This window comes from Euphorbia lathyris, chromosome 9, assembly GCF_963576675.1.
Source record: "Euphorbia lathyris chromosome 9, ddEupLath1.1, whole genome shotgun sequence".
Classification (NCBI taxonomy): Eukaryota; Viridiplantae; Streptophyta; class Magnoliopsida; order Malpighiales; family Euphorbiaceae; genus Euphorbia; species Euphorbia lathyris.
The window spans coordinates 76,361,565-76,433,653 of NC_088918.1; the positions used below are offsets into that span (position 1 = coordinate 76,361,565).

Consider the following 72,089-nt stretch of genomic DNA (forward strand, 5'->3'; position numbering starts at 1 on the left):
GCCAGCAACAACTTTCACAGGTACAAACGGGCCTTGGACTATAGATAGCCAGGCACTCATGTTTGTAGCTTGAATGAAGTTTTTCATCCTATTCTTCCAAAAGGTATAGTTTGATCCGAAGAATAGGGGAGGCCTGGTAATGGACAGCCCCTCAGGTAATATCTGAGTTGTCTGGTTTCCAGGGAGAAACCGAGTGCTATTTTCGCCCATGGTATGGATCAACTCAAGGTTGTTAGACCTTTAGTAGTGAGCTTTTAGGCTCTGATACCACTTGTTGGTCCCTTGTAAGGTTGCAAATATAGTTCCAAAGGGGGGGGGGGGTTAGGAACTATTTTACCTTTTTAAACTAATTTAGGCAGATTTCTTTTCTTTAAGAAAAGTTTATCTAACAGCGGCACTTAGCACACAACAAGACACTGACTTAGTCAACTAGTGACTAGGACAGCTTCGTTGCTTAGGTCAGGAAATAACACTTTGAGTCTATTCCTGAACCTTCTCATTGGTAGCGCACAACTCAGCTTGACCTCTTTTACTTGGTCAGTTTTAGTTTGTTTTAAGCAAGCAATATGAGTAAGGAGTTAAGGTTTAGAAATACTTCACTCAGCAGATTTATCCAGGTTCGGCTTCTTCTAAGCCTACGTCCTGTCCCCGGAACACCTCCGAGATTTCAAATCCTCTACTGAGCTCTTTAAAGGTAGAGCCTCAAACCTTTTACAATATCAGCAATTGAGTATGACAAGAGTACCTTCCTCTATACTTCTACTCAATCCTAATCTCTCCGCTGAGTACTTAAAACCGAGTATTCAGCCTCTCCTTTCTACTTCTAGAAATGATAAAGATTTTGTCCTAAACAACAATTGCTAGAACACCTTAGATGATTGAAAAACAATCACTCTAGACTTTTACACAAATGAATAGACTTTGTAGTGTAAGAATTTTGCTTTGCTTCTTGCTTGCAGAACTTGTAGAGATTTGGACAGCGTAATGGCTTGATCAAGTTCTATGTTTGGTGAAGCTTGTGATGACACTATTTATAGAGACGTCTGGCCATTGGGTCATTTCGAATTTCGAAATAACCGTTGGAGGGAAACGGCTATGTGTCGTTGTCATCCTGACTTGCACAGAGCTCTTGGCCAATCACAATCGTGTATCTTCTGTCCTCGGTCAGCACAACAGATGGTCTCTCCTTTTATGGTAAAGTCAACTGGACAACATACTGTGTCGTCTGAACTTTGCTAAAAGAGGAAACACTTTGTCTGGAAGTTTTCCTCTGCCGGTCTGCTGTCTTGTACGCTTTGTCGAGACTACTCAGCAGCTTCATTGTGAAGTTGTTCCTGAAGGTCTTCTAGATCCTTCCGTTTGCTGAGTTGCGTTTTTGTCCAAAACGACAACGTCTTGACATACGCGGGCCGAGTGTACTGAGTTGTTTGACTTGGGCCTTGGCTTCCGTATTGGGCTTGGGCCTTCCAATCCTTATGACTTATAACATTTATACTCAACATTGAACAAACACATTAGTAGAATAAATCAACGCATTTAAACTTAGTGTGTTTAGAATATGTATTCTAATTTATACTTAAACAATTTTGTCAAATCAAAATTATGTAGAAAGGTGTTTCAACAAGAGAATGCTTTGCCAGAGAATTCGGTAAGTGTAAAGAAAATAAAAAATGGGGATTTACCCATTATTTATAGCGGTGAAGAGTGGATCTTATCGAATCCATGTGTCAGTTTTGCCTTGGGATTGTCAACCGACAAAGATCCTGGCTTTTATGACACATTCGGCGCATACGTCATCCTAGGTGGCTATTCACGTGCTTTTGCATTTAATGCAACGGATCTAACACTCAGCGTTTAGAATACTAAGCGTTTTATATTCTGAGTGGTCAGTAGTATATAAAAGGATGATTTCTCAGTTTGAGATTACTACTCGGTGTGCATATTTACTCAGTATTGATATGTATTTTGCGTTAAGTACTCAGCATAACAATCACTCAGCATGCATTTTCATTAATCATTCAGCGTAGTAATTCACTCAGCATAAATTTATATTTAGAACAGGAATTTACTGAAGAGGATTAAACATACCAATGGCTTCTCTCAGTATGCTGAACTGTTCACGAGCCAGTGGCTTTGTGAAGATATCCGCAAGCTGCTCATCCGTTGGGACATAGGTCAGCTTTATCTCACCCTTGAGTACATGGTCTTTAATGAAGTGATGTCTTATGCTGACATGCTTCATTTTGCTTTGTTGAATTGGGTTCTTTGATAGATCAATGGCACTTTTGTTGTTGCATTTGACCTCATTTGTCTTTGTTTGAACACCATAGTCTTCAAGCTGTTGCTTAATCCATAGGACTTGAGCAACACAGTGACCAGCAGCAAATGTACTCAGCTTCAGTGGTAGACAAGGCTACTGACGCCTGCTTCTTGCTGAACCAGGATACAAGACAGCTTCCTAAGAAATGACATCCTCCAGAGGTGCTTTTTCGTTCTAGCTTGTCTCGACCATAGTCAGCGTCAGTGTATCCAACGAGTGTAAAGCCATGAGTGTTGGGATACCATAAACCTGCGTTCACTGAGCTTTGCAAATATCTAACGATTCTTTTTACAGCTATGTAATGAGATTCCTTAGGGTTAGATTGATATCTAGCACAGTAGCATACTGAGAACTGAATGTCCGGTCTACTTACTGTTAAGTAAAGTAGAGAGCCTATCATACCTCGATACAATTTGCTGTCTACCGACTTACCATTCTCGTCAGCGCAGAGGACAGTGTCAGTGCCCATAGGAGTGGATATTGGCTTGCAATTTTCAAGATCATATTTCTTCAATATCTCCTTGGCATATTTAGCTTGACTGATGAAGATGCCATTTTTGCCTTGTTTGATTTGAAGTCCAAGGAAGAAGTTGAGTTCTCCCATCATTGACATTTCAAACTCAGTCTGCATTTGCTTGCTAAATTCCTTGCACATTGACTCATTAGTAGCACCGAAAATAATATCATCAACATATATTTGAGCCAGTAGGGTATCTTTACCCTTTCTCTTAATGAATAAGGTTGTATCAGCTTTGCCTCTGACATAATTTCTAGTCAGCAGGAAACAGCTCAGCCTCTCATACCAAGCACGTGGTGCTTTCTTGAGGCCGTACAGAGCCTTTTTGAGTTTATAAACGTGGTTTGGGAATTTAGGATCCTCAAACCCTGGAGGTTGATTAACATAAACTTCCTCGTTTATAACTCCATTAAGAAATGCACTCTTAACATCCATTTGGAATAATTTAAAGTTCATGTAAGATGCATATGCACATAAAATTCTAATTGCATCTAGCCTTGCCACTAGGGCAAAGGTCTCACCGTAGTCAATACCTTCTTGCTGACTGTAGCCTTGAGCTACAAGTCTTGCTTTGTTTCTGACCACGTTTCCTTGCTCATCCAGCTTGTTGCGGAAGACCCATCTTGTTCCAATGGTCTTCTGACTCCTTGGATGTGGAACTAGCTCCCATACATCGTTTCTTCTGAATTGGTCAAGTTCCTCTTGCATTGCGCTCATCGAGAATTCATCTTCCTCAGCATCAGCGAAGTTTTTAGGTTCCTGAACTGAGACGAAGGCTACATTGCTGAGGTACCTCCTGAGTTGGTTTCTTGTCATCAGGGTATTCTCAGCGGCATCAAGGATTGCACTCTCTGAGTGCCCTCTTGGAATCCTTATCTCCTTGGGTAGATTGATGTCTTGTGCTGTCTGTGTTTCAACAATCTCTGCAAGTGAAGACTGGTCAGTGAAAACAATATTTGGTTCACTTTTACCTTTGGTCAGCCCTTGAGGGAATGACTCAGCGGCTGTATCTTGATCAGCGGGTGCTGAGTGTGGATCATCCTCGGTCAGTGGCAGATATCTTCCTGCAGGGTTAGTTTCGTCGAACTCAACATGTACTGACTCTTCTAAAACTTGAGTTCGTTTATTGAAAACTCTGTATGCTTTGCTGTTTGTTGAGTAGCCTAAAAAGATAGCTTCATCAGCTTTTGAGTCAAACTTAGCTAGGCTATCTTTGGTGTTTAAAATAAAACATTTACAGCCAAAGGCACGAAAGTATCCAATGTTGGGCTTTCGTCCTTTCCAAAGCTCGTAGGGGGTTTTCTTTAGTATAGGTCTAACAAGAGCCCTATTAAGAATATAGCACGCTGTGTTAACAGCTTCTCCCCAAAAGTACTTTGGAAGCCTATGCTCACTCAGCATCGTCCTGACTATTTCAACCAAGGTTCAGTTCTTCCTTTCAACAACCCCATTTTGTTGAGGCGTCCTAGGAGCAGAAAAATTATGGTCAATGCCGGTGGCTTCACAGAATTCAACAAACTGTTGGTTTTTGAATTCTCCACCATTATCACTTCGGATGTGAGCCAATTTTAGGTCTTTGTCATTTTCAAGTTTTCTAACCAAATTTGAAAATGTCTCAAAGGTCTCATCCTTGCTACTCAGCAAGATGACCCAAGTGTACCGAGAGAAGTCATCTACAATGACCAAAGAAAATCTTCTTCCACCCAGACTCAGCGGCTGGACTGGACCGAAGAGATCCAAGTGTAGTAACTCTAACGGACGCTTAGTTGAGACAAAATTTTTACTATGAAAAGATTGTTTGGTTTGTTTTCCAGCTTGGCAAGCGTGGCATAATTGATCTTTTTCAAATCTAAGTTCAGCCAGTCCCTCAACCAATTGCTTTCTTGCTAATTTGGCCAGGAGGTCCATGCTTACATGACCAAGTCTCCTGTGCCATAGCCAAGAATTTTCTTCCTTTGAAACTAAGCATACAGTTTTTGAAAACTTTTTCTCTAAGTCTAGCATAAAGACATTATCAATCCGAGGGGCAGTTAAAATTAACTCATTTGTTTTCCCTCGTATATTTTACATCCAGTAACATCAAATATAACTTTTCTCCCATTGTCACATAGCTGAGCTACGCTGAGTAAGTTATATTTGAGTCCGCTGACTTGGGAGACTGACTCAATAGTAGGATTACCTCCGATGGTTCCTGACCCTACTATCTTACCCTTTTTGTTGTCTTCAAAACTTACGCTTCCTCCTCGTTTACGCTCAAACGTGATGAACTGAGTTTCATCACCAGTCATGTGCCTTGAGCATGCGCTGTCAATATAACACATCTTTGACTTCTCAGCACACCTCAGGCTTACATGCATTGTAACTAGTTACTTTTAGGTACCCAATTCTTTTTGGGTCCTTGCTTGTTAGGTTCAACAGGTAAAGCATCATATTTTATTTTATGGCGACATACTTGGACAGTATGGCCATTCTTTCCACAGAAGTCACAGCTGACTTTCCGTTTACGATTTCTCACTGACTGGTCAGTACCCCAGTGCTGAGCGTGCCAGCACACCTTTGTGGTGTGTCCTTTCTTCCCACAGAAGTCACACTGGACATTCCTCTGGGGATTCCATCTCTGCTGACCAGTACTTCGGTACTGAGCATTCAGAGGAATATTCCTTTTGTTTTGAACCTTTAGTTGGTTCTGGATATTTGTGACGTCCTTTCTCAGTTTCTTTGAATCTGATTGGACTTCAGAGACAGACTTATGTATGATCTCCATGTTATCATGCAAAGTTGAGTTGTCCTGAAGAAGGAATCTGAGGTCACTTAGCTTGACCTCTTCAACCTCGTCACAGCGCATGCTGAGTGCTCTAATTTTCTTATTACACTTTTTGACAAGTGTATAGAGGTCACTCAGGGCATTACCCATTTCGTTTCTGAGCTGGGAAAGTGATATCATCTCATTTGATTGCTCCTCATCGTCAGATGCAATGGAGGGGTTAGCATGCTCAGAGACGCACGGCTCAGCAAGTTCATCAGCCATGAAGCATATCTTTGCTGACTCGGTGGCCTCAGCTTCTGTTGATGAAGACTCATCACTGTCGCTCCATGTTGCCACCATTGCTTTTTTGCCGTTCTTCTTATCTTTCCTCAGCGTGGGGCAGCTTAACTTGATATGTCCAGTTTGATGACATTCAAAGCATGTAATGGGCTTTGAGTTGTCTTTCTTGTATTTGCTGTTGCTAGACTCAACATTATACTTATCAAACTTTTTGTAGGGCTTCTTAGAATATTTGTCATTCTTTCTGAACAGCCTTTTCATCTTCCTTGTGAACATAGCCATCTCTTCATCATCTATTGAGCTCCCATCAGTGGAGTCAGCTTTCATGACAAGAGACTTCTGCTTCTTGTCTTCAGACTTTTCCTTCACCTCGAAGTTTTTCATTGATATCTCATGGGTCAGCAGCGAGCCGATGAGTTCGCCATATTTGTAGGTGGTTAAGTCCTGAGCTTCCTCAACAGCAGTCTTCTTTGCTTGCCAGTCTTTAGGAAGACTCCTGAGTATCTTTTTGACTTGTTCTTCCTCAGTGAAGATCTTCCCAAGTCTCTTGAGCTCATTGATGATGTTGGTAAACCTTGCATTCATGTCAGATATTCCCTCATTATTGTTCATTTCGAACAGCTCGTACAGTCTCATCTGCTGGTTCACCTTGGACTCCTTTACTTTATTGGTTCCTTCGTAGGTGACCTCCAGCTGCTTCCAGATCTCTTGCGCCGACTCACAACTTGAGATTTTATTATATTCTGCAGCATCGAGCGCACAATGAAGCATGTTTATAGCCGAAGCATGATTTTGTAGCTTCTTGAGATCATCCTTTGTCCATTTGGCCTCAGCTTTAACAATTGTTTGGCCAGCCACAACTTCGACAGGTACAAATGGGCCTTGGACTATGGATAGCCAGGCACTCATATTTGTAGCCGGAATGAAATTTTTCATCATATTCTTCCAGAAGGTATAGTTAGACCCAAAGAATAGGGGAGGCCGAGTAATGGACAGCCCCTCAGGTAAGATCTGAGTTGTTTGGTTTCCTGGGAGAAACCGAGTGCTGTTTTCGCCCATAGTGGGGATCAGCTCAAGGTGGTTAAACCTTTTACAGTGAGATTTTAAGCTCTGATACCACTTGTTGGTCCCTTATAACGTTACAAGTATAGTTCCAAGGGGGGGTTAGGAACTATTTAAAAATTTTAAGTTAGGGCAGACTTCTTTTTCATGAGAAAAAGGTTTTAACAGCGGCGCTGAGTGAATAGCAAGATACTAGCTTAGTCAACTGGTGACTAGGTCAGTTTCTTTACTTGAGTCAGGAGATAGCACTTAGAGTCTATTCCTGAGCTCAGATATTCAATGCGCACAACTCAGCTTGACCTCTTTACTTGGTCAGTTTTTTGTTTAAGCAAGCAATAAATATATAAAGGAGTTTAAGGTTAGAAATATGTTACTCAGCAGATTTATCCAGGTTCGGCCTCCAAGCCTACGTCCTGTCCCCGGAACACGTTCCGAGATTTCGAATTCTCTACTGAGCTCTTTAACGGTAGAGCATCAAACCTTTTACAATCTTATCAACTGAGTATAACAAGAGTACATTCCTCTATACCTCTACTCAATCCTAATCTCTCGCTGAGTACTATAACCGAGTACTCAGCCTCTCCTTTCTAATTCTAGAAATGATAAGTGTTTGTCCTAAACAACGATTGCTAAGACACCTTAGATGATTGAATAATCACTCTAGACTTTTACACAAAAGATATGAAATTTAGTGTAAGATTGCTTTGCTTTTTCTTGCAGAACTTTGCGTAGAGATTTGGTCAGCGTAATGGCTTGATCAAGTTCTGTGTTGAATGAAGCAACTGAAGGGCACTATTTATAGAGACGTTTGAGGCATCGGTCATTTCGAATTTCGAAATAGCCATTGGAGGGAAACGGCTTCCTGTCGTTGTCATCATGTCTTGCTCAGAGCTCTCGGCCAATCAGATTTGAGTATCTTCTGTCCTCGGTCAGCTTTTGGTCAGCTCGGCAGAATGTCTCTCCATTTATGGTAAGGTCAACTAGACAGCATTCTGTGTCTTCTGAACTTTACCCAAAGTGGAAACACTTTGTCTGGAAGTTGTTCTTAGCCAGCTGCTGTCTTGTACTCTTTGTCGAATCAACTCAGCAGCTTCGTCCCGAAGTTGTTCCACGAAGGTCTTCTAGATCCTTCTTCCGCTGAGCTGCGTTTTGTACATAACGACAGCGTTTTGACATACGCGGGCCGAGTAGCCTTAAACTGTTTGACTTGGGCTTTGACTTCCGTATTGGGCTTTGGGCCTTTTAATCTTTGTGTCTTATAAACAATTTAACTCAACATTGAACAAACACATTAGTAGAATAAATCAAAGCATTTAAACTTAGTGTGTTTAGAATATTTTTAATTACACTTAAACAATTTTGTCAAATCAAAATTATGTGGAAAGGTGTTTCAACATTATACTCTTTGTGAAAGAGTAATATGCTGGCTGTTAACAGATTCATAACAAATTTGTAACTGATACAAATCTATCAATTAAACGCTCCATGCTTGTTTAACTGCTAGTTTCTGGTTTTTTTTCTATATAAATGAACATGAATTTCATTTTTCCTTGTATTGGTTGATAAATGCAATTCTTCAATTATGTTTCTCTTCTCTCTAAAATTCTCACTCTTCATACGAAAGGTTTACTATTCAGTGATAATCAAACTTAAGATCTATTCTTACAAACTCATTTTACATTGCTAGCTGAATTACGACTTATAAATCATTTTAGTCTATTATTTAGTATTTTGGTTTTCGTCGATTAAATACATGAAAAATATCAATATTTTTCTTTGTTAACAATATCTTTCTTTATAACCCTTTCTAACTCTTTTTTTTAGGAAAATAAACATCATTAATCAATTGAATTAAAACCCTTAAAGAAAGCATCCTGTAACCAACTAGGAATGGAATAAATGAGAAAGTTACCGTTGGAAATAGATTGCCTAAATATAACATGGACAACCCTATTCGCTAACAAGAAATAAAAGTCATAGAAAATTTCACGTGATTCATTACCAGTGTTATAAAAACTAGACTGGATCAATTGGTTCGACCGGTCGAATTAAGAAACGATCAAAAGTCTGATTTGAGATGGCCTGATTTGTTGAATTTTCAATAAGCCGGACTGGCTCGGGATTGAACCGAGAATTGGTGCAACCTTGATTCTTTTCAACAAAATGGAAATTTTTATTGGACAATTTAACAAATGAAATTTGGAATGGGACAAATATTTAAAGTAAAACAAAGGAAAATAATAATTAGGCCCATAAAATATACAGGGTCATGTACTATCCAAACTCAACTTTCTTGCATGCCTCTGTAAACTCAACTTTCCGGTCCTTGATGTCTACCTAATGTGCAACTCATATGGCGAAGATGTGTTTCATATACTGGTTAACTATCATTTGGCACATCAGCTCTGGATATTCTCGGCTTTGAGTAATTGTAGCACTTCAACTTCATCTTTCACTCAACTTTGGGCAAGGTATTTTGCTAAGGCATATTTAGAACTTGCTGCCATGATATGCTGGGCCATTTGGGGAGCGAGGGATGATAAGGTATGATAAGGCATATTTCACTTCAACAACACTACTCTCTAAGTAGAAGCAAGCTCGACTGGTCTTGGTGTCTGGCATATAAATGAACCCGCACTCGATTTCTATCTAGACATCACCTCTTGCGAATATGCTAAAACTTAACTTTGATGGAGCTGTATTTGACACTTCGCGAAGAACTGGGTATGGTTTTCTACTGCATGACAGTAATGGTTCATTTGTTTTTATGAAAAATGGGCTCTCGTTGGGTCTCTTAGATCATCTCCTTGCGAAAGCCTTGAGCTACAAGGAAGTATTGAGTTGGTTGAAAGCTTCAGGCTACAATAATGTCCTCCTTGAGTCTGATAGTGAATCACGTAGCCCATATGTTAGCTAGAGCGATGGATTCTGTATCTGTGGAGTATGGGTTTCTCAACCCTCCTTTATGTGTAATGTGTTGTTATTTCTTCTTAATCAAACTTGTTGTTTCTCAATTTTTCTTTTTATATATTATGCCAAATAAATATATATTTATAAAAAGAAAAGGATCATAAGGAAACTCGTTCAAACGAAACTAAAGAAAATTACAGGAAAAATTACATGTCATGAAAAATTTATGGTTATTTCAAATCTTATTTTCTATTTTATCATTATAAAAGTTATGAATAATTAACTATTTTGAAAAAAGTTAAAAGATGATGATTATCTTTTATTTTAGGTCTAATGCTCATCCAGCTTCCTTAACTTGTCTAAATTGGTTATTTTACCCTTCAACTCATTGAATGTCCTATTTAACCCCCTTAACTCTATAAAAATGGTAATTCTCACTCTGTTAACTTGTTCAAATTGGACATTTTACCCATCTCCAACTTATCGAATGTCCCATTTACCCTCTTAACTTCATAAAAGTGGTATTTCTCACCTGTTATGACCCTATTTACCCCATTAACTCCATAAAAGTGGTATTTTTTTACCCCTTTATAGTACAAAATTAATAGGCCTTATTCAAATGACTTTTAAAATATATTTTTTTAATATCAACTTTTTATTTTGTTTTAATTTGATAATTATATTGGTCCTTCATGTCTTTATTACAATAATATTGTATTACAATAATTAGATAATCAAAATTTAACTAGCAAGAAAAAAAATGAAAAGAGAGAATGAATAAAATATACAAATAACAAGAACATTAATATAAACAAGTTAAAGACATTATATGTAGGGATAAGGTATCAAAATAGGCCAATGGTTTTTGGAGAAGTATCAATTTAGGTTACACGTACAAAATAGCACCAATATAGGTTTACGTTTAATAAATTGTATCAATTCAGACCTCGATAACGGATTGTAAGGAGTGAGAAATACCATTTTTATGGAGTTAAGGGGATAAATAGGACATTCTATGAGTTGGGGAGTAAATAGACAAATTGAGGGGGCGAGAAATACCACTTTTATGAAGTTAAGAGGGTAAATAGGACATTCGATGAGTTAGGGAGGTAAAATGACCAATTTGGACAAGTTAAGGAGGCTATGAGAGTATTAAGCCTCTATTTTATAATTCTAAAATAAAAATAATCTATCTGTAAATTATCAATTTGATTAAAATCAAAATATTATTATTATTAGGGCTTTTTACACGAATATCATAATTGACTCAAAATTACAACTAAATCATATCATCAAACTTGATATGGTAAATAATATCAGATGGGCATCCGGAAAGCCCATAACTTACTCTTTGGGCCGACTCATTTAGGGTCCCCAAAATGGTCCAGTTGGAAAATAAGGTTTCGGACCACATAAACACGCTAAGCTCAATTAAGGAGGGAATTTAGGTTCCAGACTAATATGATGCTGGCACGTGTACATGAGTTAAGCTCGAATTACTATAAATAGAGGCTTAGCACAAGGAGAAAGGTACACATTATTCTATACTCTAGAACTAGTAATTTCCATCTTAAGTCATTTATTCACATATTGATTTAAGCTTCTGAGACGGTTCGCTGGTCACCAGCTCCCTATCTGACATGGTTCTGTTTTACAGGTCTTAAGGCGTGGTGATTCGATATTACAACATCAAAACTTAATTTTCAATATGTCATTTTTTTTTCTATATATACCAAATATAATATGCTTTGACACCTAATTTAAAAAATTTAAATCTCAATTCATAAATCTCAAACTCTTGATAATATATTATAGACCCCTTGATTCAAAAAAGAAATATTATAGACCCCTAATTTATAAATTTTAATATTTAAAAATAATAATTTTATTAGTTTTATACAATTCAAAATTATGACTTGATATAGTTGAAAATAGTTTTTCAAAAATGAATTTCTATGTAAATTTCTCTTATTATTATAAGATATTTATTAAAGGATCAAATACATGAATATCATAATTAAGTACAAAATTACAACTAAGTCATATCACCAAACTTAATTCTTAATATGTAATTATTCTCTATATATTATGATTTTACACCATAATTTAAAAATCTAGACTCCAATTCATAAATCATAAACCGTAGAAAATATATTTTAGATTTCTAATTTATAAATTTTAATCCTTAAATTATATTAAAAGTAATAATTTTACTAATTTGATATAATAAAAAATTATGATTTGATATAGTTGTAAATAGTTTTTTTTTTTTTTTTTGTTGAGAAGTTGTGAATAGTTTTTGAAAGATGAATTTCTGTGTAATTTTCCCTTTAATAAAGAGGAAATTACACCATTAATCACATATTAAATATATTTTACAATTAATTTGGATCTTTATTGGTTTTTATCAATTCTTTATTTTCTATTAATCAAAATATCAAAAACCCAATTCTTTTTTATTGTTTTGTCATATTTAACAGTTATCCACTTATAAAAACAGTTACTTACCTTGATAAACGGCCATGGAAGTTTTTAATAAATTTTAGAATTAAATTTTTACATTCATGGAAATTAATGACAAGTTTTCTACTTTCAATATTCAAAATCTCACTGCAGAAAAGTTCAGTAACATTAGTGGTATTTATTTTCATGATATTATTAAATATTATAGTTTAATAACATATTAGAGATGATTTACATAAGATTATCTCATATTTTACTTTTCTATTGCCGATTTCTTTTAATGGGGGGTTTTTATTTATTTTTTTAACAAAATAAACCGAATAAGTATCCTACTTTGTAGGAAAATGTTATTTAAAATAATAGTTTAATAATATTTGACATAATTGGAATTAGCTTTTTTATTGTGAGTTTTATGTATTATTTAATATGATTAATGAGTTTAATGTAAGGAGCCCTTATTAAAATACCCAAGAAACTATAATAGAAGCCCATTATACAAATATAAGAGCCCATGAAAAGGTATCAATAAGAAAAGAAAAAATAATAAAAAAACTCTCCGGAATATCGCCCGCAACCGTCGTCCTCAAGAATCTGAAGATCGGAGTCCGACCACCGCTGTGTACAGGTACGTTTTTAGCCACCTCACTACTCACTACTTGTTCTTGTTCTTCTTATCGCCCGTTGCACAATAATTGAAATGGTCCGCAATTGCCGTGCTTTTGCAGCTAGTAAACATGAGAGTCTTGATTTTTAACTAACAATGGAACTTCACTTTGCGGAATGATAATTTATTCATGGCGGAAATAATTTTCGATCTTTTTTTCCTCGCTACAGTTGGAGTTTGAGAGTTAGATGAGATGAGTGGTAATAGGCAGAGAACCCTCGGCGGCGGGGGTCAAAATGTGTTGGACTATTTGAAAAGAATGCAAGTAGAGAATTCTGCTTTCTTTTATGCAATTCAGAGTGAAACAGATCAAAATGGAGGTGGAAACATATTTTGGGCTGATGCATCCTCCAAAATTAACTATACTTATTTTGGGGATACTGTTGTGTTTGATACTACTTATCGAACAAACCTGTTTAGGGTTCCATTTGCTGCTTTCACTGGTGTAAATCATCATGGGCAACCAGTATTGTTTGGCTGTGCACTGATTCTTAATGAGTCTGAAGCCTCATTTGTTTGGCTATTTCAGACTTGGCTTCAGGCAATGTCTGGTAAACACCCGGTTTCTATCACTACTGATCCTGATAGGCTTATACAAGTGGCTGTCTCGCAAGTTCTCCCGGCGACTCGCCATCGATTTGGTATGCAGGGAATTCTTAGGGAAACACAAGAGAAAATGGCTCATGTATATCAATCTCAGCCTACATTTGAGATAGAGTTCAAGAAGTGCGTGGACGAGACAGAGACAATTGATGAGTTTGAATCATCTTGGCAAGCACTTCTACAGAGATTCTATATCATGGATAATGAGTGGCTTCAATCTATGCATAATGCGAGACAGCAGTGGGTTCCAGTTTATATGCGAAACACCTTTTTCGGAGAGTTGCTTGGAGGGAGTGATTCATTTTTTGATGGATTTATGAATGAATCAACCACATTACAGATGTTAATCAAGCAATATGAGAAAGCTGTAGCAAACTGGCATGAGAAGGAGTTAAAAGCGGATTACGACACCATTCATACTATGCCAGTATTAAGAACACCTTCTCCTATGGAGAAACAAGCTGCTGACCTTTATACCAGGAAGATTTTTATGAAGTTCCAAGAGGAATTGGTTGAGACTCTTGCTAATCCGGCAACAAAGATTAACGACTCTGGAACTATTACAACTTATCGTGTGGCAAAATTCGGGGAAGAACGGAAAGCACATACTGTGAATTTCAACTCTTTTGAGATAAAAGCTAGTTGCAGCTGCCAAATGTTTGAATACACTGGAATCATTTGTCGGCATGTATTAGCAGTCTTTAGAGCAAAAAATGTTCTTAGACTTCCATCTCAATACGTATTGAAACGGTGGACCAGGAATGCAAAGAGTGGAGCTGTAATGGATGAAGGTGCTTCTGAATTGCCTAATAATTCTCGAGAGTCTTTAACAGTTCGGTATAACAACTTGCGGCAGGAGGCAATCAAATATGTTGAAGAAGGTGCAAAATCTATTCACATTTATAATGTGGCAATGGAGGCTTTGCAAGAGGCTTCTAAGAAGGTTGCTGCTGCAAAGAACAAAAGTTCTGGTGCCTCACAGGGTGTGGCATTGACAAATGGAAATGGTCAAGAATTGCACGTTGCTGATGAAAATAGTTCGGTTGCACTTCAGTCAACGGTTAGTTTCTCAATCCTCTTAACCATACATTGTTTGAGCTTTTATATGTATTGCTTAAGCTTTTTAATTCCATGTCACTTAGTTTTATATATTTGCCATGTAGAAGTCATTGGATAAATATCTTCCAAGATAAAATACAGTTTTGTAAATGTGCAAGGGTTGCTAGGTCGTCGCCCCGAAGCGGCGCGCCACCCCAGGACCCGAGGGTGGTGTCAAATATGCAAGGGTTGCGGGTAAATAAGCTAGTCCACGGTAATGGTAGGGGTAGGGGTAAGGGTAGTAGGTTACGCTTTGGGACATGGAACATAGGTTCTTTGACAGGAAGATTAGCTGAAATTGTAGATGTTATGAAGAGGAGGAGAATAAATATAATGTGCCTACAAGAAACCAAGTGGGTTGGAGCCAAGGCTAGAGAGATAGCTCATTGGGGTTATAAGCTTTGGTACTCAGGAAAGGATAAGGGTAGAAATGGAGTAGGTATTCTTATTGATAGAGAGTATATTGATGATGTAGTAGCGGTGTCTAGGAAGAGCGATAGAATTATGAGTGTTAAGCTAGTGATAGGGGATGAGGTTGTGAATGTCATTAGTGCCTATACGCCACAAATAGGATTAGATGTGTCTATAAGACAAGCTTTTTGGGAGGACTTAGAGGAAGTGGTGCAACAGGTTCCTAGGGATGAAAAAATGGTACTGGGGTGATCTCAATGGACACGTGGGTTCTAGACGTGATGGGTTTGAGAGTGTTCATGGAGGGTATGGTTTTGGAGATAAGAATGAAGCAGGAAATTATATTTTAGAATTCGCATCAGCCTATGACTTGAGTATCATGAACACATGGTTTATGAAGAGAACATCCCACTTAGTGACTTATCGGAGTGGCGGTAATGCGAGCCAAATTGACTTCTTCTTAGTAAGGAGTGCTTGGAGAAAGAGTTATATTGATTGTAAGGTGATCCCTGGTGAGAGTACGACAACCCAACATAGAGTAGTGGTGCTTGATTTTCGAAGTAGGAAATGTATAAGAAAACAAACACCACAAGTAGAGACTAAGATTAAGTGGTGGAAATTGCAAGGGGAGAATCAACAAAAAATTGTGGATTAAATGACCAAAAAAGATATTTGGACTTGCAATATGGATTTAGATATAGATTCGATATGGACTAAGATGGAGCATAGTATAAGGGAAGTAGTGAAGGAAGTTCTAGGGGAATCTAAAGGTAGCATGCCACCGGGTAAGGACACATCTTGGTGGACAGAAGAAGTACGACAAGCAGTAAAGAGTAAGAGAGAATCCTATAAAATATTGGGGAAATGTAGGAGTGACGAGAACTACGAAAAATACAAAGAGGCTAAAAGGGAAGTAAAGAAGGTCATACGAGATGCTAGAGCAAAGGTGAATCGGGATCTGTATACAAGATTGGATACGAAAGAAGGGGAAAGAGACATATATAGAATTGCTCGGATGAGAGATAGGAAGACGCGAGATCTCGGAAAAGTTAAATGTGTGAAGGATGTGGACCAGAAAGTCCTAGTTGGAGATAAGGATATCAAGGAACGATGGAGGTCCTATTTTGATGACTTATTTAATGGAGATCGCCAACAAGATGTTGGAGATATAAGTATCCATCACGATATGATAAATCATGAATGCCTGCGGAGAATTCAAAAGGGTGAAGTCAAAATGGCATTAAGTAAGATGAAGTCGAAGAAAGCAGTAGGACCTGATGGCATCCCTATTGAGATTTGGAGATGTTTGCGAGAAAGAGGAATCGAATGGTTGACGACGTTCTTCAACAAAATTTGGAGAAACAATAAGATGCCATCAGAATGGAGGAAAAGTATCTTAATCCCTTTGTATAAGAACAAAGGCGATGTCCAAGATTGTGCCAACTATCGTGGAATCAAATTAATGAGTCACACTATGAAACTTTGGGAGCGAGTGATCGAACAAAGGCTAAGGAGGACGGTGAAGATCTCAGAAAACCAGTTTGACTTTATGCCGGGAAGATCAACTATGGAAGCCATCCATCTAATGAGACAATTAATGGAGCACTATCGAAATAAGAAGAAAGACTTGCATATGGTTTTCATTGATTTGGAGAAAGCATATGATAAGGTACCAAGGGAAGTACTTTGGTGGGCCTTGACAAGGAAAGACATTTCGCGGAAATATATTGACATCATAAAGGACATGTATGAAGGAGTATGCACGAGTGTACGTACTAGTGTTGGGAAGACTGAAGAGTTTCCTATTACAATTGGAGTGCATCAAGGTTCCGCACTAAGCCCATTTCTTTTTGCCATCGTTATGGATGAACTAACAAGTTCACTTCAAGATGGTATACCATGGTGCATGTTGTTTGCAGATGATATTGTGTTGGTCGATGAGACGAAAGAAGGAGTGGAGAGGAAGTTGGAACTATGGAGACAAAATCTAGAATCTAGAGGCTTTAAGTTGAGCCGAAGTAAGACAGAATATTTGGAGTGTAAGTTTGGCGGCCATAGGAGTAGGGAGGCAGGGACAATCACCCTAGATAAGAGAGTTGTTCAGGCCTCGGATTGCTTCCGGTATTTAGGATCTATTATCCAAACGGATGGAGAAGTAGATGGAGATGTTGCTCATAGGATTAAAGCTGGTTGGTCGAAGTGGAAGAGTGCTACGGGTTTCCTTTGTGACCCCGGCATGCCTAATAGATTGAAGGGAAAATTCTACCGGACGGCAATTAGACCAGTATTGTTATATGGTACGGAGTGTTGGGCAGTGAAACACTGCCACATCCATAAGATGTCGGTGGCGGAGATGCGTATGTTGAGATGGATATGTGGTCATACGAGAAAGGATCGGGTGCGTAATGAAATAATTAGGACAAAAGTAGGGGTCACATCTATTGAGAATAAAATGAGAGAAAATCGACTAAGGTGGTTTGGCCATGTGAGACGTAGAGCGCTTGATGCGCCGGTTAGGAGAACCGAAGAGTGGCAAAGGGATGTAGTGGTGAGGGGTAGGGGAAGACCTAAGCAAACTTGGAGGAGGGTGATCGAGAGTGATATGGGTTTACTGGGAATTGAGGAAAATATGGTAGTGGATAGGACGGAGTGGAGGGAGCGAATTTGTGTCGCTGACACGACTTGATTTCACGGTTTTTATATGATGGTTCATGTTAGCCGACCCCGAATCATTTCGGGACTAAGGCTCTGTTGTTGTTGTATAAAATACAGTTTTGTAAAAACTATGATCAACTAGTTTTCCATTGCAAGACTTGGAAGCTTCTGCTCACCAAATGCTATGATGAATATTCTTTATTCTTATAGTTCTGTACTTGTTTCGTATAGCTATTGCTTGTAAATCATTTTTCTGTTAAAGAAGTACAGAACTATGAAGCACTGATACTGTTACGCGTACTGGTATGGCAAACAATATTTCTAAAAAATATGAGATACGGGTACGGCGGGGATACGGCAAATTTTATATATAATTAATAATATACCTATATCATTTCTATTGAAAAATATAAAAGATATATAAATATATAAACCACAAATCACATTCATAAAGTCATTATAAAACCATAAAATAACATCTACAATATTAACTAATAAGTCATATAATCTTTATATTTTTTAAGTTTTTTAATTTGTTATCAAAATCTTAATTTAATTTGTTGATATTATTTTATTTAATTTGTTATATAATCCTTATATTTTAAAATAAAAAAAACCCCTACAATTTAACTAATTAATTATGAGAAGTATCTCTGAAGTATCCCCGCGTATCCCCTAATTAAAAAAGAAAAAGGAAAAAAGGGGATACTTCCAAGCCGTATCCCGTATGTATCTCGACGCGTACGTTGACCTCTTAGAAGTTTCGGTGCTTCATAGGTACAATTTAGTTGTATAAAAGTATAGGCGACATTTCTTGCATGTTGTATGTCTGTATGTGTTTATACTGATAAAAATGAGACTAACTGCATATGGAGGCTTCTTGTACTTATGCTGAATGTGAAATTCGGAACCTCTATTTTATTTTGTTCGCTTGGGTGCAGCAACCTTTTATTTAAAATTTGTACTCATTTGAGCCTTGTGAAGTTGTGACTTTTACTAAATTATTAAAAAATTTAAGTTTATTTAGAGTAGATGCCATAGAAGATACTCCTTCTGCTCCTGTCATTTCTCTCTTTTCTATCCACTTCCTCACAAATTCTGGGTGACCAAAAATGGTGGAACAGAGATTGAACACAGACTCAATCCCCCCCTTGAATTTAGGTTTGTAATTGAGCTGAGCCAAGCCGAGCCATGGCCTGCTCATACTCGGCTCATTAGAAAATTGACGAGCTTGAACTCGAGCTTAACATCGTGTTCGTGAGGTCCTCATGAGTTTTACTCGCGAGCAGCTCGTTAATTTGTTCATGAACTTCGCTCCCGAACAACTCATTCATTATGTTCATTTGAAATTTTTTTAACACAAAACTACATAGTTTTGAAACATACGAAACTAAACTTTACATAAAACTACGTTGTTTTGCATTTCTCCCTTGATAGAAATACTACTATTAAAAAAATAATCGAACCAAACTTGGGCAACAGGGTGTTCATGAATATTATAATCGAGCTTGTTCATGAACCTAAAGCTGAGCCTGCCCGCGGAATTTCGAGTCGAGTTTTGCCATGCTCAAGCTCGGCTTCTTTACAAATCGAGTCGAACATGGTCGAGCTGAGCGGCTTGGCTTATTTACAGCCTACTTAAATTGTTATATCATGTAAGTGCTTCATCCGTCAAAAGCCCAAATCAAACTTAGAGGATCCTATTTGCAGTGTTAGCACAAGGATCACAATATGCATCAAATGATGGTTAATTGCTAACGTTTCCTGAGTTTAGTGTCATATATGCTTTTATCCCTTTCCATTTTGCAATTACTTAATTTAGACATTCAAATTTATGAACAAAATGCAAAATTTAGTGTCATATATGCTTTTATCCCTTCCATAGCGGTTTCAGAAAGACTTTCTAGTCATTACGGAGGAAAAAACTTTGGAAATTCATTGAAAGCAAAATTTCACATACCTTAATTCAACGCAACCTTTCATGACTCGCAAGCATTTGGTGTCGAGTCAAATATTTGTCCGAGTTTCTAGTCTTCTACAACCCAATTCAGATTGTTTTGTATCATTGGATGCATTTTAATTCTTCGGCTCATGCCCTTAACTCATATTTATCATGTTGTGCATGTACTTGTTTAATCAAGGGGAAGAAGTTCAAATTTGACCCTGTACTTGGCACAGTTTTTCATTTTAATCCCTGTTCTTCAAATTTGACACGTTTGTCCCTTGTACTTTAATTTTTCACAAAAATTTTCCCTTGAATAACAGTTTTGTTAGCAGTGTATTACACGCACTGTTGCATAATTGCAGTTCGTAATTTGACCATGTGCTAAGTGCTAGTAACTCGTAAGTCATGCTAATGCAGTTGTCAAATTTTGAGAAAATTTAAAATTGGGATCAAATGTGTCAAATTTGAAGTATAGGAACCAAAATAATAGATTATACCGAGTACATGCGTCAAATTGGTTGGCATGTTTTCGCCTTAAGTCATGCTACTTCTGTGCAAGATCTGCATTTCCTTCATAATGTAGCCTTAACATTTTACCATGTTTATCATTACAAATATGCATCAAAACACCTTTCACGTTTACACGCATTCCTATCATGATCGGAGTTCAATACAGATTTTCCTTTGTGTTCTTCTTTTGAGTTAGTGTACTTCTTCTGTCAGGATGAGAAGGAAAAGAAAATCCACGAACTGACTTCCGAGTTAGAAAGTACAAATCAACGATGCGAAGTGTATCGAGCAAACTTACTAGCTGTTTTGAAGGACATGGAAGAACAGAAACTGAAACTTTCAGTTAAAGTTCAAAATGCAAGGCTTAGTCTGAAGGACTGAAATCTGTAAATGCATGTTAAATTCAATACGTTACAGTAATGTATCATATCTTAGATCGTTTTCGATTTGTTGTTGGATTGTGTAGTTTAACAGTGATAGAACAGGGAGATAGATTTCAGGCAACTGTACATTCACTGCTCCGGCCGGCTATGCTAAAAAAAATTGAATGACATCTAATGAAAGCATGGTGAATTGGCTATCTTTAATGTCCTCATTTAGATGTATAGTATCTGTGCAGGTTTTAACAAAGAGAAACTTTGCTACGACTTCTCCTTCCTCTAAACGATAAGATTCAACGGATTTTTTGTGATGTCACCGGCCTTCACCGAACCATTTAATCTGTAGGAATAATGGATGGTATGGATGTCAACACGAGCTAATGACTCGAGCTTATTAAGGATTTCTCGTTGAAAACCAACCATTGCATTAATCAACCCCCTTCATTATATAATGATGTACTTGTTATAGGGTATAAATTGCTTTTCTCCAAAAAAAAAAAAAAAAAAAAAAACAGTGACAAATTTATAGCTCGCAGGGTCATGTAATATGAGTGGAATAAATACGAGTCATGTTTTTGTTAGTGGTATGGTATATAAATATTGAAAACAATATGCCTTTGTCAAAATGAGCTTTCGACCACGCTTATTAAATTCATAAATAAAAATATTTCATTACATCTCATTTGTTTCATGATAAAACAATAGTAGATAGTGTTTAAAACTGTTTTTACACAACAACGAGAAATATATTTTCTCTATTTTCCGATGAAGAAAAACATGATAATACCCATATAGGAAAACAGACAACAAGCACTTACATAGAGGGATAGGCTACAATCATTCATAAAAGAAGAAAGAACCAAAAAAAAAAAAACTACAAATAAAGAAAAAACTATCAAATCTATTATAATAGGTAAATAAAAAAATTATTCAATAAAAAAAACAAATCAAAACAAATAATTGGCATAAAAATCGAAAGAAAACTCAAAACTTAAATGAAAAAGACGTGAGTTTCTTAAATTCATATTTGACAAATTAGTTAGTTGTAACATTTAAGTTTGAAATCGTCATTTTTTTACAATTGGGAATGATTTCTTTTTGTAGTTTCTCTAATAGAAAAAAGAAACTACTTTTGAACCATGGGGTGTTTGGTTGCTTCTTTTTGCCTTTTCACTTCAAAACGAAGAGTTTTAGGTGTTTGGTTAGTGACTTTCTATTCGCCTTTTACATCTGAAAAACAGCATTAGGTGTTTGGTTAGTAATCTCCTGTTTGCCTTTTACATCCAAAAAGCAGCATTTTACAAAAGCAGAAAATCTCTGCTTTTTGGAAAAACAGTTTTTTCCAACAACAAATCAAAAAGCAAACAACAAACAACTAGGTAAACAAACGACCCAATATGTAAATTTTGAACGTATATAAAATTGACTAGCGTTTTGTTTGCTGAATTTTATGTTTTGAACATATGACTTTCTTGATCACCTAAGGTTTTTATAATTTCTCATAAATTTTTTTACAATTTCTTTATGATTACATGCAAAAAAAAAAAAAAAAAAGATAAATAAAATAAAATAAGATTCTAATAACTTTCAAACGGTGAAAATGCAAAGCTCAATTGCAAATAAAATAAATAAGATTCTAATAACTAAGTTTAATGTTCTAAGCTGATTTTTATAGTTTTATGACTTTCCCGATCACCGGTCCGATTTTATGACTTCCCTGGAATGCCTTTTTACTATAAATATTAGTAAGAAATGACATTTTTGGAAGTAGGTTCTCCAGTTGAGCAAAAATTGGGCTAAGGAATTTATCACTTGAAGTGCTCATTTAAAGATGGTAGATAAACTATACAAGAATAAGAAGAAGAAAACAGAACATGAAAAATTCTAAACAAGCTCTACTCAATTAAAATTACCTATAAAAATGCATTTGCATCTTTCAGATACCGTCTTTCGTAACTAATCTTTTTATGTTCTGTACTTTCACTTTCACATACTGTCTTTCATACTGATCTTTATGTTCTGTACTTTAATTGATAACTGCAGTTTATGATCCTCGATGTCTTTCAATACCGAAAGCAAGTTAGCTCGATAAACTTCGCATTTTCGATTCGCATACTCCAGGTCGTTCCTGAGTTCTTCGATCTTCTTGTCCATATCATCCTGCAAAACAACATTCGAAAAGACAACAGATCAGTCAACGCCTTGGACGTTCGAATATCTTGTCAGATTGTAAACAAGGAAGCGAGAAATTCAATGGTGCACAATGCATCTGTTTCGAAACCAAATGTGGAAGAATTCAAAGTAATATATGTTGTCGTTACGCAAAGGTGCAAGGCTCAGGCGCACAACACGAGACTCAAACATCATATATAACAACAATTAACATTTCTAAAATGCAACAAATAGTTAACTACTAGATCATATCCAATTATCCACGATCTTGATCATAAAATGCATGAAATAAATTTCAAATTTACTACTAGCCTCGGTTGCATGGACACTTCTATTTAGTAGCGTTTCACGTCCATCTCCGTGTCCGTGTCCGTGCCCGTCTCACATCCGTGTCTGTTTTTGTTCGAAGGCTATTTTGTTATGTTTTAGAAATAATGTTTCTGTGTCTGTAACCGTGCAACATAGCTACTAACTCTTTCATAATCATAATTCATATAAAAATTTAAATCAAAAGACTAAAGTTCAACCGAATCATAAGTTAATTAACGAATAGTCTAACAACTACTCCCTCTGTTCAAAGAGATGACTTTCTTTATGAGGATGCACAAGAATTAAGAAACGCAATTAATTGTATACTTTAAAAAACACTTTGTTATCCTTATATTAATTGCATTACTCATTAATGAATACTCATATAAAGGTAACTTAAGTAAGATATATTTGGTAAAAATGGACTAATGAGCATGGATTAAATAAAAAAGTCATGTATTATGAAACGAAAACTTTAGTCTAGAAAGTTAACAGAGGGAGTATTTTTTATCAAACTAAAGTCTCCATTTGCTATATTTCTAAATTCTTCAAAATGGAGTAGCGTTTTTTTGTGTGTGTTGTTGTTTGCTACATTTCTGCCATCCAAATCTTTTTTCTTTTTATTCTAATTTAATTTCAGGCTTAGATTAAATTGTAAGACATCCTACTTTTAGCATGAAATTCTAAAAAATACTGTGTAGCTTCTAAATTCGAGTGTAGACACATCTTGGTAACGTGCCAGGCGCACTCAGGTGCACTCGTAACTAGAGTCCACCTTTTGGCTTCTCAGGCGACATGCCTGGAGCCTAGTGCCTATTGAGACTGAGGCGCGCATTTGATAACTATTCAATTTTTTCTGATGAAACTTACAAAATCGGCAGTCACTAGAATAAATTCAGGGTAAGTTGCATAATATTGAAAACTTAATTGAATGAAAAAAAAATAAAAAAAATTGCAGGTTTAGGATGTCCAAAAACTTTAAGGATATTAACTTATAAAGTAATCATGGCCAAGATATTAATAAACAGATAACAATCTCACCTCAGACAATTGCTGGGTTGAACTCTCTCCATTGTTCCCACTTGTGCCCGTAAGAATAATCCTACTTCCATTGCTCACCAAGTCGCCCCTATTACGACCATTCGCCATAGAACTTCTCCCGTCGTTTTTTGATGCAAGGTTTACTCTTTTTGCAGCCTCTTGCAGAGCGCTTGCTGCGACATCACAAATCTCTAAGGATTCAGCACTTTCGTCTACAAATTTGAATGCTTCATGACGAAGGGTATTGTATCGAACAGTGTGAGACTCGAGATAGTTAGTGTATCGATCCGGAGCACGTTCTTCTAAAATAACACTGCTTTTAGCATTTCTTGTCCATCTCTTTAAAATGTAATGAGATGGGAGAGTAAGCACATTGGTAACTCTGAAGACTGCTAGCACATGCCTGCAAAGAAGACCTGAGAACTCGAACATCTGACAACTACAAGATGCTTTCATCTCCAAAATATTGAATTTAACATAGTAAGCTTTGTGATCTTCCCCAAATTTTGATACTTGATAAGTAATGCTTTCGCTGTCGTCTTCTGCTTTAGATGCCATGAAAGTTAGTGTACCGACTAGTTCCTCTTGAAATCTCGAAAATAGTTTTCGTGTATAAAGTTCGGATGCTTGTTTCTCTGTTGGAGATGGGGTCTTCAAAGCTGCCATAGTATTCATAGTATCATAATCTGCTTTGACTTCTTTTTCATTCCGGCTCTCTAGGGCTTTCTCGTATAGCTTAAAGAACTGGTTCAAATTGGTTGAAGCATTAATGTAACCATCGAAATAAGAATTCATGCTATCACTTCGCTGAGTTATGGACATCTCTGCAAAAAAAGTGTCCCTCAGATACACTGGAACCCACTGGCTGCGAGCGGAATATACTGTTTGAAGCCACTCGTGGTCCTGGAGTTCATATCTATCAACGAGTGACAACCAGCAAGATTCGAATTCCTCAATTGACTCGGTCAGATTAACACATTTATGAAAGTCAGCCTCGAAACATGGGTGTTTAAGGAAAACATGGGACAACTTCTCTTGGCATTTCTTGAAGATGTGCCATTTACAAAATCGATGGCGTGTATTGGGGAACACCTGCATAATGGCTGATCTTATCACCGCATCATGATCTGTGGTGATTGACGTGGGATGACGACCGGACATCGCTGTAAGCCACGTATTGAAAAGCCAGACAAATGAAGCCTCTGTTTCATTTATTAGAAAAGCACAACCAAATAAAACAGGTTGTCCGTGATGATTTACACCTGTGAACGGTGCAAAGGGCAAGCGATACCTGTTAGACCTGTAGGTTGTATCGAATGTAACAGTGTCACAAAAGTAAGTGTAGTTTGCCCTGGCTCTCGGATCGGCCCAGAAAACATTGCCGGTGTACTGCTCCTCATCCCCCTGGACAGCATAAAAGAAATTGGGATTCTCACTATGCATTTGCCTCAAATAATCCAAAAGAAGCTGAATGTCTCCTTCCATACTCCTCTGACGGTTATTTCTCATGTAATTTCGACAATCAACCTCTGTGAAACCAACTTTGCTTATCCCACCATACTCTTTTATCAACGCAGACATAATCCTTCGAGGACCCATACCAGCAGCCTGCAATGTGTCGATTAAGGTCTTAGCAGGACCAGATATTTGCCTATGCGAACGGAGGCAATGCACCTGATCAGGTGGTACAAGCTCATGATTGTGCTCTCTAACAAACCCGGACACAACCCATTTCCCAGAATCCTGCATTTTCACAGATAAGGATGCCTTGCATCCAACTCTAGTAATCGTACGTGGACGCTTGATCTCTCTATCTTTAGTCCGTTTCTCATTCAAATTCCTAAACCCCTCTTTAGCACAAACAAATTGCCTCTGTATAATCGCTCCATCCCGCCTAGACCGCCTCGATGAGCTGACCCGAGTACTAAAACCAACACGCCTAGCATAGGAATTGTAGAAGGCCTTGGCAGCCTCTTCAGACTCAAACTCCATTCCCTCATAAGGTTCAAGATCCAAAAGGTCACCTTCAGGAAGGTAAATTTCACCAGTACTAATACCACTAAAACCAGCATTTACAGGAGTATCAGGAATATCCTCATCATCATGATGCTCAATTTCAACTCCATCATCATCTACACCATCATTTATACCTCCTAAGCCTATATCAAATTCAAGCACTTCGCTTTCCATCCTTTTTCCCAACGAATTCAACTATTTCAGAGCAATTGAACGAACAACAAAGAGTATAAAATCGTTACAATCTAAACTGTTTCAGTCTAATTCAAATCACTGTAAACAAGTAGAAGCAAGTGTGAACAGAATGAATCAACTAACCGTTTATACTCCAACCATAATTTCTTTGAGTCCAGCGCGAGAATTGCCAATGGAAACTCAACAATGAAATGGCCGAAGAATTCTAGGGTTTCAGAGAAAGAAAATGGTTGCAGAGAAACCTTAGAATTAGCCGACGACGAACTCCTCAATTGTGGGAATTTGAAAGCAGGATCAAATTTGATGAAGCGGAGGGAGCGAATTCAGTTTCAGAGTAGAGAGAGAGAAGGATCGGAAATTCGGCGGGGATGAGGCTGTGTTCTTCTGTTCTGCTTCCTATTTCATTTTCAATGACTGTGTTTTCTTAGTTGATAGAGGGCCATTTCTCAGCCGTCCGATTATTTGATTGTTTTCATCTACCCTTTATATTGGAACCACTTGCTTTCATATGATTATTATCATTCTTAACGAAATTATAAATTTAATTTTGGAATAAAAGTAAAATAAAAACCCTAATATTGAAAAAATATTAATTAATTTTACTATTAACTTGCAAAATTTTGGTTCAGCTAATTAGTAGCTATTGCGGTTGCTATCAGCGGTTAGCTTTTTAAGGATGTAAATGGGACATGTAGGGTAGAGAATGCATTTTTCATTCCTGTTTTTGTGAGTTAAGTGGGGACAAATTTATCTTCACCCCATCCCCATGGGATCTTAATTCCCCGTTTACAAATTTTTCAAAAACGTTATCAACATTCTCCATTCTCCATCATCCGCGAGAAATCACTATTTATGTTTTAAAAAACCAGTAAAGACAAAAACATTTAAGAAACATGGCTAATAATACAAAGTATTAGCAGTCATTTTCAAATTTTTCAAATCACAAAAAACTAAAAATTGAAGAGACCTACAATTTGAGCTCGCTTAATATCTAAAACTACAAATCGTTGAAGAGAACTAAAATCTGAGCTCACTCAAAAGTTACAAAACTACAGATCATTGAAGAGACCTATAATCTGAGATCGCTCAAGAGATTCAAAACTACAGGTCGTTGAAAAGACTTATGATCTGAGATCGTTTAAAAGATCCAAAACTACATGTCATTGAAGAGACCTACAATTTTAGATCACTCAATAAATCCAAAACTACAAGTCATTGAAGAGATCTACAATCTGAGATCGCTGAAGGGATCCACAACTATAAGTCACTGAAGAGACCTACAATCCGGGATTATGTAAGAGATCCACAGCTATATGTCATTAAAGAGACCTACAATATATGAAATCGATTAAAAAGCAACACCAAAAGAATAGTTTGAGGGACAACATTGCTCAAAGAGATCATTCAAGAGAGCAAGAAAGGAAGATTATTCAAGAGACCTACAATCTAAAGATATTCAAGAGATACACAACATCATATAATTCAAGAGAACATCACGCACCGGTCATTTAAGAGACTCAATCGATAAATCAAGCACAATTCCCTATCTTTTCTCTGAAACTCCAATCAGTATCTTCTAAATCTAGATGAGTACTTATTTGGTCATATTTTGTTCATTTTTTCACATACATTTGACATCTTCCATGAAGTGGGACATTTCTTTTTCTCTGTGTAGAAAGTTGTTTAAAAGATTAATCTGGATTGTTTCCCGAAGCTTATAGTCCCAAAAATCACCAATTGAGGCCAATTAACACACAAGCAATCTATGTCATTCTCAGAATGACGAATGATATTTTTCTAAGTAAGCCCAGTAATATTTTCAGAATAGAAAATAATATATCGGTAATCAATGTCACTCTCAGGGGAATGATGTTTTTCCAGTAAGCCCGGTAACATTTTCAGAATTGAAAATAATACATGGACAATCCATGTCAATCTCGAAATGGGGAACACCAATTTTCCAGTAAGCCGGTAACGTTTTCAAAATGGAAAACAATACATTGGCAAGCCATGCCACTCTCATAATGGGTAACGAAATTTTTCCATTAAGCCCCATAACATTTTCGAAATGGAAAATAATACATCGACAATCCATGTCACTCTCGGAATAGGGAACAATTTTTTTTAGTAAACCTAGTAACATTTTCGGAAAGGAAAATAATACATTGACAATTCTAATCACTCTAAAAAATGGAGAACGACAATTTTCTAGTAAGTCTGGTAACATTTTCAAAATAGAAAATAATACATCGACAATCCATGTCACTCTCAAAATAGGGAACACCATTTTTTATAAGTAAGTCTAGTAACGTTTTCTGAATGGGAAACAATACATTGACAATCCATGTCATTCTTGGAATGGGGAACGACATTCAAAATAGTAAGTCCGATAACATTTTTTAAATGAGAAACAATACATTGGCAACTCAATAAGCCTGTATCATTTTCGGAATGGGAAGCAATACATCTGCAACTCAATAAGTCCTGTAACGTTTTTAGAATGGGAAACAATATGTCGACAGCTCAGTACGTTTAGCAATATTTTCGGAATGGGAAACAATACATCGATAATTCATGTCATTCTCGGAATGGGGAACAATATTTTTTCAGTAAGTCTGGTACATTTTCGAAACGGAAAACAATGCATTGACAATTCATGTCATTCTCAGAATAGGGAACGACATCTCTCTCAGCAAGTCTGGTAACGTTTTTGGAATGGAAAACAATACACCAACAATCGCATGAGCCACAAAATCGCTCCAATTTTAGGTTAGTATTTACTTTATCCTACTTTGTTCTATTACACACATTTTGCTTCAGCCTCTTCAAAGTAGGGGACAAAACACCGTTTTTTCAAAACATTAACTTTGAAATTAGTTTTCTTTCAAAATGGACACAACTCACAATGCATGATAAAGTATGGGCAACGGTAGTCACTTGAGCATAAGCCCTATGATGAAAACCTTTAAAGATGATTGAAAAATATGATGAAAAATGGATCATGGCAAAATCCTCGTTAGGAAGTCCAAATCAACCATTTTCCCATTTAAAACCCAAAATTTTAGAGCCCCTAGCATGATGTATTCACTAGAAAGGGTGAAGTGTTTAACCATGGGGACACATTCGGAAGGAACCGATGATGAGCTGCACAAAGGAATGCTCCATATAATATGGGGTGTTCCGGGTATTGCAATGCCCTATAAGTCGAGCAGGCACGTTCATTATGGCCAAGAAGGCCACATAAGAAGTAAAAGTGAGGTAAGCGTTCATACTTAAAAGTAATCCACACCCAGCGCGAATCTGATATACCAAGCTTCATCCTTCTTTTTAAAGCTTGTCTAGTATCCATAAGCATTCGGCCCCATAGATATCTGATGAAAGGCTCCACATAATCATGTAGATCACTTCGTATCACAACTCCTATGTACGACCTCCACACGCAGTTATATTTTCTGATCGAAAACCCCTAGGCAAGTCGTATAATTGCATGCAAAAGGCTACTTCGTTCAGCTACATGGTATAAAAATCCTCCTGACGATCAATCTATTTTAACACTAGAAGCTTGTTATCAAAATACCAAGGACCACCATTCATCAATGCATTAATGTTGAGAAAATGGTTGAGCCGAAAGAGGTATCGATCACCATCCAGGTCCACTATGGATATTCCACCAACCGACTTCCACAACTTGGAAAGTGTCACCTTCATTCTCTCAACATTTACCGGTTCTTCTGTGATAACTGACCCACACAACTCCAACGAAGATCATGGGATGGGACCGCCTCCCTGCTCGGGATTATTATCAGTGTCGATTCCTTCGTTTCCAGCGAAAGGTTAAGGCAGTCATGAGCCATGGACTCCATCTTACTGGAAAAATGGCATGTGTCGGCCGCTCACGAGGAAGCAGACAGAATCAAGGAAAAGTTCAATAAAAATCGACAATGAAGGAGATCCTTCAACCCCAAATTAGGTAAGCTCAAAAACCCCCTAGCTCAAAAACTACAGTAAAACCTTCATAAATTAATACTCGATAAATTAATAATTTCTTCTGGTCCCGATTTGGGCCAGATCACTAATTTTATAATCGATAAATTAATATCTTTATAAATTAATAAAATTTTATGTTCCAGCATTATTAGGTCATCTCCAACCATTCTCTAAAATCTATTTTTAGAGTAAAAGTGCACTTCAATGACACTCTAAAACCTTACTCTATTTTTAGAGTAAGGTTTAATGATTATTTAATAATAAAAATAACATTTTATATAATAAATGATATGTAAAATTAATATAATAATAGTAAAATATTATTTGTTAATAGAAATATTCTTTTTAGAGTTCTAAATAGAGTAGATGGTTGGAGATGTGTTACTGTAGTAACTCTATAATTGAAGATGTAGTAGAAAAAAATAGAGTTGAAGTAGGAAAAATAGAGTGATATTGTTTGGGAATTAACTGTTAGCTGTTAGTTGACTACATTAGCTGTTAGCTGATTTGACTATATGATTTAATTAGCTGTTTGTGTAGACATGTTTGGTAAAAATTAACTGATTGGTAATAGCGGTTTGTGCAAAAAGACGAATAAGAGCATTAATTTTGGCGCAGGAGAAGAGGAGTCTATCTATTAGGGTTAAAGAAGTCCATTTATTTTAATATTGCAAAACGCTAATTGAAAAAACTCTTTTTAAGAGCTTTTTCTAAATTAGCGTTTTCATCCCAAAACGCTCTCCCAAACCTCTCTCCACCAAACACTCCAATCAGCGGTTTCAGTGGTCTAACCGCTAAAGTTGGTGAAAATCATTTTTTTTTATCCCAAAACGCTATCTACTAAACAGGGCCGGTAGATGGTTAAAGATGGTTTTAATTTATAGGTTTTACTGTTTGATATATATTTTTTTTTAATGGAACTTCAATTTGGTATTTAATTTTCCCTAATAAATTATTTAGTCTAATGGTCAAATTGTTTAAAAGGGAGGATGAATACAAACACACGGTTGGTATACAATTATGAATATTCTTTTTTTTATATATATATATATATTATACTCTCTTTGTTTTAGAAATATTTTTTTTTTAATAGAGTATAGTTTTTAGTTTTGATAATTGTCAATATATACTCGATAGATTATCCACTGCAACTCTCTTCCTCTTTCTTTTTTTTTGTCCTCTTTGAATTAACGGAAAATGATGAATTCCACCCAATTCTTGATGTTTATCAACTTATTCTTCCACTGGAATTTTGTTGAATCCATTGATTACAAGAGTTTCAGATACCAGAATTTCTCTGAAGACGATGAAAATTTCTTCAAATTCCAAGGTCCTGCTTCCTCCGTCTACAATGGAGCTCTTCAACTCACTCCTGAATCTATTAATCAAGCTTTCAGGCCTACTCACCTCAACAAATCAGGAAGAATCATGTATCCTGAACCTTTCACGCTCTGGTCTTCATCTTCATCTTCTTTACTAGCTTCCTTCAACACTAGCTTCGTGATTAATCTTTACAGAGATTCCGATTGGGATGCCGGCGACGGATTGGCTTTCCTAATCGCTCCGAATATCAGCGGTTTGCCGGATGGAAGTTTCGGAAAGTGGCTGGGCCTGACGAATTCCTCCACCGATTCAAACCCTAACAACTACATCCTCGCCGTCGAATTCGATACGCAGAAGCAAAACGGAGTAGATGAGATTGAAGCAGATCATATTGGCATCAATATCAACTCCGTGAAATCGGAAGTTTCAGCCTCGCTTTCTGATCAAAACATCACACTATCTCCGCCGCCGCCGGGAGCTAATTACAAAGTCTGGATCGACTACAACGGCAAGATCCAGCTGATGGAGGTTTATATGGTTAAAGAAGGAAACTCCAAACCTCGAAACCCGATCCTCAACCACACTGTGAATCTAAAGCAGTATCTGAAACAAGAATCGTATTTCGGATTCGCTGCTTCAACCGGCGATCCTCACATCGAGCTCAACTGCGTGTTAAAATGGGAGTTTCAGATCGAGAATTTGAGCGAGGAAAACGGCGACAAGTTGCAGTTGAAGATTGGAATCGGAGTCGGAGTCGGAATTGGAATACTATCCCTAATAATGATAACTGTGTTGTGTGTTAGAATTAGGAAGAAGATGAAATCGGCGGCGGCGGCCGGAGAAGGAGCGGAGGAAGATGAAAGAGAGATGGGGAAACAGCTGAGGTGGTTGCCGGGAATGGCGAGGGAGTTCAAATACGAGGAATTGAAGAAAGCGACGAGTGATTTCCATGAAAGTAAGAAGCTCGGAGAAGGTGGATTTGGTATAGTTTACAAAGGAGAAATTTCAGAATCGGAAATTGCAGTGAAGAAATTTTGCAGAGATAATATCAAAGGAAGAAAAGAGGATTTTCTGGCTGAACTTCAAATCATTCATCGTCTTCGTCACAAGCATCTTGTCCGGTTAGTAGGTAAATTTTTTTTTTTTTTTCTGAATTTTTTTTTATCTAATTTTCGAATTAAATGTTTTCATAAAAAAATTTAATTTAATATGGATAAATTATCTAATTTGTTTTAAAATTATCTAATTCATTTTCTATAAATTTATTAAGTTTCACATCTAATTTCTAATAAAATCAAATATAACCAATTTATATACAAAAACTCACTCCAATATTAATTATGAAACAAAAAATAGTTTTATATAAAAAAAAAAAAGTTAATTATACATTATTTAAATACCATATTGAATAAAGATGTGATTTTTATATTTTAATTTCTTAAAATATTTCATATGAAACGAAATGTCTTAATTTGTCGTGTCAATATCGTGTCAATAATTTACCGAAAAAAATACCGTGTCAATAATAAAAGTTAATCGTATCAATGAAATATATTTTTTTTATCATAATAACATTATGGTTAATTTTTATATATAAATTCACTGGAATAATTTTATTAAATTAAAATTTAAAGATTTTTTAGAACATATCCTAAACTTTAATGGCGTTTAGTATATTTTATCCAAATTAGTATAAAAAACCAAATTTAGCCATTATTCTTTTAATTTATTGTGTTTTATATGCATAACTGAAGATAAATATAGATAAATAATTGGACTAGTACAATTGTCAAGAAAAGTCAATTGTTGCCAATATTTTTAAAAATGTTATATTTATCGGTTTTAATATATATTTACATTTTTAAATTTGGTAAGTTTTATCTTTTGTTACCCGGAATTTTTAAAATAACCTATCACGTGTTTATAGTTAGCTTTAAAAATCAATCACACACCTATAGTTGACTTAAAAAACCCATCACACATATATAGTTGGTTCATTCGGACCTCCTGTACATAAAATCGTTGATTTGTCATTTCTAACAAATGAGACGGCATACAGAACGAACTCACGTGCTTTTTTTTTTCCTATAGCACGTATGTCACCTCAACTGTCAAAGATGACAGATCAGCGAGATTTTGTGTGCATGAGATTCGAATGAGCCAACTATAGATGTGTGATAGATTTTCAAAGTCAACTATAAATATAAATGTGTGATGGGTTTTTATAGCCAACTATAGATATATGATATGTTATTTTAAAAGTTTAGAATGCTAATAGGTAAAACATACCAAATTTAACGGTTAAATTTGATGTATTAAGTGTAAATAATTTGATGACTAACTTTGACTTATTGAAATTTTTATATGATAATTTGATGATTAACTTTGACTTATTGAATCTAGAACATGGAATTAAAATTTATTTTGTTTTCCAACTAGGTACGGTCCGTAATTGATTTGATTATAAGTTTATAATTCATTTCAACACTTTATAGTAAGGATAAAAAAATACTTTAATTTAATAATTGGTGTTAAATAAGTTTAAGTTTAATTTTATGATTAATAATTTATCCTATTACCTTTTTTTAATATATGGATTTTAGCACAAAAGAATCTATGAAATTCATTTAGATCCAAATTGGGCAATATAAAAAAAATTAAAAAAAGACCCAAGTGGTGATTAGGTTATTAGTATTTTCATTTTTTATGTTATGCAACACGTTTATTTATACTAATAATATAAACAATTAATGGGATAATGGGATTGCTTAGGATTCCTTTTCTAGTGGTTTTTTTATTTTTTATTTTTTTTTTATTTTTTTTTTAAAGCTTCTAGTGGGTTGTTAGAATACAGAAAAAGAAAGCTATCTGATTAGGGTATAATACACTCTTGCCATGTGAATCATTGCTATTAAACTTTATCTATTAATATAAAAATTCTTTAATTTATATTATTATACTCCATTGAAAATTCTAGAGGTGATAATTTAAGATACCCGTATTGTGTTTTCTATAATTATACAGAACATAAATACACAAGAAAAAAAAAATTATATTACAAGGATTGTGTTTATAAATCGTGTTATTATATGAAAATCAAGTTCATTTGACCAGCCACCGATCAGGTATAAACCATTGATATTCAGTAATATTCACTTAAATCATATCATTCACTGTTAGATCTAAACTTATTAAAACCTTGTTCGATAATTAGCTCTTAGTTGATTACCTTTTTTGTTAGTGAATTTGACTAGCTGGTTTGACTAGAGAATTTGGTGAACTTGTTTGGTAAAATTTAGTTGATTGTTAATAGCTGTTTGTGTAAAATGATAAATAAGGACATAGTAAAATATTAATTTGAGATTAAAAAGTATTAATTATGGGTAAAAATGTCCGTAAAAAGAGATAGAGCAATAAGTTTTTTTAAAATTAACTTTTTGGACTCAATAAGCTTTTTCAAATTTCTCTTCATCAAACACCATTATTAGAAATTTGACTAGTCAAAACCCTTAAAGTGTTCAAGCCTCTAATTGTTCTCAAAAAAAAAAAAAAAAAAACCTAAATCTAAACTTTATAATATTTTGAGTGTCAATAAAGCTTAATAGATTTAACTGTGAATCTTTATATCAAAATATGAGGTTGGGGAAATGGTACTTTTTTCTGTATACTTACATCAAATTTCTTTAATCTTTTCACACCCTAAAAGAAAATCAACAAAATTAGGAATTATTATAAGTAAACTTTGAAATAAAGTTATCTTTTTGTGTACATTTTTCTTTTCTGAAAAAAGAGACAAAGAAAATTAATAAATCCTTGGATAATTAGAAAACTAGAAAAGTTGAATTAGGTGAAGTAGAAAAGTTTGGAATAAATAGTTGGTGAAGAAACAATAAAAAAAAAAGTCAAACCGCCTAATTTTCATGTTCCATTTTTTTTTTTTTACTTTTCAATAACTTCAAAATTCCCAAGTCAACATTTTATCCAAAAAAAAAAAGAAACAAACTGAAGTCAACTGATTTATTGTATGTTTTTAATTGAAGTTTATTCGTTTTGTTTCTTCATTTATTTTGGCCCTACATTAGCTAAATTTTAAAATATTTATTTCATATGAATTTTCCGAAATGATCATACTATCTAACGAATAATTCTGTTTAAAATCATCTTTTCAATGTGACACTAGAAAATATTGACTTTAGGTTACAATTAAATATTTTGAAAACAAAGAAATAATTTTATATTGCAAATAATATTTCACCAAATTACATATATTTTTCGCCTGAATAAAACAAATTAGTATTTGGTTTTGACCTTCTTAAAAAAAAAAATTTGGTTTTGACCGTTGACTTTTGAAGATTTTTGGTTTATAAATACTACCATATGCTTTCGGAGAAATTGTTTTGTGATCAAAGGATTTTTGCTTCCATTTTCAATTTTCAAAGTTCATCCCATTTGCAATCATTAAGAAATTTCCTTTTTGGTTTTGAAATTTTTATTTGACTTTTGAGTTAAAATTATTTATTATAGGAAAAAAATTCCAACTCCCATTATCTTTACGAATTTTATCGATTAACCATTTGGTGATAAAAAAATCAATTTTTAATATAAAATTCGGTTAACATAAAATTATTTATTTCAATATGAGTTTAAAAATTTGTATTTTTAATGGTTCCAAAGTAACTTTTATATTTCTGATGTGGCTATAAAAATATTGTAAATTTTTTTTAAACTGTAAAAAAAATTAAAAATTTCATGCATATGAAATAAGTAACTCTTTTAATTGAATTAGATGTTATAGCTAACTAATTCGGCAAATAGAAACTTAATTTGTGTAATTATGGTTGATTATGGTTGATTTAAAGTTTAATGAGTCAAATTGAAAGATCAAGGATTTAATTAACAAAAATGAAAAAGATTAAGGACTTATATATAGTAGTATATTTTACATATATACCCGTATATTTGGTGAAAACAAGTACATTTTATCTCATCTTATAAACAACAGTTTAATTGTGAATTTAGTTCATTGGTTCTTTTGGCTAGAGGTACAAGTTGTTTGGAAAAAAAAATAACAATTACAATAATATGGGTAAGTTAATCATTTAGTCATTTTGTCTATTTTTTAGATTTTTAACCAAAAATATCTTAGCTTTCAGGAACGACATAATGCGATATAAAATGGTCATGTTATTTTGTTTTTTTTTTCTATTTGTCTATTTATATCGAATATAACGGTTAAAAATCTTAAAATAATAGACAGAAAAACCAAAAGATTAGTATATGTTTTTCAAAATAGAGGGACTAAACAGCGTGTTAGGTAAAAATGCGAGAATTAATAAATTATTTACCATAATAATAATAATAATAATAAAACAGATTTAAATTCTTAATGAATAATTACTCTTATACATTCTTTTCAGGATGGTGTTATGAGAAAGGGAAGCTTATTTTAGTATATGATTACATGCCAAATGGTAGTCTGGAGAAGCATTTGTACGAGGCGTCTTCCGACGAAGATACATTGAATTGGAGTCGCCGGTGCAAGGTGTTGGCCGGAGTAGCTTCTGCATTGCATTATCTTCATATCGAGTATGATCAAGTCGTCATTCATAGAGACTTGAAGGCTAGCAACATCTTGCTCGATAAGGACTTCAATGCTCGGCTAGGCGATTTCGGGCTTGCCAGAGCCTTGGAGAATGAAAAGAACTCCTACGCAGAGCTAGGAGTAGGTGGTGTTCCGGGTACTTTTGGGTACGTCGCGCCAGAATGCTTCCACACTGGAAAGGCATCCCCTGAATCCGATGTGTTTAGTTTCGGAGCAGTAATCCTCGAGGTTTTATGTGGTAAAGGTCCCGGGATTAAGATCCACCACAACCAACATCTTTATTCGTTGGTCGATTGGGTTTGGATGTTGCACCGTGAAGGGCGAATACAAGAAGCTGTTGACGAAAAACTTGAGAATGATTTCGTCGAGGATGAAGCGAAGAGGCTGTTGCTTTTAGGATTAGCATGCTCACACCCTACTCAGAGTTCTAGGCCTAAAACACAGGATCTTCTCCAGATAATATCCGGAGCTTCACCGGTTCCTCATGTACCTCCGTTTAGACCCGTTTTCATGTGGCCTTCGATGAGTAATGCAGATAATACGGACACTTCACTCTCCGGAATCACATTGTCTACTCAAAATAGTGGTAGATCATCAAGTCTAACCATGGTGCAGATGACAACATCTCAACCCGCGGTTTAGGGCGTAAACTGCTGCATTCATTTGTGAATTACCCATTTGACTGATATTGTCGTAGTTGGTTGCGGTAACCCCTAATCGGAAAACAAAATGGCAGAGGATTACATTTGTTTGTAATATATCATTCATTAACATTTGATTGTGCTGAATCTGATTAAAAAATTCAATCACTGAACAAGAAATCAATGTCGGAAGACCCGAGTTCTGATTAATCTGCGCAACATATCGAATCAACTCGTACATACAGCAAACCTGCTATTAAACTAAACAACAACAACAGCAACAAAGCCTTAGTCCCGAAATGATTCGAGGTCGGCTAACATGAACCATCATATAAAACCATGAACTGCTATTAAACTAAACTCGAACCATATTTCAACCAGAACTTCTTTTGATTACATTCCAACATTTCACTCAAGCTACAATCTATTTTCTTCTGTGTCAAAACTTTATGCCGCAACTCTAATCTCTTCTTCAAGCTGTGCTGAAAGAAGCTGGGATACGCGACAGCTTCATCGATCCGTCTCCCCATTACATCGACCAAAAACTTGATCTTCGGCTCCAACGAATTTCTAACACTCTTGACCAGAATAGGAGGATAACCAGCAACCAAACCGACTATTTGTCTATCCTCAAATCCGCAGCTTTTCAAATAAGTGAAATTGGGTAGCAGGACTTTGTTCACATCTCTGCACAAAACTTCCGGGAAGTTGATGACTGCAGTTTGAAGATTCTGCTCCGACAAGCCAACTGACTTGAGAAACTCCGAAGTAGGGCGGAGCCTTCTCTCGACACTGTAACCCATCAAGTAGGGGTGTTTCACCAAAACTTTTCCGATTATCCCCTCTTTGTTAAGGCCAAGAGCAGCAAGGAAGTTGACAATTTCCGTCAGCTTGGTATTGATGCTGTAGCTGATAATCCTCGGGTTCTGCAATATTATCCTCCCGAGTTGCTTTTCCGGAACACCGAGTGCTTGAAAGAATGCCAAAAGGGGACAGAGCTTCTCTTCCACACTATGAGAAAGTATGTGAGGGAACTTGGCTATGGCGGAAGCAACTTCGGTGCGTTTTGTTGCTAATGTAGCGAGACATTCAACCATTGGTACGAGTTTCTCATCCACGCCTAAAGTAATGATTTTTGGGCACTTTGAGATAAGGTTAGGAAGCTTTCGCTCTTGAATGCCGATGCTGTTTAGGTAATCCCAATTCTCCGATGCTCTTTCCTTTTGCATCTCCTCGAGGCGTTTGCACTTTTTGAACATTTCATGAATGCTCTTATCATCGAAACCTTTGTCCCGAAAAAACCACATCATACTGCTTCCATTTGAAGTGCTCGCCATTTCCATATGGCCTGAGAAGAAATGAAGCGTATGTCAGTAACTTTGTGCAAACACTACTAACCCGAAAAGGGTCTTCGCCAACAATTCTATCAATGCCATTAGTATCGATATGAACAATGAAGTTTCAGAATTGCCAAACCTACTAAACGAATATAAAAAAAATCACTATAAAATCTCTACATTAACAACAAAATCACTAAGATAAGAGAATGCAAGAAAAGGGTCTTTTCCATAAGCACAAAATCAAACAGTATGTCACTGCAATTAGTTTCGATATGAACAATGAAGTTTCAGAATTGCAAAGCCTAATAAACGGATATAAAAAAATATCACTATAGAATCTCTACATTAACAACAAAATCACTAAGCTAAGAGAATGCAAGAAAAGGGTCTTTGCCATAAGCACAAATTCAAACATTATATCACTGCAATTAGTTTCAATACGAACAACGAGTTTCAGAATTGCAAAACCTGTTAAATGGATATAAAAATGACTATAAAAACTCTCCGTGAACAGCAGAATCACTAAGATAAGAGAATGCAAGAAAAGGGACTTCGCCATAAGCACAAATTTAAACAATTATACCTTTGCAGTTACTTTCGATATAAACCATGAAGTTTCAGAATCACAAAACATATCAAAACAATACAAAACTCCACTACAAAAATTCTCCGTTAATCAAACGACTTGTTCTTCTTTCGTAAAGCTGAATTACATTCAGCGACTGAGTTGTATGATGTGCTGTTGAGGTTTGGGGAATATCCTGGGCTGAAGATCAACGATCAAAAAAACGAAATTCATTTCCGTGGACTGTGTAATGATGTGAAGCAGAGTATTCTGAATTATATTGGATTTAATGAGGGACAATAACCTGTGAGATATATTTAGGGGTGCTTCTGACATCTTCTAATCTGTAACTTGTTGGTTACCAGAATTACCAGTAGAATTGATTCGTAGGCTTCGAAGAGTTTATCATATGCTGGACGTGTGCAGTTGGTCATTTCAGCGTTGAGAAGCTTACAAGTTTTCCGGATGTCTATCTTTCTCCTCCCTACAGCAGTGATAAAATCTATAGACTATAGATGCAGGAATTTCATTTGGAAAGGAACAAGTGTTGATATCAATGGCGCACTTATGGCTTGGAATTCTGTGCCTGTATTAGAGATTTGTTGATTTGGAACAAAGCGTCCATAGGGAAGCAGATACGGGACATTATCACTGAGAAAGAAACTTTGTGGGCTAAGAGGGTATAACCGATAAACTTAAACATCTGAGTTTTTGGGGAATAACTCGACCCATTGATGCTAGTTGGTGTTGGAGGGGTGTTAATAAGGTGAAACGAGAGTTAAGAGAGTTTTTCTGTTACGAAACGGGGAATGGGGTCAAATTTTCATTTTAGCATGACCCTTGATCAATGTAAAGAGTTTAAAGGAAATGCATTTTCCAGATATATCAGTGGCTGATGCTGATATTCCTAGTGGAGATAAAGTGAGTGAAGTTTGGCACAGTCAAAGGGTGGAATCTCCCTGATCCAACTAATGTTTCAACTGTTAGGGCCTCTGATTTAGTGAAATCAGTACTCAATTCAGAGTAATGTGGAAGATATTGTGAAGTGGAAGAACAATAGCAGTGGTGGTAGACTATGTTGCACGGAAACGAAAACAGACACCAGAAAATGTTATTTCTAAAAAAAGTATAGCTAGGGAATGGAAACGGATAGAAATGCTACTGAAGAAGAGTGTCCTTCCGTGCAACATAGGTGCTAGATTCCCTGTTTCTAGTGCATACAGTGCTCTTAAACCCATAGTTGTTAAAGACGCAAGGTGCACTAAGGTGCTAAGGAGTCCTGGAGCCTAGGCTCAAGGCGCAACGCAAGGTGCACGCCTAAGGAACATGAGGCGCAGAAAAAATAAATATATACTCTAGTTAAAGCATAAAAAAAACACTTTTGATCACAAACAAGACAAAACCACGTAAAAATACATAATACTACATGTCAAAAACACCAAGTTAAGTTCACACTCATAGAGACATTAACACATACTTAACGTCTTAACACAGTTCCAGGCTGCACGTTCTCTGCTGGTTCTTTTGTGTGTCATAGTTTCTGTTTGAGAGGAGACTATTCATTATGTGACTCTGCTCTTAATCCCTCTCTAGTCTTTCTATATTGGATCAGTGGTTGAGATTAATAAACCATTTATTTTACACAAAACAGTAAATGAAAACAGTATTTGTTACTGAGGCACGGCTTGACTCAGTCTCCGAAGCCCAAGTGAGGCACACAAGACGAGAGCCTTTTAAACTGCACCTCAACTTGTACAATAAAGGCTCACTACCTTGAGCCTTGCGTACGGGGCGCCTTTAACAACTATGCTTAAACCTCAAAATCAGCAAGGGATTGGTGGCAGTTAGTGTGAGGCACACAAGACGTGCACAAGACGAGAGCCTTTTAAACTGCGGCTCACCTTGTACAATAAAGGCTCACTACCTTGAGCCTTGCGTACGGAGCGCCTTTAACAACTATGCTTAAACCTCAAAATCAGCAAGTGATTGGGGGCAGTTAGTGTGGGGAAAAAGACATATAACCAGACACAGTTTCATCATGTGACTAGGCTGTCAAACCAACAAAATTTCACAAAATTTGCAGTTGATAAACAATGCTGAATAACGATAAGGTTGGTTCTTGAAAACGCACAATCTAAAAAATCTAAAACAAGAAATCAAACTTTAGCATTATTACATCTGTCATCTGTGCATCTTTCTAAGGAACATTACAATTACAAATTAGAATTAGGGTTTAAAATCAAATGTATTAACATTATATAGAACAGAACAGCACAACAAAGCTAAGTGTATGTACTGTTAAGAAAAGATTAAGCAGGTAGAATAGAAGTACTGATATGAATTCTCCATTAACAACACTATCATACACAAAGATTGAGGAATCTCAAATCAATTTAAATAATTACAGTGAAGATAGTAAGGAAGAAGATAAATATGCTGAATCAAAAAAAAGAAAAAGGTTTGGGACTTTACCTATTATCAGATTGAGCGAGTAAGCGGGAATGGAGAAACTGAAGAGCTGTCTAATTGAGAAGAAGCTTATGCAAGCAAAAGCTTCATCTCCATGGAAATTTAGTTCAACAGCAAATGCTATAGATAGAGACCTTATCTTTTTCGTTTTTCCCTTTTAAATTTCCGCAGTGTAATGATCTTTCACCTTCTACCGTAATTGCCCTCATTTTAATTTGTGAAAAGACGATACCATCCTCGTTTTTTATTGAGGTAAATTGGACTGATGGTGATCTTTGTGGTATATTTCACAAAGGTTAATTTTTATTTTACCAGAGATATATATATATTTTTTTTTGAGTAAATTCCAAAGACAACCTCTGTTGTTTCATGTTGTTCAAAAAAACCCTGTAATTTGTTTTTACCAAAAAAAAAAAAAAGGACTGTGACTTACGCCGTTACAACAACTACGGAAATGGAGAAAATGCCGTTTAACTTGGTGACGTGGCAAAGGGTAGATTTGTCCGAAATTATTGGGAGACCTATATAAGCTCCAGAACTTTCTATTCTTCCCCTAATTTTCTACTTCTTCTCAATTTCTTCTTTCAATCGAAAACCTAAAATCCAAATTCCTTCAAATCATGTTGAGTAATTAGCATATTCGTGATTCTCTTGAAGTTTAGAATGTAAACCCCATGATTTGGTGTTCTAATTTCGCCTAATTCGCGTAGAATTTACTAAACCCTAAAAGCGTGAAGAGATGAGTTCGTCGAATTCGTCCAATTCTCAAATTTCATTGGGTCAATGGCATGAATCAAACTGCTTCTGTGGGATTAGAGCTCCAATCCGCCGAGCTTCAACAAAGTTAAATAATGGAAGGAGGTTCGTTGGTTATGCGAAATATCCTGATCGAGCTGCTTGTCATTATTTTGAGTGGATTGATCCTGATGATTTAAAAGTTTGTCGTGCTCGTGTAGATGAACTCGAAATGGAGTTACGGTCTACTTCTAAGGGTAAGCGAAAGGTAGAGATGGAATTGTTGCAGGTGAAGGAAGAAAATGGAAAACTGAGAAAGGAACTGTTGCAGGAGAACGAAGAAAATAGAAGTTTGAAATCAGAAAATGGGTGTTTAAGGAAGAAATTAATTGTTATTGTGATTGTAGTGATAATTGGGTTGATTGTGATGATGATTGCCAGTATAGATAATGATAGTAGGGTAAATGGTAGATTTGGGTTGCCTTAGTGGTAGGCAAACTACACTTTGTAGTTCTCAGTGTATTGTCATTTACCTGTTTGTGTAAATGTTTGTGTGAAAAATGAAGCTGGATTGAAAAGCAAATTATTGTCTTGTGTTAATTGTTACCCAAGTTCATTGGATTGTAACTTTGTGCAACTTATTGGTAGTGTTAATTGTTACCCAAGTTCATTGGCTTGTAATGTTGTGCAACTTACTGGCTTGTAATTTTGTGTTAATTATTACCTAAGTTCGTGTAAAATGACAAGAAATGTCGGGTTCTTATTTGTACATACACAAAATGACTAGAAATGTTACTTGTGCACACTCAATATACCTAAAAATGTTAACAAGTTCATGTCACAATATATGTAAATAGCAAATAACCTTGATTACATATAATGCCAAACAAAAGGTATTACATATAAGTCATTAGAAAGAACCTTAATTGTCACAAAGGTATTACATATAACGCATTGGAAATGTACCTATAATGCCAAACAAAAGGTATACCATATAAGGTCATAAATTTTGATTACCCTACACACAAATTAGTGTACCATAAAGGTCACAATTCACAAAATATACAAAAATGGGTAACAAAAAGTAGTGTTCCAATATGCCTATCAAACTTCTTAGTAATCTTCAACATTTCCAGTAAAAAGGCCATGCCTCCTGGTTAAATCAGCAAGGTTTGCAGCTCTTCTTGGTGTTTTTGGGACACTTGGCTCTGCTTCAGTTGGGTTGGCTCTTTTCCTGGATGTAGAAATTGTTGGTGCCACGAAATTTCTGCCCCTGCCGCTACCTCTGCCTCTCACCACTGGTTGGGTTTGTCCCCTTGCCGATGGCTGTGAAGCACTTTCTCTATTAACACCACCAGCATTTGCTCGTTGATGTGTTGGGGGGGGGGGGGGGGCTGTGAAGCACTTCCACCTACATGTCCTTGCTGCATCAATAAATAACTAAGTTACACTATTATTCCAAAATCCTAACAAAAACAGCAAAAACCTTAATACTCCACCAACTTACACTAGATTGTACAGGGTTGGAAGTGGTTGCATTAGTGAATTTTCTAGGCCTGCCTACCTTTCTAGGTGGACTATCCTGCAAAAAAAATAAATACACATTGCCTCAAACATGAGAAATGAACAATGGCCATCTAATGTTGATTATACAAATAGTATGGACTTACTTGAACTTGTTTACCACTCCTTTTGTTGGCTAATTTGTGCTGCCTTCTTTGCCATGGGGTTTCACCTGTTATTCCAGCCTTGCATCCCTTAGCACTATGGCCAAACCTTTGACATAAGCCACACTTAACACCACCTCCTATCCTCGAAACCTTATAGGGTCCCTTGGTTCATCTGCCCTCCTATTCCTTCTCTTCTTTTGTCTGCAGGCGGTTTAAGTACAACCCCAACATGAATGTCAGGTAGTGTTGTCCTTTCCCACTCCTCTTGTGATGGCACAGGCTTGAACACATGTTGATATACTGCCAAATACGTTGTCTTCAAAAAATAGTCATGCACATATTGCTCTGGTTGTTCTCTCAGATGAATGATGGCAACCACTGCATGCTTACAAGGAATTCCAGAAATATCCCACATCCTACATGTACACGACTTATCCTTCAGATCAACATCAACATTCTTTCCATAATGATCAACTTCATACAATTGATCACCTGCTCGTGTGCAAAAACAGTTTCGACTCTCCACTTTTATCTTCTCAATCATAGTCTGGTAATTTGGGCACACATTTCCATTGTAGTTCTTCATATCAATGAACTTGGTATATGTCTTGCCATTAAGGCTTTTCTGATCCATTCCAACAGACTAAGTATAGGCAACTGTTGAAACACCTTTCTACATAATTTTGATTTGACAAAATTGTTTAAGTAAAATATTCTAAACACACTAAGTTTAAATGCTTTGATTTATTCTACTAATGTGTTTGTTCAATGTTGAGTTAAAACTATTTATAAGACACAAGATCAAAAGGCCTAAGCCCAATACGGAAGACAAAGCCCAAGTCAAACAACTCAGTACAAACTCGGCCCGCGTTTGTCAAAACGTTGTCGCTTTGGACAAAACGCAACTCAGCGAAAGAAGGATCTAGAAGACCTTCGGGAACAACTTCAAGATGAAGCTGCTGGGTAGATTCGACAAAGCGTACAAGACAGCAGCTGGCTAAGGAAAACTTTCAGACAAAGTATTTCCACTTTGGGTAAAGTTCAGACGACACAGTATGCTGTCTAGTTGACTTTACCATAAAAGGAGAGACATTCTGCTGAGCTGTCTTAAAGCTGACCGAGGACAGAAGATACACAAATCTGATTGGCCGAGAGCTCTGAGCAAGTCAGGATGACAACGACAGGAAGCCGTTTCCCTCCAACGGTTATTTCAAAATTTGAAATGATCGATGCCCAGACGTCTCTATAAATAGAGTGCCATCAGAAGCTTCAACACACATAGAACTTGATCAAGCCATTACGCTGACCAAATCTCTACGCAAAGTTCTGCAAGAAAAAAGCAAAGCAATCTTACACTACATTCAATATCTTTTGTGTAAAAATCTAGAGTGATTATTCAATCATCTAACGTGTCTTAGCAAATCATTGTATAGGACAAAACACTTATCATTTCTAGAGAATAGAAATGAGAGGCTGAGTACTCGGTTATAGTACTCAGCGTGAGATTAGGATTGAGTAGAGGTATAGAGGAAGGTACTCTTGTTATACTCAGTTGCTAAGATTGTAAAAAGTTTGAGGCTCTACCTTTAAAGAGCTCAGTAGAGGATTCGAAATCTCGGAACTTGTTCCGGGGACAGGACGTAGGCTTAGAAGAAGCCGAACCTGGATAAATCTGCTGAGTAACGTATTTCTTATCTTAAACTCCTTATATATATTGCTTGCTTAAATAACCAAAAAAACTGACCAAGTAAAGAGGTCAAGCTGAGTTGTGCGCATCAAACATCTGAGCTCAGGAATAGACTTTAAGTGCTATTTTCTGACTCAAGTCAATAAACTGACCTAGTCACCAGTTGACTAAGCCAGTATCTTATTGATCACTCAGCGCCGCTGTTAAATCCTTTTCTCTTAAGAAAAGAAGTTTGCCCAAATTCTGTAAAAAGTTTAAATAGTTCCTAACCCCCCCTTGAAAATATACTTGCAACGTTATAAGGGACCAACAAGTGGTATTAGAGCCTAAAAGCTCTCTGTAAAAGGTCTAACAACCTTAAGTTGATCCCTACCACGGGCGAAAATAGTACTCGGTTTCTCTCAGGAAATCAAACAACTCAGATACTGCCTGAGGGGCTGTCCATCACTCGGCCTCCCCTATTCTTCGGGTCTAACTATACCTTCTGGAAGAATAGGATGAAAAACTTCATTCAGGCTACAAATATGAGTGTCTGGCTATCTATAGTTCAAGGCCCATTTGTACCTGTCGAAGTTGTGGCTGGTCTAACAGTTGTAAAAGCTGAGGCCAAATGGACAAAGGATGATCTTAAGAAGCTTCAAAATCATGCTTTGGCTATCAATATGCTTCACTGTACGCTCGATGCTGCAGAATATAATAAAATCTCAGGTTGTGAGTCAGCACAAGAGATCTGGAAAAAGCTGGAAGTCACCTACGAGGGAACCAATAAAGTAAAGGAGTCCAAGGTGAATCAGCAGATGAGACTGTACGAGCTGTTCGAGATGAACAATGATGAGGGCATTTCAGACATGAATGCAAGGTTTACCAACATCATTAATGAGCTTAAGAGACTTGGGAAAATCTTCACTGAGTAAGAACAAGTCAGAAAGATACTCAAGAGTCTTCCTAAAGACTGGCAAGCAAAGAAGACAACTGTTGAGGAAGCTCAGGATTTAACCACCTACAAATATGACGAACTCATCGGCTTGTTGCTGACCCATGAGATATCTATGAAAAACTTCGAGGTGAAGGAAAAATCTGAAGACAAGAAGCAGAAATCTCTTGTCATGAAAGCTGACTCCACTGACGGGAGCTCAACTGATGATGAGGAGATGGCCATGTTCACAAGGAAGATGAAAAGGCTATTCAGGAAGAATGACAAATATTCTAAGAAGCCTTACAGAAAGTTTGATAAGTATAAAGCTGACTCAAGCGACAGCAAATACAAAAAGGACAGCTCAAATCCCATTACATGCTTTGAGTGCCATCAAACCGGCCATATTAAGTCAAGCTGCCCCACACTGAGGAAAGACAAGAAGAGCGGCAAAAAGGCAATGGTGGCTACATGGAGCGACAGTGATGAGTCTTCATCTACAGAAGCTGAGGCCACCGAGTCAGCGAAGATATGCTTCATGGCTGATGAACTTGCTGAGCCGTGCGTCTCTGAGCATGCTGACCTATCCGTCGCATCAGATGACGAGGAGCAATCAAATGAGGTAATTACTCTTTCCCAGCTTAGAAACGATATGGTTAATGCCCTGAGTGATCTTTACACACTTGTCAAGAAGTGTAATAAGAAAGTTAGAGCACTCAGCAGGCGCTGTGATGAAGTGGAAGAGGTCAAACTGAGTGACCTCAGATTCCTTCTTCGGGACAACTCAACTCTGCATGATAACATGAAAATCATACATGAGTCTGTCTCTGAAGTCCAATCAGTTTTAAAGAAACTGAGAAAGGACGTCACAACTATCCAGAACCAACTAAAGGTTCCAAATAAAAGAAACATTCCTCCGAGAACTCAGTACCAAGGTATTCAGCAGAGATGGAATCCCCAGCTAAAAGTCCAGTGTGACTTTTGTAGGAAGAAAGGACACACCACTAAGGTGTGCTGGCACGCTCAGCACTGGGGTGATGACCAGTCAGTGAAACATCCTAAACAGAAGGTCAGTTGTGACTTCTGTGGAAAGAATGGCCATACTGTCCAAGTATGTCGCCATAAAATTAAATATGATGCTTTACCTGTTGCACCTAACAAGCAAGGATCCAAAAAAAATTGGGTACCTAAAAGTAACTAGTTACAATGCAGGTAAGCCCGAGATGTGCTGAGAAGTCAAAGATGTGGTATATTGACAGCGCATGCTCGAGGCATATGACTGGTGATGAAACTCAGTTCATCACGTTTGACCATAAACGAGGAGGAAGTGTAAGTTTTGGAGACAATAAGAAGGGTAAGATAGTAGGGTCAGGAACCATTGGAGGTAATCCTACTATTGAATCTGTCTCCCTAGTAAGCGGACTCAAATATAACTTACTCAGCGTAGCTCAGCTATGTGACAATGGGAGAAAAGTTATATTTGATGCTACTGGATGTAAAATATACGAGGGTAAAACAAATGAGTTAATCTTAACTGCCCCTCGCATAGATAATGTCTTTATGCTAGACTTAGAGAAAAAGTTTTCAAAAACTGTGTGCTTAGTATCAAAGGAAGAGAATTCCTAGCTATGGCACAGGAGACTTGGTCATGTAAGCATGGACCTCCTGGCCAAATTAGCAAGAAAACAACTGGTTGAGGGACTGTCTGAACTTAAATTTGAAAAAGATCAATTATGCCACGCTTGCCAAGCTGGAAAACAAACCAAACAATCTTTTTATAGCAAAAATATTGTCTCAACTAAGCGTCCGTTAGAGTTACTACACTTGGATCTTTTTGGTCCAGTCCAGCCGCTGAGTCTGGGTGGAAGAAGATTTTCCTTGGTCATTGTAGATGACTTCTCTCGATACACTTGGGTCATCTTGCTAAGTAGCAAGGATGAAAACTTTGAGACATTTTCAAATTTGGTTAGAAAAATTGAAAATGATAAAGACCTAAAATTAGCTCACATCCGTAGCGATAATGGTGAAGAATTCAAAAACCAAAAGTTTGTTGAATTCTGTAAAGCCAGCAGCATTGACCATAATTTTTCTGCTCCTAGAACACCTTAACAAAATGGGGTTGTTGAAAGGAAGAACAGAACTCTGGTTGAAATAGCTAGGACAATGCTGGATGAGCATAGGCTTCCAAAGTATTTTTAGGGAGAGGCTGTTAACACAGCGTGCTATATTCTTAATAGGGCTCTAGTTAGACCTATATTAAAGAAGACCCCTATGAACTTTGGAAAGGACGAAAGCCCAACATTGGATACTTTCGTGCCTTTGGCTGTAAATGTTTTATTTTAAACACCAAAGATAGCTTAGCAAAGTTTGACTCAAAAGCTGACGAGGCTATCTTTTTGGGCTACTCAACAAACAGTAAAGCATACAGAGTTTTTAATAAGCGAACTCAAGTTCTAGAAGAGTCAGTACATGTGGAGTTCGACGAAACTAACCCTGCTGGTAGATACCAGCCGCTGACCGAAGATGATCCACACTCAGTAACTGCTGACCAAGAACCAGCTACTGAGTCATTCACTAAAAGGCTGACCAAGAGTAAGAGTGAACCTAAGATTACTTTTACTGACCCATCTACTTCTACAGAGATTGTTGAAACACAGACAACACAAGATATAAATCTACCTAAAGAAATAAGGATTCCAAGAGGGCACTCGGAAAGTGCAATCCTTGATTCTGCTGGGAATACCCTGATGATGAGGAATCAACTCAGGAAGTACCTCAGCAATGTAGCTTTCGTCTAAGTTCAAGAACCGAAGAATTTCGCTGAAGCTGAGTACGATGAATTCTGGATGATCGCCATGCAAGAGGAGCTCGATCAATTCAGAAGAAACGATGTATGGGAGCTAGTGCCTCATCCAAAGAGTCAAAAGACCATTGGAACAAGATGGGTCTTCAGGAACAAGATGGATGAATAAGGGAATGTAGTTAGAAACAAAGCAAGAATTGTAGCTCAGGGCTATAGTTAGCAAGAAGGTATTGACTACATGAACTTTAAATTATTCCAAATGGATGTCAAAAGTGCATTTCTTAATGGAGTTATAAACAAGGAGGTTTATGTTAATCAACCTCCAGGTTTTGAGGACCCTAAATTCCCAAACCACGTTTACAAACTCAAAAATGCTCTGTATGGCCTCAAGCAAGCACCACGTGCTTGGTATGAGAGGCTGACCAGTTTCCTGCTGACTAGAAATTACGTCAGGGGCAAAGCTGATACAACCTTATTCATTAAGAGAAAGGGTAAAGATACCCTGCTGGCCCAAATTTATGTTGATGATATAATATTTGGTGCAACTAACGAATCAATGTGCAAGGAGTTTAGCAAACAAATTCAGACTGAGTTTGAAATGTCCATGATGGGAGAACTCAACTTCTTCCTCGGTCTTCAAATTAAACAAGGAAAGAATGGCATCTTCATCAGTCAAGCCAAATATGCCAAGGAGATATTAAAGAAATATGATTTGGAAAATTGCAAGCCAATGTTCACTCCTATGGGCACTGACACTGTCCTATGCGCTGATGAGAATGGTAAGTCGGTAGATAGTAAATTATATCGAGGTATGATAGGCTCTCTACTTTACTTAACAGCAAGCAGACCGGATATTCAGTTTTCAGTATGCTACTGTGCTAGATATCAATCTAACCTTAAGGAATCTCATTACATTGCTGTAAAAAGAATCCTTAGATATTTGCAAAGCTCAGTGAACGCAGGTTTATAGTATCCCAATACTCATGATTTCACACTCATCGGATACACTGATGCTGACTATGGACGGGATAAGCTAGAACGTAAAAGCACCTCTAGAGGATGTCACTTCTTAGAAAGCTGTCTTGTATCATGGTTCAGCAAAAAGCAGGCGTCAGTAGCCTTGTCTACCACTGAAGCTGAGTACATTGTTGCTGGTCATTGTGTTGCTCAAGTCCTATGGATTAAACAACAGCTTGAAGATTATGGTGTTCAAACAAAGACAATTAAAGTCAAATGTGACAACAAAAGTGCAATTGATCTTTCAAAGAACCCAATTCAACACAGCAGAATGAAGCATGTCAGCATCAGACATCACTTCATTAGAGATCATGTACTCAAGGGTGAGATCAAGCTGACCTTTGTCCCAACGGACGAGCAGCTTGCGGATATCTTCACGAAGCCACTGGCCCGTGAGCAGTTCAGCATACTGAGAGAAGCTATTGGTATGTTTAATCCTCTTCAGTAAATTCCTGAACTAAATGAATATGCATGCTGAGTGAATTACTATGCTGAATGATTGTTTTTGCTGTGTGCTCATTGAAATTAATTGAACAGCAAATACTGAGTAAACTTGCACACTGAGTAAGTTAGTTTAAACTTAGAAATCATCTGTTTATGCAATACTGGCCGCTCAGAATATCAAACGCTTAGTATTCTAAACACTGAGTGTTAGATCGGTTAGAATAAATGCAATAGCATGCATATAGCCCATAGGATGATGTATATACCGTATGTGTCATAAATGCTAGGATCTTTGTCGGTTGACAATCCCAAAGCAAAATTGACACATGGATTCGATAAAATCCACACCACACCTCACCTCTATAAATAATGGGTAATTCCCCATTTTTTATTCTTTACGATTATCGAACTCTCTGGCAAAGAAAGCTTTCTCTCTAAACACTCTCAAAGCTTCCCAAACACATCCTTCGACTATGACTAAAGTTTCCTTCAACATCTCCGGTGCTGGCCACCCTAAGCCCAGCTCCGATGACACTTCCAGGCAAACCTCTATGCCGGAATCTACCAAGGTCACCTCGCCGATCAAGGGAAAAACTAGCCAAACCTCTGGTAAGGGAAAGCCTGAAAAAGTCTGGACCTATTCAAAGGTCTTTGAAAACGTCCGAGAATGGAAGGTTGAGCCCTCAAGATGGGTATCTGAAGCCTTCGTACAAACCGAACAACCCTTTTATGAGTGGATTCCACAGAATGGATGGACTGAGTTGTTTTCTATTAGGGATCCCACCTATCCTGGCCTTGTCAAGGAGTTCTACCACAACCTCCACATGGATAATGATAACCAGGACTACCTGGTAACCATGGTGAAAGAGAAAACCATCTTCATCAACCCTCTCTACCTAGGAAATTTGCTCAAGTTAAAAACTGAGGGAGCAAGGCGAAGGAGATCTGGAGATCAGGATGGTACTGGGTACGAGGTCAACTTCTGTAAACTAGCAGGCCACTCAGGAGAAGTCTCAGCTTCATCCATGGGTCAGCACCAGAAGATGGCTCATTATCTACTGAGCTATTTTATCTATCCGAAGATCAACTGCACTACCTCAGCAACGAACTTCGAACAATGCTTTATCTGGCATATGCTGACGTACAAACCGATCAACATGCCAGTATTTCTTATCGCTAGCTTCCAACGCAGTACTGGCACGCTGAGGCTAGGATCGCTCATCACCAGAATCCTAATTGACCACAAAGTTGATCTTATCGATGAGGAGATGACTCATGGTTCTGAAATCACAGCGGCTTCGCTAAGAGCATTAAAGTTCTAATAGCCTTTGAAGAAAGGTAAAGCTGCTGCTGCTACGGGTGCTGAACAGCAAGCTGAGGGAATTGCTGTCCCAAAGAAAGGAATAAGGACTAAGGCCCCAGCTTCCCGAAAAAGAAAAGATGCTGAGACTACCTCACATGATGCTGAGTCTCCAGTTAAGAGGCAGAAGTCAGCTGCTAAGTCAGCTGAGAAAAGGAGCAGGCAAGATGAGCCTGAAACTGAGGACACTAATGAGCAATCTCAGAAGAAGAAGAAGTCTTCTACACTGACTCCCCTCGATGCTATCCCTACTGACATAGTTGTGCCTGATGACTCTCACTACACACAGTGTTTAGGAACTGTGTCTGAGGAACAGGAAGACGAGGTGCATTTGGACGACCAGTTCATTGCACAAGTTGAGGAAGAATTGGATGGGGATTCTGATGACGATGATGAGAACAACGATGATGCTGACTCCGAGGAGACAGCTAGTGAAATCGAAGCTGAGCAAGCCAATACTGGGTTGGCTGCTGGAGAAGAGGAAGAACTTGACCAACACAATGTTGATCAAGTCCATGAGCAAGATGACCTCCCTCATCATGATCAGGAAGAAACCTCTCCTTCTCACTCAGGAGAGTCTATTCAAGCTGACAATCCTCCTCCTCCTCGAAGAAGAAAACTCGTCAAAGTAAGTCAGAAAGAAGTCGTTGAGACTTCTGTTGAACTATCAACTTTTCCTACCTTTGCCATTCAACAACCCACCAACGACCCTTCTGCTCTAAAACTCAAATTTTTTGGTAGAAAACCTGCGGCATCCATCGAAAAACAAGCCTCTGTTTCTTCCCAACATGAACATGCCGACCAAAATGATTCTGCCACCTCAACAAGTCAGGTTGAGCCGATTACTGTAAATGCTATTACTCCAAGCATAGTGCTGACCCCAAACATATCTGCCCCCGTCAGCACAGACAGTATTCGAGTTACTAATTCTCTAACTCACCTCTCTCCTGATCAATCAACCATACCAGAACCTCAAGTGCAGATTGAAAACACCATTCCAGTCACTGACCATGTCATTCCTCTAACTCCTCTTCCTACCGGTCACACTGATGTCACTGAAGGCTCTCAAAGCTATTTGAATGCCACTGAGTCCGGCAAAAGAATAATTGACTCAGTGCAAGCGTTGATCAGAGACCTTCAACAATCCACTCCTCCTGCTGTTGGGTCTTCATCTATTGAGACTACTCAGCTTTCCCAGGTCACTCAACTTCTCAACGAAGTTAAGGGACTCAAGGACTTGCTGAACGTCATCATCTCCTATCAAACACAGCAAGCTAAGCAGGATTCTATCGCCAAGCTGGTCGGGATCCAGCTGACAACTGTGCAACACTTAAATGCTCTACAACAGCAAGTACATAACTTGTTAGTTGTGCAACCTGGATATGCAACCTCTGATGAGGTAAAGATGCTTTTTGCTCAGCTTCACACCAAGCAACTCAAGACCAATGAGCAAATGGTCTCTTACTCTCAGTGCTCAGTGGAGCAAATTGGTGAAGCTGTTCGATTGCTCAATCTGAACAAGCAGGAGATGGAAACTGACGCAATGAAACAAAATGAGATGCTGTCTATCACAAGGCAAACCTTCAATCACATCCGTCACACAAATGTTCAGCATCAGTACTTTGACACCTACCTACTCAAAACCTTTCATCAAGTCATTACTGGACTGACTAATGCACTTATATGGATTGGTAAGTCTGAAGCCTTCATCGTCAGTATGATCAGCGCTGCCGAACTCAATATACCTGATAAAGTCTCAAATCAGGGAGTTGCCATTTTTGATGGTGTCAATGAAAGCGCTAACCGCCTTAAAACACTGTCCAACGAGCTGACCAGGGCTGTCTTAACCGACAGCTTTAGGATTCCTCCTCCCGATGCTGACAAAACGGGGGAGAAAGAACAAGCAAGAACACCAGCAAGAACACAGCATGGGTCTAGTCAGTCCCAACAAAAGAAAAAGAAATAGATATAGGCTAGCTCAGTATAGACTAAATATGATGTAATCTATATGCATTGTCTTTAAATTTTTCTTTTGTGTAAACACTAACTACCGATATCAATATATCATATCTGCATCTTTCATTCTATTCTTGAGTTATAATATATGTTGCTGTGTACTGAGTCATTATGTATCTTCAATTAAATCAGCTATGTTTAATACTTATAAAACTTATTGATTGAATCAAATGCTGATAACATGTTTGACATTGACCTATGCGTTTATAAAACATTGTCTTTTAAGAACTCATTGAACAACAAATTACTCAGCGCACTCTAAATGTTTAAACCTTCCGCTTAATACTGAGTAAATAGAATATGTTACATAAGCTCACCTATATCTGAAAACTGACCTTAGACTTACTCGATTAAACCTTTAAATGTTTAGAGTAAAACTAAGTCAGTAGCTCAACCCTAACGGGGGAGTTTGCTAAGTTATAATAGGTCAACTATCATGGAGGAGCTCAATACTGAGTTCTTCGTTGAATGGTTTTGCCAACATCAAAATGGGGGAGTTTGTTGAAACACCTTTCCACATAATTTTGATTTGACAAAATTGTTTAAGTAAAATATTCTAAACACACTAAGTTTAAATGCTTTGATTTATTCTACTAATGTGTTTGTTCAATGTTGAGTTAAAACTGTTTATAAGACACAAGATCAAAAGGCCCAAGCCCAATACGAAAGAAAAAGCCTAAGTAAAACAACTCAGTACAAACTCGGCCCGCGTTTGTCAAAACGTTGTCTCTTTGGACAAAACGCAACTCAGCGAAAGAAGGATCTAGAAGACCTTCAGGAACAACTTCAAGATGAAGCTGCTGAGTAGATTCGACAAAGCGTACAAGACAACAGCTGGCTAAGGAAAACTTCCAGACAAAGTATTTCCACTTTGGGTAAAGTTCAGACGACACAGTATACTGTCTAGTTGACTTTACCATAAAAGGAGAGACATTCTGCTGAGCTGTCTTAAAGCTGACCGAGGACAGAAGATACACAAATCTGATTGGCCGAGAGCTCTGAGCAAGTCAGGATGACAATGACAGGAAGCCGTTTCCTTCCAACGGTTATTTCGAAATTCGAAATGACCAATGCCCAGACATCTCTATGAATAGAGTGCCATCAGAAGCTTCAACACACATAGAACTTGATCAAGCCATTACACTGACCAAATCTCTACGCAAAGTTCTGCAAGCAAAAAGCAAAGCAATCTTACACTACATTCAATATCTTTTGTGTAAAAGTCTAGAGTGATTATTGAATCATCTAAGGTGTCTTAGCAAATCATTGTATAGGACAAAACACTTATCATTTCTAGAGAATAGAAAGGAGAGGCTGAGTATTCGGTTATAGTACTCAGCGTGAGATTAGGATTGAGTAGAGGTATAGAGGAAGGTACTCTTGTTATACTCAGTTGCTAAGATTGTAAAAGGTTTGAGGCTCTACCTTTAAAGAGCTCAGTAGAGGATTCGAAATCTTGGAACTTGTTCCGGGGACAGGACGTAGGCTTAGAAGAAGCCGAACCTGGATAAATCTGCTGAGTAACGTATTTCTTACCTTAAACTCCTTATATATATTGTTTGCTTAAATAACCAAAAAAACTGACCAAGTAAAGAGGTCAAGCTGAGTTGTGCGCATCAAACATCTGAGCTCAGGAATAGACTTTAAGTGTTATTTCCTGACTCAAGTCAAGAAACTGACCTAGTCACCAGTTGACTAAGCCAGTATCTTACTGATCACTCAGTGCCGCTGTTAAATCCTTTTCTCTTAAGAAAAGAAGTTTGCCCAAATTCTGTAAAAAGTTTAAATAGTTCCTAACCCCCCCTTGGAACTATACTTGCGATGTTATAAGGGACCAACATCAACTCCCTACAAGGCAATATCATCTTATTAAATGACTCACAAATGTTGTTTTGAATTGCATCACACTTGGTTCTTGGGTTGAAGTGACTCCTTGCCCATGTGTGCGGATCATGGTCCATCACCCATTGATGAGCCGCAGGGTCAAATGATTTGAGTTTCTCTATATGATTCTCCCATAACTTCATAGTACCAGCTGATGCAGCCTTCCATAGATGATCTTTTTATTCAACCCCTTTGAATCTCATTTTCATGTTCTCGTACATGTGCTTGACACAGAAACGATGTTCCACATCCGGCATTAACTCCTTCATAGCTTGCACCAGCCCCTATAAAATAAGAACAAACCATCAGTAGTTAATTATGAATTAACACTAACAAAAATATAATAACCATGACTAACCTTTTGTTGATCCGACATGAAGACCCATCCAGTTTCTCTAACCGTGCCAAAATCATCATGCAAAACTTGTAGAAACCATGACCAGGATTCTTTGCACTCAGAGTCAACAACAACAACATCAATCGAAAATAGGTTCTCATTGCCATCCCTACCAATTGCAGCCAACAACTGCCCACCCATCATTCCTTTCAAATGACAACCATCAAGGCATATAATTAGCCGTAGGCCAGAGAAGTATCCTTGTTTTTGGGCAGCTATCTGAACGTACATGTGTTGAAACAAAACAATCTCCCGAGGAACTCCTAACCCATGGTCTAGCTTCAGTTCAGTTTTGATTTTGACAACAGTTCCTGGATTGGTTACTTTGAGAGTCTCAGCATAATCATACAGCCTCTTATATTAATCCCTAACTTGACCAGAAATGATTTTCCTCCCCTTGCTCTTAGTCCTATAGCATTTTCGAATAGACACCTCATAACCCAAATCCCTCTTAATCTTATTCTTCAGGTACGACACTTTCAAATCCTTATCATCCCTCAAGTCTTCCAAATATTTCTCACAAAGGTATGAAACCTTACGAAATTTCTCATTGTATTGTATAGGACAAGTATGGTTGAGATTACATGTCTTTATTTTGAAAGTTTGAGTGTCTCTAACCATAGATCCTCTAATCCTGAACTCACAACCATCTGCATCACAGTTCACATGCACGACTGATGGTCCATTCTTTCTGAAATAAAATGTGTGCCCGCCCTCTATGGCCCAAGCCCTCAAGGCTTTTCTAAACTCCTTAACACTCCTAAATGTCATACTTAATGCCAAATTTTTAGTCATTGCATTGTATTCTATATTTGGCGTTGCTCCCTCATCATCTGAACCTTGCAAGCTCTTTAACTCATCATCCAGGTCAGGAGCAGCCTCATTGAACTCAAATTCTACCTCCCTCATGTTTGAATTGTGATTGAAACCATCATTGTGCACTTCTCTATTAGGGACATTACTAGTACCTTCATTTGGAATTTCATTGAACAAATTACCTTCACTATATAATGACACATCCTCACCGTCCGATTTCTCAAACCCTGAAACAACTTCAAACTCACTATCTTCACTATCATCACCATCATCCTCCCCATCATTGTCCTCATCACCATCACTGTCCTCATCACCATCATCCTCACCATCATTGCCATCATCACTTTCACCACTCTCCTCAACAATTTCTTCCCCCTATCTTCTCCCATACATTCACCTCTATCTTCACCACTAACATTACCCACATCTTCCCCCATGTCTTCTCCTCCATATTCACATATATCTTCCCCACTAACATTACCCATATCATTGTGAACAAAACAATCTTGAACTTCTACTTCATCTAATGCATCCCAATCCATACCTATATCCAACCCTACTACATCTTCAAATATGTTTCCTCCATCAACACCAATCTCCTCTAATACTTCTTCTCTAGCTTCTACTGTTTCATCAACTGTTTCTTTACCATCCCTAATTACTTCTTCTCTAGCTTCTTTACCATCAGCCACATATACACCCTCAATTGGATCTACTCCATGCACTAATGCTTCATCATCTACACCTCCTCCACCCTCACTATCTAATGACACATCCTCACTATCTGTGCTATCAAATCCTGAAACAAATTCAAAGTCACTATCTTCATTGTCCACACTATCATCACCTCCAGCCACACATATATTCACATTTTCAACTTGTTCATCTCCACCCACAGCTACATTCACATCCTCAACTTGTTCATCTCCATCCACACCTACTTCCTCAGCTAGTTGTACTCCAACCCCATCATCAACTAGAGTTAAATCCTCTATCTCCTCTACCATCACTAGCTCAAGACCACCAACTATAGAGTGTAGGCTATTATATGAGTTGGATGCATTTGACTCAACAGTTGAATGTTCATCACCATCAACCAGATTGACAAAAACATCATCCCTAATCGTTGACATAGGTTTGGGTAGAGCTTCAAAATAAACATCCCAAGTATCCCAATTTCTATTCACATCTGACACAATAAGACATGATTTATCATCTACTATCTCCCAATAACTCCATTCACCTCTAAGTCCTATAACATGCATCCACATCCTACACCCACATGTATACTTTAGCTGCCTATAATATTCTAACAACCTATAATAGCCTAAATAATCTTTATCTAATGTAATCTCAACTTTATCTCCCCCTAAATATTTCATAGACTCATCAAATGAGGACCATTTGCCTCCATGGTGAAATACCAGAGTCACATATCCAGCAATCTGCACCCATTCATTCAACAAACCGGCAAAAACAAACAAAACAATAATAAATAGCTATATAATGACCAACAAAACCATAACTCAACTTATATATCAAACCAACAAAACCAACAGACAACACTAATCGACAACTAGAAACAAAGAGATGCATAAAATGACAAGTCCAAAATCCTAACACCAATCGATTAAACTATTGATGATTAATATACCCAACAAAAAAACCACAAATCCGATTATTCATCGTAAAAATAGAAAACCCTAACTTACTCAAACAAAACCCGAAACCAGGAACACATGTAACATAAGAAAAAATCGAAATATCCATGGATATGGTGCCCTTACCTTGGTTGACACGTAACCCCTTGCAAAACCTTGAACTGTGGTTGCCCTACCCACTTCGAACAAGCGATTCCAACGTCTAACTAGCTTCGTCGCTTCAGAAAACACACACCTTCAGTAGTAGGAACTATGATCGAAGTGGTTATGGATGAGTTCTTGGTTGGCTGCCACTTTGTATTCCGATTTTGGAAAAAGATCAATGCAACTAAAAAGTCACTAAAGATAAACGTTGTTATAGAAAGTTCCGGAGCTTATATAGGTCTCCCAATAATTTCGGACAAATCTACCCTTTGCCACGTCACCAAGATAAACGGCGTTTTCTCCATTTCCGTAATTGTTGTAACAGCGTAAGTCACAGTCCTTTTTTTTTTTTGGTAAAAACAAACCACAAGGGTTGTTTTTGAAATTTACCCATATTTTTTTAATGTCAATTTAACTCGACATATAAAATAACACTATTTTAACTTCAATGTTCCTAAATAGTGCAAGTATAGCTATTGAGTTAGCAGTAGGTATATTTGAGGTGTTAACTTTCGTTCTCTAAAACTCTAATTACATCATTTTATAAAGGTTTAAAACACTTTTATCATTTGGTCACTGATCTAATACAATTGGTGAAATGTCACCTAATTTGTATTAAAATCATGATTATCAAAATCGAAAGACATAAAAGGTCAAGGATTAGAGGTTCAACCAAGGTAATCAGGGTTCAACTGGTATTCAAAAAAATTATGTGAAAATTATATTTTTATTCACATTTAACATTATAACATAGTACAATATTTGGTTTAGATCGAAGCCTTTGTACAGATGCGTGGAGAAGACATTTTCTTGGTAATTTTTGCGTTAATTCTATTGCTCCCACTTTAGATCACTCCCCAATAATATTGCATACGTCAACTGACTTAGCTGTTCTGAGGCAAAAGCAGTTCAGATTCGAGCAACGATGGCTAAGGGGTAAGGAGATTTGGAATGTGATTAAGGAGCCATAGGGATCAGATAGGCAAATAGTACTGAGTTCGCGGTTAACGCATGTGGCAAAATTGCTTATGAGATGGAGCAGAAGTAATGATGTCAATTTCCGTCAGAATATTAAGCAATTAAAAGCAAAGTTAATACAACTACATGATGTGGGAGGCCCAAATAATAGTAATGAGTATGAGTCAACCCGAGCTAAGTATGTGAGAATTATGGTTCAAGAGAAAGACCACTGGAAACAGAGAGCAATAGTCTTATGGCTTTAGGAGGGAGATCTAAATACTCATTTTTACCATTCTTTTGCTAATGGAAGGCGGAAGCAAAATAGTTTAACATGGCTTAGGAATAATGCAGGAGAATGGATTGATGATAAACATGGGATGGGGCAAATTGCAATACAGTATTTTGAATCGGTTTTCTCTGATAGTAATAGCGAATGGAGTGAAGTGGTTGATTTAATGCAGGCACGCATCACTGATCGGGACAATGAGCAATTACTGCGACCACTTACAAAACAGGAGTTCAAGAGAGCATTATTTGATATGCATCCTGATAAGGCTCCAAGACCTGATGGATTTAATCCAAGATTTTATCAAAAATTCTGGGACATAATTGGAGATGATATCTTCACTGCTGGATCAACATGGTTTGATCAATGTATGTTCCACTTTGAGCTTAATAATACTATCATTACTCTCATTCCAAAGTGTGAGAATCTTGTTATTATGACTGAACTTCGCCCGATAGCACTGTGTAATGTTATACTCAGAATTTTCTCCAAAGTCTTAGCGAATAGATTCAAAGTGCTTTTGCCTGGTATTATCTCTGAAAATCAATCTACTTTTATTAAAGGAAGGTCTATTCATGACAACGTTTTGATCGCATTTGAACTTATTCATAGCATTAACAATAACGTTGATAATAAAGTAGGTAATGTGGCACTACAAGTTGATATGAGTAAAGCATATGACATGGTGGATTGGAATTATCTAAGAGAATTGATGTTAAAGTTGGGTTTTGCAGATAAATAGATGAATTTGATAATGCATTGTGTAACTTCTGTGCAATATATGGTTAGAATAAATGATCAGTTGGTTGGTCCTGTTTGCCCAAAAAGAGGACTTCGCCAGGGTGATTCACTATCACTGTACTTATTCCTGCGTTGTGTTGAAGGGTTGACGTCATTATTGGTGGCAGCTGAGAATAGGGGGTTATTGCATAGGTGCCGAGTTAAGCGAGGGGCGCCTGCGATTTCACATTTTCTCTTTGCTGATGATGCATTCTTATTTTTCCAGGCTACTATATCTGAAATTAGAGTGTTAAAAAAATTACTCAGATCATATGAATTAGCTTCAGAGCAAGCTATAAATTTTCAAAAATCTAGAATCATGTTTAGTAGAAATGTAGCAAATGACATGGCTATAGGAATTTCTAGCATTTTGGGTATTACTAGTCCGTTGAATATTCGAGAAGGTATCTGGGTCTTCCATCGTTGGTGGGTAGAACAAAACGAGCAATCTTTGCACACTTCAGAGACAGATTATGGCAGAGGCTACAACGCTGGAGAGGGAAAGGAATATCAAAAGCTGGTAATGCTACACTTATTCGAGCAGCAGGGTAAGTCATACCAATCTATTTCATGAGTGTATTCTTGCTCCCTATATTGACGGCTGAGGAATTACAACGAATGCTGAATTCATTTTGGTGGGATAATAAAAAGTTAGGTGAGAGAGGACTGAATTGGATGGCATGGGACATGTTATGTGCTCCAAAATTGATGGAAGGACTGAGTTTCCAAAATTTCACAGCCTTTAATCTTACTATGTTGGGAAAACAGGGATGGCGGTTATTTACCAATCCATCTTCGCTTGTTAGTAAAGTTTTCAAAGCTAAATATTATCTAAAAGGGGATTTTATGGGGGCCTCATTGGGGGCATTCACCAAGTTTTATATGGCGAAGTATCTGGAGTTCTCAACTAATCATTAAAGAAGGAATCAGGTGGAAAATTGGAAACAGTCAATCAATAAATGTGTGGAGTGAGAGATGGTTGCGTGATGAGGAGGATGACTATATACGAACCCCTATGGTAGAAGGGTTGGAGTATTTAAAAGTTAATGATTTGTTTATCCATAATTCCAGGGATTGGGATGAAGAGTTGTTGGAGGAACTTTTTGAGCATAGAGATATAACATAAATTCATAAACTGTCTATTGGTACATTGAGTAGTGAGGATCGGTTAATATGGAAATTTCATTCTTCAGGACCTTACACAGTGAAAAGTGCTTACCGATTGGCTACAACGTTGGAAGTAGGAGAGAGATTTCATGTTCAGGGAGCCTGGAAAAAATTGTGGTATGCCAAAATTCCACACAAGGTCCGGCATTTTGGTTTGCAATTAGCACGCAATTGTCTCCCAATGCGGGTGAATCTGCAATTTCGTGGGTTACAGGTATGTAGTACTCATGTGATATGTAACGAACCTTGGGAGGATGGATGGCATCTTTTTATTGAATGTGCAGAAGCTATAAGAGTGTGGCAGAAGGCGAGACTTCTGGATCGAATTAATACGGAGGCGGCGGTGGCTGGGAACCTAACAATATGGTTTCATAATATGATTAGAGCAGCACCGGAACAAATTGTGAAAACATTTTTGATGCACCTTTGGAGTTTATGGCAGGCTAGAAATACTCGTCTTTGGAAGTATGAGATTCACACAACATATCAAATAGTGGCTCATGCCTGCACAGTGCTTAATGATTGGCCAGAAGCAAATGCCTTGAGGAATCACACTGGTACGGAAGAACAACAGATCGAAAATACAACAACAACAACAACAACAACAAAGCCTTAGTCCCGAAATGATTCGGGGTCGGCTAACATGAACCATCATATAAAACCGTGAAAGTCAAGTCGTGTCAGCGACACAGATTCGCTCCCTCCAATCCGTCCTATCCACTACCATATTTTCCTCAATTCCCAGTAAACTCATATCACTCTCGATCACCCTCCTCCAAGTTTGCTTAGGTCTTTCCCTACCCCTCACCACTACATCCCTTTGCCACTCTTCGGTTCTCCTAACCGGCGCATCAAGCGCTCTACGTCTCACATGGCCAAACCACCTTAGTCGGTTTTCTCTCATTTTATTCTCAATAGATGTGACCCCTACTTTTGTCCTAATTATTTCATTACGCACCCGGTCCTTTCTCGTATGACCACACATCCATCTCAACATACGCATCTCCGCCACCGACATCTTATGGATGTGGCAGTGTTTCACTGCCCAACACTCCGTACCATATAACAATGCTGGTCTAATTGCCGTCCGGTAGAATTTTCCCTTCAATCTATTAGGCATGCCGGGATCACAAAGGAAACCCGTAGCACTCTTCCACTTCGACCAACCAGCTTTAATCCTATGAGCAACATCTCCATCTACTTCTCCATCCGTTTGGATAATAGATCCTAAATACCGGAAGCAATCCGAGGCCTGAACAACTCTCCCATCTAGGGTGATTGTCCCTGCCTCCCTACTCCTACGGCCGCTAAACTTACACTCCAAATATTCTGTCTTACTTCGACTCAACTTAAAGCCTCTAGATTCTAGAGTTTGTCTCCATAGTTCCAACTTCCTCTCCACTCCTTCTTTCGTCTCATCAACCAACACGATATCATCTGCAAACAGCATGCACCATGGTATACCATCTTGAAGTGAACTTGTTAGTTCATCCATAACGATGGCAAAAAGAAATGGGCTTAGTGCGGAACCTTGATGCACTCCAATCGTAATAGGAAACTCTTCAGTCTTCCCAACACTAGTACGTACACTCGTGCATACTCCCGCATACATGTCCTTTATGATGTCAATATATTTCCGCGAAATGCCTTTCCTTATCAAGGCCCACCAAAGTACTTCCCTTGGTACCTTATCATATGCTTTCTCCAAGTCAATGAAAACCATATGCAAGTCTTTCTTCTTATTTCGATAGTGCTCCATTAATTGTCTCATTAGATGGATGGCTTCCATAGTTGATCTTCCCGGCATAAAGCCAAACTGGTTTTCCGAGATCTTCACCGTCCTCCTTAACCTTTGTTCGATCACTCGCTCCCAAAGTTTCATAGTGTGACTCATTAATTTGATTCCCCGATAGTTGGCACAATCTTGGACATCGCCTTTGTTCTTATACAAAGGGATTAAGGTACTTTTCCTCCATTCTGATGGCATCTTATTGTTTCTCCAAATTTTGTTGAAGAACGTCGTCAACCATTCGATTCCTCTTTCTCCCAAACATCTCCAAATCTCAATAGGGATGCCATCAGGTCCTACTGCTTTCTTCAACTTCATCTTACTTAATGCCATTTTGACTTCACCCTTTTGAATTCTCCACAGGCATTCGTGATTTATCATATCGTGATGGATACTTATATCTCCAACATCTTGTTGGCGATCTCCATTAAATAAGTCATCAAAATAGGACCTCCATCGTTCCTTGATATCCTTATCTCCAACTAGGACTTTCTGGTCCACATCCTTCACACATTTAACTTTTCCGAGATCTCGCGTCTTCCTATCTCTCATCCGAGCAATTCTATATATGTCTCTTTCCCCTTCTTTCGTATCCAATCTTGTATACAGATCCCGATTCACCTTTGCTCTAGCATCTCGTATGACCTTCTTTACTTCCCTTTTAGCCTCTTTGTATTTTTCGTAGTTCTCGTCACTCCTACATTTCCCCAATAGTTTATAGGATTCTCTCTTACTCTTTACTGCTTGTCGTACTTCTTCTGTCCACCAAGATGTGTCCTTACCCAGTGGCATGCTACCTTTAGATTCCCCTAGAACTTCCTTCGCTACTTCCCTTATACTCTGCTCCATCTTATTCCATATCGAATCTATATCTGAATCCATATTGCAAGTCCAAATATCTTTTTTGGTCATCTCATCCACAAATTTTTGTTGATTCTCCCCTTTCCACCACTTAATCTTAGTCTCTACTTGAGGTGTTTGTTTTCTTATACATTTCCTACTTCGAAAATCTATCACCACTACTCTATGTTGGGTTGTCGTACTCTCACCAGGGATCACCTTACAATCAATATAACTCTTTCTCCAAGCACTCCTTACTAAGAAGAAGTCAATTTGGCTCGCATTACCGCCACTCCGATAAGTCACTAAGTGGGATGTTCTCTTCATAAACCATGTGTTCATGATACTCAAGTCATAGGCTGATGCGAATTCCAAAATATCATTTCCTGCTTCATTCTTATCTCCAAAACCATACCCTCCATGAACACTCTCAAACCCATCTCGCCTAGAACCCACGTGTCCATTGAGATCACCCCCTAGTACCATTTTTTCATCCCTAGGAACCTGTTGCACCACTTCCTCTAAGTCATCCCAAAAAGCTTGTCTTATAGACACATCTAATCCTATTTGTGGCGCATATGCACTAATGACATTCACAACCTCATCCCCTATCACTAGCTTAACACTCATAATTCTATCGCTCTTCCTAGACACCGCTACTACATCATCAATATACTCCCTATCAATAAGAATACCTACTCCATTTCTAACCTTATCCTTTCCTGAGTACCAAAGCTTATAACCCCAAGGAGCTATCTCTCTAGCCTTGGCTCCAACCCACTTGGTTTCTTGTAGGCATAATATATTTATTCTCCTCCTCTTCATAACATCTACAATTTCAGCTAATCTTCCTGTCAAAGAACCTATGTTCCATGTCCCAAAGCGTAATCTACTACCCTTACCCCTACCCCTACCATTACCGTGGACTAGCTTATTTACCCGCAACCCTTACATATTTGACACCACCCCCGGGTCCTGGGGTGGCGCGCCGCTTCGGGGCGACGACCTAGCAACCCTTGCACATTTATCACTACACCCGGGTCTAGGAAGTGCAGCGCGTCGCTGAGTAGGGAACGCCCCAACGATATTTATATTATGGTTCATGTCATAAGATGTGGCTAAGTTTTACGCTGGCCGCCACAAACCTACCGCAACCCTCCTCCTTTGTCCGGGCTTGGGACCGGCTGTAAAGGCCACCAAGTGACCCTCACAGGCGAAAATACAATAGTAAGAAATAGTTCATCTGCTGGTTGCATGGCTTGGCACTCACCATCGGAAGGTTTTCTCTCGTGTTGTGTTGATGTTGCATGTTTTAACGTTGATGGTCGTACAGGAAGGGGAGCAGCAGTACGAGATGCAAATGGACAGTTTGTAATGGGGAGATGTGTGAGTCTGTTATGTTGTCTGACAAACACGAGAATGTGAGGCTGAAGCTCTATTACAGGCTATGCAATGGATAGAAGCCGATGAAATAAGGAATGTGGTTTTCGAATCTGATGTTAAACAAGTGATTGATGCAATAAATTCTAGTTCTGTGGATGATTCCGAATTTGAGGATAGAATTATTCAAACACAATCGATTCTAACATCGAATGACTCTTACTCAGTCAAATGGATACGGCGGCAAGCGAATGGGATGACACATGTGTTAGCACAGTCTTCTCGTTTATCCAATTGCCCTTCTTTTTTTAGTTTATTACCGAGTTCTATTTCTGCTTCATTATTACAATTCTGCCATGATTTAGCTCATTAATTCATTGCTCTTTTGATTAAAAAAAAAACATAGTACAATATTAATAAAAGTTATACTAATAATAATAATTCTTTAATATTATGATATTTTGAGATATCAAATTAATAAATTTAATATGAAAAAATTAAAAATTAAAAAAGATGTAGACTTATAAAATTAAATAGTTGGTTTTTTAACCGTTAAAGTTTAAATATTAATTAAAATTTATTTTTTTTGGTAGAATTTAATTAAAATTTATTAATATTAAGGAGATAATATTTATCTTTTTTTTTTTATCTAAATATAAAATAGAAATAGTTAATACTTAACAATATTTTGCTTATTTAATTTATGAAATTACTATATTATTTTTAAATAGTTAATAATAATCATAATTGAATTAAAGGCTTAGTGGTAATGATTCGGTTCTTAAAACCATGATTAAAATTTAACGGAATGAAATAACGATTTCGTCAAATTTTCATACAAATTAGATGAAATTTTACTAATTAAAATAACTAGGGCTAAATATGATCAAATAATAAAATTTTGAATAAATGAATGATAAATAATACCTTATATTTTGGTGCCTTCTATGGTTATTTTGTTTTTGACAACGTAAGCCTTACTTGGTTATTTTCACCATTAGTTGAGAGCTTACCTATGACTAGGGTGGTCATGGGTTCGAATCACATCCGAATCTGATGGAGATTTTTTTTTTTTTTTACAACCAATGAAGCATATATTAAGAATCAAAAAGAAGCATATTACAAATAAAATCAGGGGTACAGAAAACCACTCACCCCGATGTAAAGGTAAAATATTACTTCTAGCTAACAAATGAGCAACAGAATTTGTAGAACGACAGACAAAACGAATAGAGCAATTAAAAAGCTCGTTCAATGAAAAATGACAATCATTGGCTAAGATGTTAAAAGGAGATGAAACCTCTAACGGGCGGGCCTTAGACTGAACCACGATTAAAGAATCTGATTCAATGATTACATCCTTCCATCCGCGGTCTTTGATCCAACTAAGAGTTTCACAGACCGATAGCGGTTCAATGAATGATGCATCTTGATAATTCTGTAAGATACCATTTTTAGCTGCAACAAACCGGCCCAACTCATATTTTTCTTTCTTCTTTAATGTAAGCGCATTGTGCGCAAATTAAAAAAAAAAAAGTTAACACTTTTTTTCAAACTATTTTAATACCTTATCTTTTTATTTTATTTTATTTCAATAAAATAATTAATTTTTTATTTTATTTCAATAAAATTATTTTCATCAATTCAAATACCACGATATTATTGTGAGTAAAGTTGAAAAATAATGACTTATATATTACTACATAGCATTGGAAAAAATCAAATCATCTTTTTCAACTATCATTTAGTAACCATTTTAAACAGTTTAGCTAGATAAATAAATAAATAATGTAATTTTAATAAACCTGGTTATCAGAAAAACTTTTATCCAAAAGAGTCACAGTGGAACTTGATTCACAAGTGTTCTTCGCTTCATGACAGACATAATTGACATTCATCATATCCCGGTGTATCTTGTACCGGGATAGAGACTGGGAGACCATCTTCATCCATTACTATAGAGAAGGTAATAGTGTTGCTGCTGGCTTGCGCACTTCATAGATTCTTATTCTTTGGATCACCATGAGTTTGTTGTGCCTCATGCAGACCTTCAGGACATCCTCTCTCAAGACAGTAGAGGTTTAACGTTAAGCAGAATCATCCGAGCCTAGTCGGGTGCATTTTCTCTTTTTACTTTTTTCTTGGGCTTTATGTTCACCCAAAAAAAACTTTTATCCTCTTCATCTAAATTTTAGAGTTTTCTCTTTATTTATAGTCGAAAGATAAACCCCTTCTTTAGACCACTCGTAAGAAAGAACAACAATTAGAGAGAGGTTGGCAGCTGTGGAACCCACTCCAATGCAGATAAGCAAATATTTTGAAGGGTTGAAAACAATGAAATATTATGAGGTAGTGATTTAAACATAGATTTTTCCATTATGGTCTATTTATAGTGCTTTAGCGAATCCATTTTCTTCTAGGAAATCTTCTTCTATTAGGAGCTGTATTCTAGTAGAAGACATCTTTTCGACGATGTTACCTTGGCGGCAGGCGAGTCTTCCTTCATGGAAAACAGTTCCGTGAAGCTTTATTAGATCCGATGAAGGCACTTAATGCTTCACGTGGCTATTTGATCCGAATGCTCTTAATGCTTCACGTGTCGTTTATTTATTTTCTACGGTATCATGAGTGTTATAATGTTTTCCTTCACGAAAAAACAGAAGAGTTTCGTCTATCATCATATAAATCTGACTCATTGAAAGATTATGAAATCATTTCTCAAGGAAAAAAAAACTATGAAGTCGATTCTGTTCTGGATGGAGTGTGTTTCTCGCCGTTGTGTCGAAAACAGTTTTAAACACTATCTATTGTTGCTTTATCACGATCAATGGTATTGAATATACATATTGAATATTTTTTTAAAGTTTATAATTTTTTAATTACTTATATGTACTGTTTTTTCTAAAATTGAAACCATTACTTCTTTTTAAAAAAAACCTTTGGAGGACATTAATTATTCTCCATCCGATTGGCAATCATTTTACATGCGATTTAACGGGGCGTTTGGTATTCTATTGGGATAGGAATAGGGATAGGGATAAGGTTGGGATAGGGATAGGGATATGGATAAATGGTTGGGATAAGGATAAAAATATGATAGTCGAGAATTATTATTCAATATTTGGTATGTGGGATAGAGATAGGGATAAAATAATACATTTTACTATTTTAACTTTATTTAAACTACATAACATTAATTTGAGAGATGAGATGATCTTTTCCATCCTATTAAAATCGCAGAAACTTATCCCACTTCCTTATACCACCCCCTCTTGGGTATATGATTTGAGGGATAAGAGACTTATCCCTCGTTTGTCTCACTCTTCTATCTCTTAAACAAAAACGGGATAACTTATCTCATATTTTTATCCATATCCCACCTCCTATATCCCTTCTAACAAACACCCCGTAAAGGATTTCCTTACATCCGCGTTAATTTCTATCTAAATTGGAGCAAGTGCAATTGATCGCTATGTTTGAGGGGAAAATGTAAACATTTTAATAGATTAGGGACTAAATAATAATTTAACCCATTTTCATCTCGTAAACCCTAGAGTCCAGAACCCTTGTTCCCCCAAAATTCAGTAGCGAAATTGGGAGCAGAGAATCGATTCATCAATGGCTTCATCACAGTGTCGAATGTTGAAGCTGATTGGATCCAAGTGCAATTTCCGTTCACCTCTTCGCCATTTCAACTCGATGCGAGAGAGAACAAGTTTCAATTCTAGTTCCAATTCCAACTCCGAAGAAGATGATGTAAGAACATCACAGAATCCCCCTCAACCCATACCAAACAGGCCCTTAAGATCCGAGAGAGGCGACAGAGGCGAGAGAAGCTCCTATCAATTTCAATCTCAACCTAATAAACCCTTCAGAGCCGAGAGGGGCGACAGGAGCGAGAGGAGCGAGAGGGAGGAGAGGTCTTCACGCCAATCTCAGTTTCAACCTCATCAGTCACCGAGAAATGTCAGATTCAATGGTTCCCCCAATCAAACTCATCATGATAATCATCGGTCTGATGCTGATTTTCTCGAGAAATTCAAACTCGGTCTTGACAAGAGGAAGGAGAATGAAACCCCTCTACCAAACAATCAAACTCCTTCACCAACAGATGAGAATCAAGACAGGGATATGCCTCCTCCAGATGCTAATGAAATCTTCAAGAAGATGAAGGAAACCGGACTTATCCCGAACGCTGTTGCTATGCTCGACGGGCTGTGTAAAGATGGACTAGTTCAAGATGCCATGAAACTGTTTGCTGTAATGCGTGAGAAAGGTACAATGCCTGAAGTTGTTGTTTACACTGCTGTTGTTGATGGATTTTGCAAAGCACAAAAACTCGATGATGCTAAGAGAATTTTCAGGAAAATGCTTGATAATGGTGTAACTCCTAATGCTTTTAGTTATACTGTATTGATTCAAGGATTATATAAGTGTGATTCCATTGATGAGGCTCTTGATTTCTCTTTACAAATGTTGGATGCTGGTTATTCTCCGAACATTGCTACTTTTGTTGGTTTGGTTGATGGGTTATGTAAGCATAAGGGTGTTGAAGAAGCAAGGGCTGTTATTGAAACTTTGAGAAAGAAGGGGTTTTTTGTTAATGAAAAAGCTGTTAGAGAGTTTTTGGATAGAAATGCTCCATTGTCTTCTCCAGTTTGGGAAGCTGTGTTTGGTAGGAAACATTCACAGAAGCCTTTTTGAATCATACATTCAAGGAATCTAGAGTCACTACACATTAATTGTAAGTGTTTCAAGTTCTTCTCTGTTAACAGATTGCATAACTTTATGAGATGGCATTTGAATAGTTCTTTCATTTTCATCAATAATAACTCTACTTTTCTGTGATAAACTTACACGTGTTATTTCTACAAAGATATAGCTAGGAAACGGTATTGGAAACGGAAAAGGAACGGACATGAAACGCTTAAACACTAATGAAGAAGAATTTTCCGTGCAACATAGCTGCTGATGTATAAAAAAGATGTTCGTTTGCATCCTGGCGTATTATTCTGTGACATTGAACCTTGATTATTAAAAATGTTTGTGTTTGCTACGTGACTTATTATTTTGTCACATTGACCTCTCATGTATAA

General features: G+C 37.2%; 5 protein-coding genes across 9 annotated transcripts in view; 3 read left to right on the top strand and 2 right to left on the bottom strand.

The window, feature by feature from the left end:
- Positions 1-12,847: 12,847 nt before the first annotated feature.
- LOC136206029 (protein FAR1-RELATED SEQUENCE 9) lies at positions 12,848-20,784 on the top strand. Of its 2 annotated transcripts, none has more exons than XM_065996925.1 (3): positions 12,848-12,943; positions 13,044-14,645; positions 20,418-20,784. In XM_065996925.1, the coding sequence occupies exons 2-3, from the start codon at positions 13,176-13,178 to the stop codon at positions 20,583-20,585; spliced, it is 1,638 nt and encodes a 545-aa protein (XP_065852997.1). In that variant the 5' UTR covers positions 12,848-12,943; positions 13,044-13,175; the 3' UTR covers positions 20,586-20,784. The 2 variants fall into 2 exon arrangements, with proteins under 2 accessions (XP_065852997.1, XP_065852998.1); XM_065996926.1 differs by having other exon boundaries at positions 13,153-14,645.
- Positions 20,785-22,364: 1,580 nt separating this feature from the next.
- LOC136205968 (protein FAR1-RELATED SEQUENCE 5) lies at positions 22,365-26,749 on the bottom strand. 2 transcript variants are annotated; one of them, XM_065996845.1, is made up of 3 exons: positions 26,441-26,749; positions 24,107-26,317; positions 22,365-22,744 (listed from the first exon to the last, which is right to left on the bottom strand). In XM_065996845.1, exons 2-3 carry the CDS (start codon positions 26,294-26,296, stop codon positions 22,571-22,573), a joined length of 2,364 nt encoding a protein of 787 aa, XP_065852917.1. In that variant the 5' UTR covers positions 26,297-26,317; positions 26,441-26,749; the 3' UTR covers positions 22,365-22,570. The 2 variants fall into 2 exon arrangements, with proteins under 2 accessions (XP_065852917.1, XP_065852918.1); XM_065996846.1 differs by having other exon boundaries at positions 24,107-26,749.
- A 4,631-nt stretch (positions 26,750-31,380) lies between these two features.
- Positions 31,381-38,300, top strand: LOC136207086 (probable L-type lectin-domain containing receptor kinase S.5). The gene is made up of 2 exons (XM_065998359.1): positions 31,381-32,756; positions 37,045-38,300. Exons 1-2 carry the CDS (start codon positions 31,502-31,504, stop codon positions 37,869-37,871), a joined length of 2,082 nt encoding a protein of 693 aa, XP_065854431.1. The 5' UTR covers positions 31,381-31,501; the 3' UTR covers positions 37,872-38,300.
- On the bottom strand, positions 38,040-42,403 carry LOC136207087 (transcription termination factor MTERF6, chloroplastic/mitochondrial). Its single transcript, XM_065998360.1, has 2 exons — positions 42,248-42,403; positions 38,040-39,218 (listed from the first exon to the last, which is right to left on the bottom strand). The coding sequence occupies exon 2, from the start codon at positions 39,211-39,213 to the stop codon at positions 38,221-38,223; it is 993 nt and encodes a 330-aa protein (XP_065854432.1). The 5' UTR covers positions 39,214-39,218; positions 42,248-42,403; the 3' UTR covers positions 38,040-38,220.
- Positions 42,404-70,555: 28,152 nt separating this feature from the next.
- Positions 70,556-72,089, top strand: part of LOC136206657 (pentatricopeptide repeat-containing protein At4g38150) — a 2,754-nt gene continuing 1,220 nt past the window's right edge. Inside the window, exons 1-2 of one of the 3 annotated variants that reach the window (XM_065997804.1) lie at positions 70,556-71,737; positions 71,876-72,089. The exon at positions 71,876-72,089 is cut by the window's right edge and continues 108 nt beyond it. In XM_065997804.1, the coding sequence (XP_065853876.1) occupies positions 70,612-71,697 (1,086 nt within the window). In that variant the 5' untranslated portion in view covers positions 70,556-70,611 and the 3' untranslated portion in view covers positions 71,698-71,737; positions 71,876-72,089. Of the gene's footprint in view, positions 71,738-71,869 lie in introns of all 3 variants that reach the window. The other 2 variants (XM_065997803.1, XM_065997805.1) reach the window with 2 other exon arrangements.

Coding starts and splice junctions, on each gene's coding strand:
- LOC136207086 (XM_065998359.1), top strand. CDS start 31,502: ATGATGAATTCCACCCAATTCTTGATGTTTATCAACTTATTCTTCCAC. Junction 32,757..37,044: donor GCATCTTGTCCGGTTAGTAG/GTAAATTTTTTT, acceptor CATTCTTTTCAG/GATGGTGTTATGAGAAAGGG.
- LOC136205968 (XM_065996845.1), bottom strand. CDS start 26,296: ATGGAAAGCGAAGTGCTTGAATTTGATATAGGCTTAGGAGGTATAAAT. Junction 22,745..24,106: donor CAACCCAGCAATTGTCTGAG/GTGAGATTGTTA, acceptor GTTGTTTTGCAG/GATGATATGGACAAGAAGAT.
- LOC136206029 (XM_065996925.1), top strand. CDS start 13,176: ATGAGTGGTAATAGGCAGAGAACCCTCGGCGGCGGGGGTCAAAATGTG. Junction 14,646..20,417: donor CGGTTGCACTTCAGTCAACG/GTTAGTTTCTCA, acceptor TTCTTCTGTCAG/GATGAGAAGGAAAAGAAAAT.
- LOC136207087 (XM_065998360.1), bottom strand. CDS start 39,213: ATGGAAATGGCGAGCACTTCAAATGGAAGCAGTATGATGTGGTTTTTT.